This window comes from Crinia signifera, unplaced genomic scaffold (genome assembly GCF_055691185.1).
Source record: "Crinia signifera unplaced genomic scaffold, ASM5569118v1 HAP2_SCAFFOLD_85, whole genome shotgun sequence".
NCBI lineage: Eukaryota > Metazoa > Chordata > Amphibia > Anura > Myobatrachidae > Crinia > Crinia signifera.
The window spans coordinates 115367-187455 of record NW_028142763.1 but is presented as its reverse complement, the minus strand read 5'-3'; positions in this window follow the sequence as shown (position 1 = coordinate 187455).

Genomic DNA, 72089 nt, shown 5'->3' with positions numbered 1-72089 from the left:
CCCTCCGCTCCAGCGGTCTTCAGCGGAGCTCCCCTGTCGCTGCGGCCGCTGACGATCTAAAGCAGGGAGAGAAGGAGTGTTGCGCACGGAGCCTGCTGGTGCCCGCCCCACATCCTGCTGGATAGACTGGCCATCCACCCACGCTGACAACTCAGTGAAAGTACAGGAGAAGACCTACTGGTCGATGCTGCTGCTGGTGAGATTGGCTACTGCACAACATGTTGCAGCAGCCTTTCCCCTGCTTAAGTTTAAAATGCTTTATTTACTTTTTTTTTTATGTGTTTATCTGCATTTATTTTTTTTGGTATGTGTTGACCAGGCTGTGACGATTAACATAGTTTATAATGGGCATTACGGTGTGCTACATGATGTGTATGGGGCCTTGAGGTGTGTCGCATAATGTGTAAGGGAATTACAGTGTGTCAGATATTGTGTAAGGGGCATTGCGGTGTGTTGCAGTTTGAGTAATGGGCATTGTGGTGTATTGCATAATGTAAAGGGTATTACGATATTTGGCATAGATTGTAATGGGCATTACGGTGGGCTGCATAATGTGTTTTTGGGCTTGCAGTGTGCAGGGCTTGCATTATGTGTAAGGGTATTACGGTGTGTTGCATATTGTGTAAGGGACATTACAATGTGTCGCATAATGTGTAAGGGGCATTGCAGTGTGTTGCATAATGTGTATGGGGCCTTGCGGTGTGTCACATATTGTGTTAGGGTATTATGGTGTCTCGCATATTGTGTTAGGGTATTATGGTGTGTCACATTTTGTTAGGGTATTATGGTGTGTCGCATATTGTGTTAGGGTATTAGGGTGTGTCGCATAATGTGTAAGGGGCATTGCGGTGTGTCGCATAATGTTTATGGGGCCGTTTGGTTTGTCGCACATTGTGTAATGGGCATTGCAGGGGGGGGGGGCATTATAAATTTTGCTATGGGGCCCACAAAGTTCTAGTTACGCCTCTGTCATGATTATACAGTACATGATTACATGTATACACAGTATTATGCCCGCTATATACAGTTATTATTTCCGTTATATACAGTTATATTTTTAACAATTACATTCATTATTATACAGTACATTATTATACATAGTATTATGCCCGCTATATACAGTTATTATTCCCGTTATATACAGTTATATTTTTAACAATTACATTCATTATTATATAGTACATGATTATACATAGTATTATGCCCGCTATATACAGTTATTATTCCCGATATATAGTTATATTTTTAACAATTACATTCATGTTATTTTATGACACAACAAATATATGCGATAATTATAGCAAAGGACAGCTCTTGCTTTAAGAGCTGTAATTTGCGGTGAGAGTCGCAGGGTCACAGCAGGTCCCGGCAGCTCTCCCCTCCCTCCCACACCCGGTGCTGTTGCGCCGGGCTCTCCTCCTCCCTGCACCCGGAAGAGGATCAGTGCCGGGAGGAGGTCACAAGTCCAGGCAGCACAGCTCTGTGCTGCCCGGACACAGGTGAGGGGGCAATGCGGGGCGGCGGGGGTCCGTGCTGGGCGGCGGGGGTCCGTGCGGGGCGGCAGTGGGTTCGTGTTAGAAGCCCATTGGCTTCTATGGGGCATCGCCAGATTTTTCTGGCGATGCCACCCGCCGCGGTAACCCAGCGGGGGATGCTTAGAGCATCCCGCAATGCGGTAAAAACCCGATAATGGGGGTTTTACCGCATTTCCACCTTAGACAATCTCCCCCTGAGGCTTTAAAAAAATGAGAAACAGTGCATATTACGCATCCAACGATCCAGCGACGCTGGCAGACCTCACGGCATGATTCTTCTTCGGGCAGGTAAGTGCTACTCCTGGATGTCATCAAGCAGTCACTTCCTGCCACAGTACTGATTTGCTCATCCCCCTTCTTCTTCTTGGATCCGCGGAGTCCCAAATCAAAATCTCTTTTACACCTATACAAGTGACTCGCGACTCTATCACCTCCAGCACTCAACCAGGTCACGATTTGACCTCACAGTAAATCCTGAAACATTTTTACCAAGCAATCCCCCAAAATGTCATGATAATACAATACATGATTATACACAGTGTTTTGCCCATTATATACAGTTATTATGCCCATTATATACAGTTATATTTTTAACGATTACATTCATGTTATTTTATGACAAAAAAAAATTCATTAAGATAATATACATCCCTCCAGCCAAACCCCACTTCTAAGTGCCTAAAACAAGATAGACCCAGAAATGGACACACTTTAAAAATCTGGTTAATGACTACAGGAGCCTCTATATAAACAGACTAAGGCTTTCAAAAAATGAGAAACAGTGCATATTGCCCATCCAACGATCCAGCGACGCTGGCAGACCTTACGGCTTGACCCTTCTTTGGGCACATAAGTGCTACTCCTGGATGTCATCAAGCAGTAACTTACTGCCACAGTACTGATTATTGAGTTGCTCATCCCCCTTCATCCTACCAGGCCTTGGATCCGAGGAGTCCCAAATCAAAATCACTTTTACACCTCTGCAAGTGACTCGCGACTCTATCCCTTCCAGCACTCGACCAGGTCAGGATTTGACCTTACGGTAAATCCTGAAAGATTTTTATCAAGCAATCCCAAAAATGTCATGATAATACAATACATGATTATACACAGTGTTATGCCCATTATATACAGTTATTATGCCCATTATATACAGTTATATTTTTAACGATTACATTCATGTTATTTTATGACAAAAAAGAAATTAAGATAATATACATCCCTCCAGCCAAACCCCACTTCTAAGTGCCTAAAACAAGATAGACCCAGAAATGGACACACTTTAAAAATCTGGTTAATGACTACAGGAGCCTCTATATAAACAGACTGAGGCTTTCAAAAAATGAGAAACAGTGCATATTGCCCATCCAACGATCCAGCGACGCTGGCAGACCTTACGGCGTGACCCTTCTTCGGGCACATAAGTGCTACTCCTGGATGTCATCAAGCAGTAACTTACTGCCACAGTACTGATTTGCTCATCCCCCTTCTTCCTACCAGGCCTTAGATCCGCGGAGTCCCAAATCAAAATCACTTTTACACCTCTGCAAGTGACTTGCGACTCTATCACCTCCAGCACTCGACCAGGTCAGGATTTGACCTCACAGTAAATCCTAAAAGATATTTATCAAGCAATCCTAAAAAATGTCATGATTATACAGTACATGATTACATGTATACACAGTATTATGGCCACTATGTACAGTTATTATTCTCGTTACATACAGTTATATTTCTAATCATAACACTCATGATTATACAATACATGATTATACACAGAATTATGCCCGTTATATACAGTTAATTTTCCTGATATACAGTTATATTTTTAACGATTACATTCATGTTATTTTTTGACAAAAAAATTAAGATAAAATACATTCCTCCAGCCAAACCCCACTTCTAAGTGCCTAAGACAAGATATACCCAGAAATGAACACAATTGAAAAATGTGGTCAATGAATCGAGGAGCCTCTATATAAACACACTGAGGCTGTCAAAAAATGAAAAACAGTGCATATTGCCCATCAAACGATCCAGCGACGCTGGCAGACCTTAGGGCGTGATCGTTCTTCAGGCATGTAAGTGCTACTCCTGGATGTCATCAACCAGTAACTTACTGCCACAGTACTGATTATTGAGTTGCTCATCCTCCTTCTTCCTACCGGGCCTTGGATCAGCTGAGTCCCAAATCAAAATTACTTTTACACCTCTGCAAGTGGCTCGTAACTCTATCACCTCCAGCACTCGACCAGGTCAGGATTTGACCTCACAGTAAATTCTGAAAGATATTTATCAAGCAATCCTAAAAAATGTCATGATTATACAGTACATGATTACATCTATACACAGTAGTATGCCCGCTATGTACAGTTATTATTCCCGTTACATACAGTTATATTTCTAATCATAACACTCATGATTATACAATACATGATTATACACAGAATTATGCGCGTTATATACAGTTAATTTTCCCGATATACAGTTATATTTTTAACGATTACATTCATGTTATTTTATGACAAAAAAATTAAGATAAAATACATTCCTCCAGCCAAACCCCACTTCTAAGTGCCTAAGACAAGATAGACCCAGAAATGAACACAATTGAAAAATGTGGTGAATGACTAGAGGAGCCTCTATATAAACAGACTGAGGCTTTCAAAAAATGAGTAACAGTGCATATTGCCCATCCAACGATCCAGCGACGCTGGCAGACCTTAGGGCGTGATCGTTCTTCGGGCAGGTAAGTGCTACTCCTGGATGTCATCAAGCAGTCACTTTCTGCCACAGTACTGATTATTGAGTTGCTCATCCTCCTTCTTCCTACCTGATTTATATTTGAGCTCATTTCTCATCGTTTTTTCTTGGTGTTACTGTTTTTTGGCCCCCATTTCTCTCATAACCTTTGAAAATGTCTCTGATTCCCCCTCAACTTCCACCTCTCTCCTCTACTTTCTTCTTGCTACACCATCTCTCTTCTCCTCCAGCCTCTCACTTCTCTACTACCTCTGCTCACTACTGCTGGGACTGTTTAGAATGTTCAGGTACTAGACATTCCATTTCATTGTGATGTCACAATAGGGGCATGGCCAGAATTGTTGCTATGGGAAGTGTTGCTATGTGCAGCTCTGGTGGCATCTGTTTCTGCCTGCCATTTTCAATCCACTCTATGTACACAATACATATTCTAATGGTGTATCTCTAGACACCCTCTTCTTCTGTGTCAGGTCCCCCCTCCACAAATTTACACCCCACCATTTTCTTCGATGCGCACCCACGATCTTACACCCCAACCGCTTCTTCTTTGACAGGCCCCCCCACGAATTTACACCCCACCCTCGTCTTCTTCGACGCCCACCCACAAACTTACATCCCACCCTCTTCTTCTTTGACAGGCCCCCCCAATGAACTTACACCCCACCCTCTTTTTCTTTGGCAGGTCCCCCACGAACTTACACCCCACCCTCTTCTTCTTCTACGCTTACCCACGAACTTACACCCCACCCTCTTCTTCTTTGACGCCCACCCACGAACTTACAACCCACATACTGAGGCTTTCAAAAAATGAGGAACAGTGCATATTGCCCATCCAAAGATCCAGCGACGCTGGCACACCTCACGGCATGATCCTTCTTCGGGCATGTAAGTGCTACTCCTGGATGTCATCAAGCAGTCACTTCCTGCCACAGTACTGATTATTGATTTGCTCATCCCCCTTCTTCCTACCAGGCCTTAGATCCGCGGAGTCCCAAATCAAAATCACTTTTACACCTCTGCAAGTGACTCGCGACTATCACCTCCAGCACTCGACCAGGTCAGGATTTGACCTCACAGTAAATCCTGAAAGATATTTATCAAGCAATCCTAAAAAATGTCATGATTATACAGTACATGATTACATGTATACACAGTATTATGGCAGCTATGTACAGTTATTATTCCCGTTACATACAGTTATATTTCTAATCATTACACTCATGATTATACAATACATGATTATACACAGAATTATGCCCGTTATATACAGTTAATTTTCCCGATATACAGTTATATTTTTAACGATTACATTCATGTTATTTTATGACAAAAAAATTAAGATAAAATACATTCCTCCAGCCAAACCCCACTTCTAAGTGCCTAAGACAAGATAGACCCAGAAATGAACACAATTGAAAAATGTGGTGAATGACTAGAGGAGCCTCTATATAAACAGACTGAGGCTTTAAAAAAATGAGTAACAGTGCATATTGCCCATCCAACGATCCAGCGACGCTGGCAGACCTTACGGCATGATCCTTCTTCGGGCAGGTAAGTGCTACTCCTGGATGTCATCAAGCAGTCACTTTCTGCCACAGTACTGATTATTGAGTTGCTCATCCTCCTTCTTCCTATCTGATTTATATTTGAGCTCATTTCTCATCGTTTTTTCTTGGTGTACCTGTTTTTTGGCCCCCATTTCTCTCATTACCTTTGAAAATGTCTCTGATTCCCCCTCAACTCCCACCTCTCTCCTCTACTTTCTTCTTGCTACACCATCTCTCTTCTCCTCCAGCCTCTCACTTCTCTACTACCTCTGCTCACTACTGCTGGGACTGTTTAGAATGTTCAGGTACTAGACATTCCATTTCATTGTGATGTCACAATAGGGGCATGGCCAGAATTGTTGCTATGGGAAGGGTTGCTATGTGCAGCTCTGGTGGCATCTGTTTCTGCCTGCCATTTTCAATCCACTCTATGTACACAATACATATTCTAATGGTGTATCTCTAGACACCCTCTTCTTCTGTGTCAGGCCCCCCCTCCACAAATTTACACCCCACCATCTTCTTCGATGCGCACCCACGAACTTACACCCCAACCTCTTCTTCTTTGACAGGCCCCCCCACGAATTTACACCCCACCCTCGTCTTCTTCGACGCCCACCCACAAACTTACATCCCACCCTCTTCTTCTTTGACAGGCCCCCCAATGAACTTACACCCCACCCTCTTCTTCTTTGGCAGGTCCCCCAGGACTTTACACCCCACCCTCTTCTTCTTTGACGCCCACCCACGGACTTACAACCCACAGACTGAGGCTTTCAAAAAATGACTAACAGTGCATATTGCCCATCCAAAGATCCAGCGACGGTGGCACACCTCACGGCATGATCCTTCTTCGGGCATGTAAGTGCTACTCCTGGATGTCATCAAGCAGTCACTTCCTGCCACAGTACTGATTATTGATTTGCTCATCCCCCATCTTCCTACCAGGCCTTAGATCCGCGGAGTCCCAAATCAAAATCACTTTTACACCTCTGCAAGTGACTTGCGACTCTATCACCTCCAGCACTCGACCAGGTCAGGATTTGACCTCACAGTAAATCCTAAAAGATATTTATCAAGCAATCCTAAAAAATGTCATGATTATACAGTACATGATTACATGTATACACAGTATTATGGCCGCTATGTACAGTTATTATTCTCGTTACATACAGTTATATTTCTAATCATTACACTCATGATTATACAATACATGATTATACACAGTATTATGCCCATTATATACAGTTATATTTTTAACGATTACATTCATGTTATTTTATGACAAAAAAATTAAGATAAAATACATTCCTCCAGCCAAACCCCACTTCTAAGTGCCTAAGACAAGATAGACCCAGAAATGAACACAATTGAAAAATGTGGTGAATGACTAGAGGAGCCTCTATATAAACAGACTGAGGCTTTCAAAAAATGAGTAACAGTGCATATTGCCCATCCAACGATCCAGCGACGCTGGCAGACCTTACGGCATGATCCTTCTTCGGGCAGGTAAGTGCTACTCCTGGATGTCATCAAGCAGTCACTTTCTGCCACAGTACTGATTATTGAGTTGCTCATCCTCCTTCTTCCTATCTGATTTATATTTGAGCTCATTTCTCAGCGTTTTTTACAACCCACAGACTGAGGCTGTGGGCATGATCCTTCTTCGGCATGTAAGTGCTACTCCTGGATGTCATCAAGCAGTCACTTCCTGCCACAGTACTGATTATTGATTTGCTCATCCCCCTTCTTGCCCATCAAACGATCCAGCGACGCTGGCAGACCTTAGGGCGTGATCGTTCTTCAGGCATGTAAGTGCTACTCCTGGATGTCATCAAGCAGTAACTTACTGCCACAGTACTGATTATAGAGTTGCTCATCCTCCTTCTTCCTACCGGGCCTTGGATCAGCTGAGTCCCAAATCAAAATTACTTTTACACCTCTGCAAGTGGCTCGCAACTCTATCACCTCCAGCACTCGACTAGGTCAGGATTTGACCTCACAGTAAATTCTGAAAGATATTTATTAAGCAATCCTAAAAAATGTCATGATTATACAGTACATGATTACATCTATACACAGTATTATGCCCGCTATGTAGTTATTATTCCCGTTACATACAGTTATATTTCTAATCATTACACTCATGATTATACAATACATGATTATACACAGAATTATGCGCGTTATATACAGTTAATTTTCCCGATATACAGTTATATTTTTAACGATTACATTCATGTTATTTTATGACAAAAAAATTAAGATAAAATACATTCCTCCAGCCAAACCCCACTTCTAAGTGCCTAAGACAAGATAGACCCAGAAATGAACACAATTGAAAAATGTGGTGAATGACTAGAGGAGCCTCTATATAAACAGACTGAGGCTTTCAAAAAATGAGTAACAGTGCATATTGCCCATCCAACGATCCAGCGACGCTGGCAGACCTTACGGCATGATCCTTCTTCGGGCAGGTAAGTGCTACTCCTGGATGTCATCAAGCAGTCACTTTCTGCCACAGTACTGATTATTGAGTTGCTCATCCTCCTTCTTCCTACCTGATTTATATTTGAGCTCATTTCTCATCGTTTTTTCTTGGTGTTACTGTTTTTTGGCCCCCATTTCTCTCATTACCTTTGAAAATGTCTCTGATTCCCCCTCAACTTCCACCTCTCTCCTCTACTTTCTTCTTGCTACACCATCTCTCTTCTCCTCCAGCCTCTCACTTCTCTACTACCTCTGCTCACTACTGCTGGGACTGTTTAGAATGTTCAGGTACTAGACATTCCATTTCATTTTTTTCATTTCACAATAGGGGCATGGCCAGAATTGTTGCTATGGGAAGTGTTGCTATGTGCAGCTCTGGTGGCATCTGTTTCTGCCTGCCATTTTCAATCCACTCTATGTACACAATACATATTCTAATGGTGTATCTCTAGACACCCTCTTCTTCTGTGTCAGGCCCCCCCTCCACAAATTTACACCCCACCATCTTCTTCGATGCGCACCCACGATCTTACACCCCAACCTCTTCTTCTTTGACAGGCCCCCCCACGAATTTACACCCCACCCTCGTCTTCTTCGACGCCCACCCACAAACTTACATCCCACCCTCTTCTTCTTTGACAGGCCCCCCAATGAACTTACACCCCACCCTCTTCTTCTTTGGCAGGTCCCCCACGAACTTACACCCCACCCTCTTCTTCTTCTACGCTTACCCACGAACTTACACCCCACCCTCTTCTTCTTTGACGCCCACCCACGAACTTACAACCCACAGACTGAGGCTTTCAAAAAATGAGGAACAGTGCATATTGCCCATCCAAAGATCCAGCGACGCTGGCACACCTCACGGCATGATCCTTCTTCGGGCATGTAAGTGCTACTCCTGGATGTCATCAAGCAGTCACTTCCTGCCACAGTACTGATTATTGATTTGCTCATCCCCCTTCTTCCTACCAGGCCTTAGATCCGCGGAGTCCCAAATCAAAATCACTTTTACACCTCTGCAAGTGACTCGCGACTCTATCACCTCCAGCACTCGACCAGGTCAGGATTTGACCTCACAGTAAATCCTAAAAGATATTTATCAAGCAATCCTAAAAAATGTCATGATTATACAGTACATGATTACATGTATACACAGTATTATGGCCGCTATGTACAGTTATTATTCCCGTTACATACAGTTATATTTCTAATCATTACACTCATGATTATACAATACATGATTATACACAGAATTATGCCCGTTATATACAGTTAATTTTCCCGATATACAGTTATATTTTTAACGATTACATTCATGTTATTTTATGACAAAAAAATTAAGATAAAATACATTCCTCCAGCCAAACCCCACTTCTAAGTGCCTAAGACAAGATAGACCCAGAAATGAACACAATTGAAAAATGTGGTGAATGACTAGAGGAGCCTCTATATAAACAGACTGAGGCTTTCAAAAAATGAGAAACAGTGCATATTGCCCATCCAACGATCCAGCGATGCTGGCAGACCTTACGGCGTGACCCTTCTTCGGGCACATAAGTGCTACTCCTGGATGTCATCAAGTAGTAACTTACTGCCACAGTACTGATTATTGAGTTGCTCATCCCCCTTCATCCTACCAGGCCTTGGATCCGCGGAGTCCCAAATCAAAATCACTTTTACACCTCTGCAAGTGACTCGCGACTCTATCACTTCCAGCACTCGACCAGGTCACTATTTCACCTCACAGTAAATCCTGAAAGATTTTTACCAAGCAATCCACAAAAATGTCATTATAATACAATACATGATTATACACAGTGTTATGACCGTTATATACAGTTATTATGCCCATTATATACAGTTATATTTTTAACGATTACATTCATGTTATTTTATGACCAAAAAAAAAAAATTAAGATAATATACATCCCTCCAGCCAAACCCCACTTCTAAGTGCCTAAAACAAGATAGACCCAGAAATGGACACACTTTAAAAATCTGGTTAATGACTACAGGAGCCTCTATATAAACAGACTGAGGCTTTCAAAAAATGAGAAACAGTGCATATTGCCCATCCAACGATCCAGCGACGCTGGCAGACCTTACGGCGTGACCCTTCTTCAGGCACATAAGTGCTACTCCTGGATGTCATCAAGTAGTAACTTACTGCCACAGTACTGATTATTGAGTTGCTCATCCCCCGTCATCCTACCAGGCCTTGGATCCGCGGAGTCCCAAATCAAAATCTCTTTTACACCTATGCAAGTGACTCGCGACTAGTAGTAGTAGTAGTAGTACGTTTATTTATAGGGCGCCGCAAAGTGTCCGCAGCGCCGTACATAGCAAACAAAAAATAAATGACGAGGTAACGTACAGGGTGTGTTGAAAAATACAGTATAAATGGGGGTATAGCTGGTAGAACTAAAATCAGCATCAGTTCAGAAGTAGGTGTCAAAATTGTCAAGGAGACTAAAGATGAAGTAGAGGAAGGGAAGAACAGGACAGGAGCACAGGTGAGGTAAAGAGGTAGGGTGAGTACGTGAGGAAGGAGGGCCCTACTCATAAGAGTTAACATACTAAAAATAGGTGGGTGGACGAACGAAAAACAATAGGATAAGTAGGAACGGAGGGGAACGGAGGCAGGATAAGAGGATTAAAAGAGGTTAGGAGGAGGGATAGGCTAGTCGAAAAAAGTGGGTTTTGAGGGAGCGCTTGAAGGAGGTAAGGGAATCAGAAAGCCTGATGGGTGGCGGGAGGTTGTTCCAGTGCAGGGGGGCAGCGCGAGAGAAGTCTTGGACACGGGAGTGGGAGGAGGTGATTAGGTGAGAGGTCAGTCGGCGGTCAGCGATGGAGCGAAGAGGACGGGAGGGAGTGTGGATAGAGATCAGTGAAGAGAGGTAAGGAGCGGTGGAGGAGGAGAGAGCTTTGTAGGTGGTGGTGAGGAGTTTAAAGAGAACTCGGAAAGGAATGGGGAGCCAGTGAAGAGATAGACAGAGGGGGGAGGCGGAGGTAGAGCGGCGGGAGAGGAAGATGAGCCTAGCAGCAGCGTTAAGAATGGATTGGAGAGGTGCGAGGCGGGTGAGAGGTAGCCCGGAGAGAAGGATGTTGCAGTAGTCAAGGCGGGAGATGACAAGAGAGTGAATGAGAATTTTGGTCGCGTCAGTGGAGAGGAATGGTCTGATGCGTGAGATGTTGCGTAGGTGAAAGCGGCAAGACTGTGAGAGAGCACGAATGTGGGGGGTGAAAGAGAGGGAGGAGTCAATGATGACACCGAGGCAGCGCGTTTGGTCGGTGGAGGTGATCTCGGTTTCACCAATACTGATGGAGATAGTGGGAGAAGAGGGGATGTTCGGGGGATGGAAGATTAGAAGTTCAGTTTTAGCCATGTTTAGCTTCAGGAAGCGTTGGGTCATCCAGGCTGAGATGGCTGTGAGGCATTCAGAGACCTTGGACAGGAGTGATGGGGATAGGTTGGGGGAAGAGAGATAGATTAGGGTATCATCAGCATAAAGGTGGTAATGAAAACCATAGGAGCTGATGAGAGTGCCCAGAGAGGTGGTGTAGAGAGAGAAGAGGAGAGGGCCAAGGACAGACCCTTGGGGAACACCGACTGGCTGCGGGGTAGTAGGAGAGGAGGAGCTCGGAGTGGAGACGGAGAAGGAGCGATCGGAGAGGTATGAGGTGAACCAGGAGAATACCGTGCCAGTGATGCCAAAGGAGCGGAGTGTGTTGAGCAGGAGAGGGTGGTCAACAGTGTCAAAGGCAGCTGACAGATCAAGCTGGATGAGGATAGAGAAGAGGCCTTTGGATTTAGCCGATATTAGATCGTTAGTGACTTTGGTCAGGGCAGTTTCAGTGGAATGTAAAGGGCGGAACCCGGATTGGAGGGGGTCGAGAATGGAGTTAGCAGTAAGGTGGTTTAGGAGACGATTATAGGTCAGACGTTCTAGGAGTTTGGAGGCAAAAGGGAGGAGGGAGATGGGCCTGTAGTTGGATGGGGAGTTGGGGTCCAGATTTGTTTTTTTGAGAATTGGGGAGACAAGAGCGTGTTTGAAGGAGGAAGGGAAGATCCCTGAGGATAGGGAAAGATTAAACAGGTGAGCCAGGTGAGAGCAGACTGACGGACTGAGACGACGGATAATATTAGAGGGGATAGGATCGAGCGGGCAGGTGGAGGGAGAAGCGGATTGAAGGATAGAGTGGACTTCAGCAGCAGTGGTGGGGTAAAATGAGGACAGGGGTTGGAAGGAGGGGAGTGGGGATGTAGGAGGGGAGGAGGGAGAGGGTGGGGTCATGGCAGCAGTGATGGCAGTCCTGAGAGAGGAGATTTTGGTTGAAAAGTAGGTAGCAAAATCAGCGGCTACGATGGAGGACGGAAGAGCTGGAGGAGGGGGGGAGAGCAAGGAGTTGAAGGTGGCGAAGAGCCTGCGGGGATTGGATGATTGGGAAAGGATGAGGGACTTGAAGTAGGATTCCTTGGCCAGAGCAAGGGCAGAGCTGAAGGAGGAAAGAATGAATTTGAAATGGAGATAATCCGCGAGGGAGCGTGATTTCTTCCAGAAGCGCTCAGCAGTGCGAGAGCACTTTTTAAGGAATCGGGTGATAGGCGAGTGCCACGGTTGGGGGTTGGAGCATCGAAGGGGGATAGAGGATGGAGGGCAGGCAGAGTCCAATGTCGAAGATAGGGTGTCATTATAGAAGGAGGCGGCGAGGTTCGGGCAGGACATGGTGGTGATTGGGGCGAGAAGAGGACACAGCGTGTTAGAGAAGGCAGCAAGATCAAGTGTGTTGACGTTATGCCGTGAGACAATGCGCTTGGGAGGGGGAGTGGGAGAGGGGGAAGCAGTGAGGGAGAAGGAGATGAGGTGATGGTCAGAAAGAGGAAAAGCCGAGATAGTGTAGTCAGCAAGGGAACAAGAGCGAGAGAAGACGAGATCGAGGGAGTGTCCTTGGATGTGGGTGGGAGAGGTAGTCCACTGAGATAGGCCAAGAGAGGAGCAGAGAGAGAGGAGTTTGGAGGTGCCAGGATCAGCGGGGTTATCCAAGGGGATGTTAAAGTCACCAAGAATGACAGATGGCAGGTCAGAGGAGAGGAAGTGTGGGAGCCAGGCGGCGAAGTTGTCAAGACTATCACCTCCAGCACTCGACCAGGTCAGGATTTGACCTCACAGTAAATCCTGAAAGATTTTTATAAAGCAATCCCAAAAAATGTCATGATTATACAGTACATGATTACATGTATACACCGTATTATGCCCGCTATGTACAGTTATTATTCCCGTTACATACAGTTATATTTCTAATCATTACACTCATGATTATACAATACATGATTATACACAGAATTATGCCCGTTATATACAGTTATTATTCCCGATATACAGTTATATTTTTAACGATTACATTCATGTTATTCTATGACAAAAAAAATTAAGATAATATACATTCCTTCAGCCACACCCCACTTCTAAGTGCCTAAGACAAGATAAACCCAGAAATGAACACAATTGAAAAATGTGGTCAATGAATCGAGGAGCCTCTATATAAACACACTGAGGCTGTCAAAAAATGAGAGACAGTGCATATTGCCCATCAAACGATCCAGCGACGCTGGCAGACCTTAGGGCGTGATCGTTCTTCGGGCATGTAAGTGCTACTCCTGGATGTCATCAAGCAGTAACTTACTGCCACAGTACTGATTATTAAGTTGCTCATCCTCCTTCTTCCTACCAGGCCTTGGATCAGCTGAGTCCCAAATCAAAATTACTTTTACACCTCTGCAAGTGGCTCGTAACTCTATCACCTCCAGCACTCGACCAGGTCAGGATTTGACCTCACAGTAAATCCTAAAAGATATTTATCAAGCAATCCTAAAAAATGTAATGATTATACAGTACATGATTACATGTATACACAGTATTATGGCCGCTATGTACAGTTATTATTCTCGTTACATACAGTTATATTTCTAATCATTACACTCATGATTATACAATACATGATTATACACAGAATTATGCCCGTTATATACAGTTAATTTTCCCGATATACAGTTATATTTTTAACGATTACATTCATGTTATTTTTTGACAAAAAAATTAAGATAAAATACATTCCTCCAGCCGAACCCCACTTCTAAGTGCCTAAGACAAGATAGACCCAGAAATGAACACAATTGAAAAATGTGGTGAATGACTAGAGGAGCCTCTATATAAACAGACTGAGGCTTTCAAAAAATGAGTAACAGTGCATATTGCCCATCCAACGATCCAGCGACGCTGGCAGACCTTACGGCATGATCCTTCTTCGGGCAGGTAAGTGCTACTCCTGGATGTCATCAAGCAGTCACTTTCTGCCACAGTACTGATTATTAAGTTGCTCATCCTCCTTCTTCCTATCTGATTTATATTTGAGCTCATATCTCAGCGTTTTTTCTTGGTGTTCCTGTTTTTTGGCCCCCATTTCTCTCATTACCTTTGAAAATGTCTCTGATTCCCCCTCAACTCCCACCTCTCTCCTCTACTTTCTTCTTGCTACACCATCTCTCTTCTCCTCCAGCCTCTTACTTCTCTACTACCTCTGTTCACTACTGCTGGGACTGTTTAGAATGTTCAGGTACTAGACATTCCATTTCATTGTGATGTCACAACAGGGGCATGGCCAGAATTGTTGCTATGGAAAGTGTTGCTATGTGCAGCTCTGGTGGCATCTGTTTCTGCCTGCCATTTTCAATTCACTCTATGTACACAATACATATTCTAATGGTGTATCTCTAGACACCCTCTTCTTCTGTGTCAGGCCCCCCCTCCACAAATTTACACCCCACCATCTTCTTTGATGCCCCCCCACGAATTTATACCCCACCCTCGTCTTCTTCGACACCCACCCACAAACTTACATCCCACCCTCTTCTTCTTTGACAGGCCCCCCAATGAACTTACAGTCCACCCTCTTCTTCTTTAGCAGGTCCCCCACGAACTTACACCCCACCCTCTTCTTCTTCTACGCTTACCCACGAACTTACACCCACCCTCTTCTTCTTTGACGCCCACCCACGAACTTACAACCCACATACTGAGGCTTTCAAAACATGAGGAACAGTGCATATTGCCCATCCAAAGATCCAGCGACGCTGGCACACCTCACGGCATGATCCTTCTTTGGGCATGTAAGTGCTACTCCTGGATGTCATCAAGCAGTCACTTCCTGCCACAGTACTGATTATTGATTTGCTCATCCCCCTTCTTCCTACCAGGCCTTAGATCCGCGGAGTCCCAAATCAAAATCACTTTTACACCTCTGCAAGTGACTCGCGACTCTATCACCTCCAGCACTCGACCAGGTCAGGATTTGACCTCACAGTAAATCCTGAAAGATATTTATCAAGCAATCCTAAAAAATGTCATGATTATACAGTACATGATTACATGTATACACAGTATTATGGCCGCTACTGTATGTACAGTTATTATTCCCGTTACATACAGTTATATTTCTAATCATTACACTCATGATTATACAATACCTTATTATACACAGAATTATGCCCGTTATATACAGTTAATTTTCCCGATATACAGTTATATTTTTAACGATTACATTCATGTTATTTTTTGACAAAAAAATTAAAATAAAATACATTCCTCCAGCCAAACCCCACTTCTAAGTGCCTAAGACAAGATAGACCCAGAAATGAACACAATTGAAAAATGTGGTGAATGACTAGAGGAGCCTCTATATAAACAGACTGAGGCTTTCAAAAAATGAGAAACAGTGCATATTGCCCATCCAACGATCCAGCGACGCTGGCAGACTTACGGCGTGACCCTTCTTCGGGCACATAAGTGCTACTCCTGGATGTCATCAAGTAGTAACTTCCTGCCACAGTACTGATTATTGATTTGCTCATCCCCCTTCTTCCTACCAGGCCTTAGATCCGCGGAGTCCCAAATCAAAATCACTTTTACACCTCTGCAAGTGACTCGCGACTCTATCACTTCCAGCACTCGACCAGGTCACTATTTGACCTCACAGTAAATCCTGAAAGATTTTTACCAAGCAATCCACAAAAATGTCATTATAATACAATACATGATTATACACAGTGTTATGACCGTTATATACAGTTATTATGCCCATTATATACAGTTATATTTTTAACGATTACATTCATGTTATTTTATGACAAAAAAAAAAAAAATTAAGATAATATACATCCCTCCAGCCAAACCCCACTTCTAAGTGCCTAAAACAAGATAGACCCAGAAATGGACACACTTTAAAAATCTGGTTAATGACTACAGGAGCCTCTATATAAACAGACTGAGGCTTTCAAAAATGAGAAACAGTGCATATTGCCCATCCAACGATCCAGCGACGCTGGCAGACCTTACGGCGTGACCCTTCTTTGGGCACATAAGTGCTACTCCTGGATGTCATCAAGCAGTAACTTACTGCCACAGTACTGATTATTGAGTTGCTCATCCCCCTTCATCCTACCAGGTCTTGGATCCGCGGAGTCCCAAATCAAAATCACTTTTACACCTCTGCAAGTGACTCGCGACTCTATCACTTCCAGCACTCGACCAGGTCAGGATTTGACCTCACAGTAAATCCTGAAAGATTTTTATAAAGCAATCCCAAAAAATGTCATGATTATACAGTACATGATTACATGTATACACAGTATTATGCCCGCTATATACAGTTATTATTCCCGTTATATACAGTTATATTTTTAATGATTACATTCATGATTATACAGTACATGATTATAAACAGTATTATGCCCGTTATATACAGTTATTATTCCCGATATACAGTTATATTTTTAACGATTACATTCATGTTATTCTATGACAAAAAAAATTAAGATAATATACATTCCTTCAGCCACACCCCACTTCTAAGTGCGTAAGACAAGATAGACCCAGAAATGAACACAATTGAAAAATGTGGTCAATGAATCGAGAAACCTCTATATAAACACACTGAGGCTGTCAAAAAATGAGAGACAGTGCATATTGCCCATCAAACGATCCAGCGACGCTGGCAGACCTTAGGGCGTGATCGTTCTTCGGGCATGTAAGTGCTACTCCTGGATGTCATCAAGCAGTAACTTACTGCCACAGTACTGATTATTGAGTTGCTCATCCTCCTTCTTCCTACCAGGCCTTGGATCAGCTGAGTCCCAAATCAAAATTACTTTTACACCTCTGCAAGTGGCTCGTAACTCTATCACCTCCAGCACTCGACCAGGTCAGGATTTGACCTCACAGTAAATCCTGAAAGATATTTATCAAGCAATCCTAAAAAATGTCATGATTATACAGTACATGATTACATGTATACACAGTATTATGCCCGCTATGTACAGTTATTATTCCCGTTACATACAGTTATATTTCAAATCATTACACTCATGATTATACAATACATGATTATACACAGAATTATGCCTGTTATATACAGTTAATTTTCCCGATATATACAGTTATATTTTTAACGATTACATTCATGTTATTTTATGACAAAAAAATTAAGATAATATCCATTCCTCCAGCCAAACCCCACTTCTAAGTGCCTAAGACAAGATAGACCCAGAAATGAACACAATTGAAAAATGTGGTGAATGACTAGAGGAGCCTCTATATAAACAGACTGAGGCTTTCAAAAAATGAGAAACAGTGCATATTGCCCATCCAACGATCCAGCGACGCAGGCAGACCTCACGGCATGATCCTTCTTCGGGCAGGTAAGTGCTACTCCTGGATGTCATCAAGCAGTCACTTTCTGCCACAGTACTGATTATTGAGTTGCTCATCCTCCTTCTTCCTACCTGATTTATATTTGAGCTCATTTCTCATCGTTTTTTCTTGGTGTTCCTGTTTTTTGGCCCCCATTTCTCTCATTACCTTTGAAAATGTCTCTGATTCCCCCTCAACTCCCACCTCTCTCCTCTACTTTCTTCTTGCTACACCATCTCTCTTCTCCTCCAGCCTCTCACTTCTCTACTACCTCTGCTCACTACTGCTGGGACTGTTTAGAATGTTCAGGTACTAGACATTCCATTTCATTGTGATGTCACATAGGGGCATGGCCAGAATTGTTGCTATGGGAAGTGTTGCTATGTGCAGCTCTGGTGGCATCTGTTTCTGCCTGCCATTTTCAATCCACTCTATGTACACAATACATATTCTAATGGTGTATCTCTAGACACCCTCTTCTTCTGTGTCAGGCCCCCCCTCCACAAATGTACACCCCACCATCTTCTTCGATGCGCACCCACGAACTTACACCCCAACCTCTTCTTCTTTGACAGGCCCCCCCACGAATTAACACCCCACCCTCGTCTTCTTCGACGCCCACCCACAAACTTACATCCCACCCTCTTCTTCTTTGACAGGCCCCCCAATGAACTTACACCCCACCCTCTTCTTCTTTGGCAGGTCCCCCACGAACTTACACCCCACCCTCTTCTTCTTCTACGCCTACCCACGAACCTACACCCCACCCTCTTCTTCTTTGACGCCCACCCACGAACTTACAACCCACAGACTGAGGCTTTCAAAAAATGAGGAACAGTGCATATTGCCCATCCAAAGATCCAGCGACGCTGGCACACCTCACGGCATGATCCTTCTTCGGGCATGTAAGTGCTACTCCTGGATGTCATCAAGCAGTCACTTCCTGCCACAGTACTGATTATTGATTTGCTCATCCCCCTTCTTCCTACCAGGCCTTAGATCCGCGGAGTCCCAAATCAAAATCACTTTTACACCTCTGCAAGTGACTTGCGACTCTATCACCTCCAGCACTCGACCAGGTCAGGATTTGACCTCACAGTCAATCCTAAAAGATATTTATCAAGCAATCCTAAAAAATGTCATGATTATACAGTACATGATTACATGTATACACAGTATTATGGCCGCTATGTACAGTTATTATTCTCGTTACATACAGTTATATTTCTAATCATAACACTCATGATTATACAATACATGATTATACACAGAATTATGCCCGTTATATACAGTTAATTTTCCTGATATACAGTTATATTTTTAACGATTACATTCATGTTATTTTTTGACAAAAAAATTAAGATAAAATACATTCCTCCAGCCAAACCCCACTTCTAAGTGCCTAAGACAAGATATACCCAGAAATGAACACAATTGAAAAATGTGGTCAATGAATCGAGGAGCCTCTATATAAACACACTGAGGCTGTCAAAAAATGATAAACAGTGCATATTGCCCATCAAACGATCCAGCGACGCTGGCAGACCTTAGGGCGTGATCGTTCTTCAGGCATGTAAGTGCTACTCCTGGATGTCATCAAGCAGTCACTTTCTGCCACAGTACTGATTATTGAGTTGCTCATCCTCCTTCTTCCTATCTGATTTATATTTGAGCTCATTTCACAGCGTTTTTTACAACCCACAGACTGAGGCTGTGGGCATGATCCTTCTTCGGCATGTAAGTGCTACTCCTGGATGTCATCAAGCAGTCACTTCCTGCCACAGTACTGATTATTGATTTGCTCATCCCCCTTCTTGCCCATCAAACGATCCAGCGACGCTGGCAGACCTTAGGGCGTGATCGTTCTTCAGGCATGTAAGTGCTACTCCTGGATGTCATCAAGCAGTAACTTACTGCCACAGTACTGATTATAGAGTTGCTCATCCTCCTTCTTCCTACCGGGCCTTGGATCAGCTGAGTCCCAAATCAAAATTACTTTTACACCTCTGCAAGTGGCTCGTAACTCTATCACCTCCAGCACTCGACCAGGTCAGGATTTGACCTCACAGTAAATTCTGAAAGATATTTATCAAGCAATCCTAAAAAATTTCATGATTATACAGTACATGATTACATCTATACACAGTATTATGCCCGCTATGTACAGTTATTATTCCCGTTACATACAGTTATATTTCTAATCATTACACTCATGATTATACAATACATGATTATACACAGAATTATGCGCGTTATATACAGTTAATTTTCCCGATATACAGTTATATTTTTAACGATTACATTCATGTTATTTTATGACAAAAAAATTAAGATAAAATACATTCCTCCAGCCAAACCCCACTTCTAAGTGCCTAAGACAAGATAGACCCAGAAATGAACACAATTGAAAAATGTGGTGAATGACTAGAGGAGCCTCTATATAAACAGACTGAGGCTTTCAAAAAATGAGAAACAGTGCATATTGCCCATCCAACGATCCAGCGACGCTGGCAGACCTTACGGCATGATCCTTCTTCGGGCAGGTAAGTGCTACTCCTGGATGTCATCAAGCAGTCACTTTCTGCCACAGTACTGATTATTGAGTTGCTCATCCTCCTTCTTCCTATCTGATTTATATTTGAGCTCATTTCTCAGCGTTTTTTCTTGGTGTTACTGTTTTTTGGCCCCCATTTCTCTCATTACCTTTGAAAATGTCTCTGATTCCCCCTCAACTTCCACCTCTCTCCTCTACTTTCTTCTTGCTACACCATCTCTCTTCTCCTCCAGCCTCTCACTTCTCTACTACCTCTGCTCACTACTGCTGGGACTGTTTAGAATGTTCAGGTACTAGACATTCCATTTCATTGTGATTTCACAATAGGGGCATGGCCAGAATTGTTGCTATGGGAAGTGTTGCTATGTGCAGCTCTGGTGGCATCTGTTTCTGCCTGCCATTTTCAATCCACTCTATGTACACAATACATATTCTAATGGTGTATCTCTAGACACCCTCTTCTTCTGTGTCAGGCCCCCCCTCCACAAATTTACACCCCACCTTCTTCTTCGATGCGCACCCACGAACTTACACCCCAACCTCTTCTTCTTTGACAGTTCCCCCCACGAATTTACACCCCACCCTCGTCTTCTTCGACGCCCACCCACAAACTTATATCCCACCCTCTTCTTCTTTGACAGGCCCCCCAATGAACTTACACCCCACCCTCTTCTTCTTTGGCAGGTCCCCCACGAACTTACACCCCACCCTCTTCTTCTTCTACGCCTACCCACGAACGTACACCCCACCCTCTTCTTCTTTGACGCCCACCCACGAACTTACAACCCACAGACTGAGGCTTTCAAAAAATGACTAACAGTGCATATTGCCCATCCAAAGATCCAGCGACGCTGGCACACCTCACGGCATGATCCTTCTTCGGGCATGTAAGTGCTACTCCTGGATGTCATCAAGCAGTCACTTCCTGCCACAGTACTGATTATTGATTTGCTCATCCCCCTTCATCCTACCAGGCCTTAGATCCGCGGAGTCCCAAATCAAAATCACTTTTACACCTCTGCAAGTGACTTGCGACTCTATCACCTCCAGCACTCGACCAGGTCAGGATTTGACCTCACAGTAAATCCTAAAAGATATTTATCAAGCAATCCTAAAAAATGTCATGATTATACAGTACATGATTAGATGTATACACAGTATTATGGCCGCTATGTACAGTTATTATTCTCGTTACATACAGTTATATTTCTAATCATTACACTCATGATTATACAATACATGATTATACACAGAATTATGCCCGTTATATACAGTTAATTTTCCCGATATACAGTTATATTTTTAACGATTACATTCATGTTATTTTTTGACAAAAAAATTAAGATAAAATACATTCCTCCAGCCGAACCCCACTTCTAAGTGCCTAAGACAAGATAGACCCAGAAATGAACACAATTGAAAAATGTGGTGAATGACTAGAGGAGCCTCTATATAAACAGACTGAGGCTTTCAAAAAATGAGTAACAGTGCATATTGCCCATCCAACGATCCAGCGACGCTGGCAGACCTTACGGCATGATCCTTCTTCGGGCAGGTAAGTGCTACTCCTGGATGTCATCAAGCAGTCACTTTCTGCCACAGTACTGATTATTAAGTTGCTCATCCTCCTTCTTCCTATCTGATTTATATTTGAGCTCATATCTCAGCGTTTTTTCTTGGTGTTCCTGTTTTTTGGCCCCCATTTCTCTCATTACCTTTGAAAATGTCTCTGATTCCCCCTCAACTCCCACCTCTCTCCTCTACTTTCTTCTTGCTACACCATCTCTCTTCTCCTCCAGCCTCTTACTTCTCTACTACCTCTGTTCACTACTGCTGGGACTGTTTAGAATGTTCAGGTACTAGACATTCCATTTCATTGTGATGTCACAACAGGGGCATGGCCAGAATTGTTGCTATGGAAAGTGTTGCTATGTGCAGCTCTGGTGGCATCTGTTTCTGCCTGCCATTTTCAATTCACTCTATGTACACAATACATATTCTAATGGTGTATCTCTAGACACCCTCTTCTTCTGTGTCAGGCCCCCCCTCCACAAATTTACACCCCACCATCTTCTTTGATGCGCACCCACAAACTTACACCCCAACCTCTTCTTCTTTGACAGGCCCCCCCACGAATTTACACCCCACCCTCGTCTTCTTCGACACCCACCCACAAACTTACATCCCACCCTCTTCTTCTTTGACAGGCCCCCCAATGAACTTACAGTCCACCCTCTTCTTCTTTGGCAGGTCCCCCACGAACTTACACCCCACCCTCTTCTTCTTCTACGCTTACCCACGAACTTACACCCACCCTCTTCTTCTTTGACGCCCACCCACGAACTTACAACCCACATACTGAGGCTTTCAAAACATGAGGAACAGTGCATATTGCCCATCCAAAGATCCAGCGACGCTGGCACACCTCACGGCATGATCCTTCTTTGGGCATGTAAGTGCTACTCCTGGATGTCATCAAGCAGTCACTTCCTGCCACAGTACTGATTATTGATTTGCTCATCCCCCTTCTTCCTACCAGGCCTTAGATCCGCGGAGTCCCAAATCAAAATCACTTTTACACCTCTGCAAGTGACTCGCGACTCTATCACCTCCAGCACTCGACCAGGTCAGGATTTGACCTCACAGTAAATCCTGAAAGATATTTATCAAGCAATCCTAAAAAATGTCATGATTATACAGTACATGATTACATGTATACACAGTATTATGGCCGCTACTGTATGTACAGTTATTATTCCCGTTACATACAGTTATATTTCTAATCATTACACTCATGATTATACAATACATGATTATACACAGAATTATGCCCGTTATATACAGTTAATTTTCCCGATATACAGTTATATTTTTAACGATTACATTCATGTTATTTTTTGACAAAAAAATTAAAATAAAATACATTCCTCCAGCCAAACCCCACTTCTAAGTGCCTAAGACAAGATAGACCCAGAAATGAACACAATTGAAAAATGTGGTGAATGACTAGAGGAGCCTCTATATAAACAGACTGAGGCTTTCAAAAAATGAGAAACAGTGCATATTGCCCATCCAACGTTCCAGCGACGCTGGCAGACCTTACGGCGTGACCCTTCTTCGGGCACATACAGTAAGTGCTACTCCTGGATGTCATCAAGTAGTAACTTACTGCCACAGTACTGATTATTGAGTTGCTCATCCCCCTTCATCCTACCAGGCCTTGGATCCGCGGAGTCCCAAATCAAAATCACTTTTACACCTCTGCAAGTGACTCGCGACTCTATCACTTCCAGCACTCGACCAGGTCACTATTTGACCTCACAGTAAATCCTGAAAGATTTTTACCAAGCAATCCACAAAAATGTCATTATAATACAATACATGATTATACACAGTGTTATGACCGTTATATACAGTTATTATGCCCATTATATACAGTTATATTTTTAACGATTACATTCATGTTATTTTATGACAAAAAAAAAAAAAATTAAGATAATATACATCCCTCCAGCCAAACCCCACTTCTAAGTGCCTAAAACAAGATAGACCCAGAAATGGACACACTTTAAAAATCTGGTTAATGACTACAGGAGCCTCTATATAAACAGACTGAGGCTTTCAGAAAATGAGAAACAGTGCATATTGCCCATCCAACGATCCAGCGACGCTGGCAGACCTTACGGCGTGACCCTTCTTCAGGCACATAAGTGCTACTCCTGGATGTCATCAAGTAGTAACTTACTGCCACAGTACTGATTATTGAGTTGCTCATCCCCCGTCATCCTACCAGGCCTTGGATCCGCGGAGTCTCAAATCAAAATCTCTTTTACACCTATGCAAGTGACTCGCGACTATCACCCCCAGCACTCGACCAGGTCAGGATTTGACCTCACAGTAAATCCTGAAAGATTTTTATAAAGCAATCCCAAAAAATGTCATGATTATACAGTACATGATTACATGTTTACACAGTATTATGCCCGCTATGTACAGTTATTATTCCCGTTACATACAGTTATATTTCTAATCATTACACTCATGATTATACAATACATGATTATACACAGAATTATGCCCGTTATATACAGTTATTATTCCCGATATACAGTTATATTTTTAACGATTACATTCATGTTATTCTATGACAAAAAAAATTAAGATAATATACATTCCTTCAGCCACACCCCACTTCTAAGTGCCTAAGACAAGATAGACCCAGAAATGAACACATTTGAAAAATGTGGTCAATGAATCGAGGAGCCTCTATATAAACACACTGAGGCTGTCAAAAAATGAGAGACAGTGCATATTGCCCATCAAACGATCCAGCGACGCTGGCAGACCTTAGGGCGTGATCGTTCTTCAGGCATGTAAGTGCTACTCCTGGATGTCATCAAGCAGTAACTTACTGCCACAGTACTGATTATTGAGTTGCTCATCCCCCTTCTTCCTACCAGGCCTTAGATCCGCGGAGTCCCAAATCAAAATCACTTTTACACCTCTGCAAGTGACTCGCGACTCTATCACCTCCAGCACTCGACCAGGTCAGGATTTGACCTCACAGTAAATCCTAAAAGATATTTATCAAGCAATCCTAAAAAATGTCATGATTATACAGTACATGATTACATGTATACACAGTATTATGCCCGCTATGTACAATTATTATTCCCGTTATATACAGTTATATTTCTAATCATTACACTCATGATTATACAATACATGATTATACACAGAATTATGCCCGTTATATACAGTTAATTTTCCCGATATACAGTTATATTTTTAACGATTACATTCATGTTATTTTATGACAAAAAAATTAAGATAATATACATCCCTCCAGCCAAACCCCACTTCTAAGTGCCTAAGACAAGATAGACCCAGAAATGAACACAATTGAAAAATGTGGTGAATGACTAGAGGAGCCTCTATATAAACAGACTGAGGCTTTCAAAAAATGAGTAACAGTGCATATTGCCCATCCAACGATCCAGCGACGCAGGCAGACCTCACGGCATGATCCTTCTTCGGGCAGGTAAGTGCTACTCCTGGATGTAATCAAGCAGTCACTTTCTGCCACAGTACTGATTATTGAGTTGCTCATCATCCTTCTTCCTATCTGATTTATATTTGAGCTCATTTCTCAGTGTTTTTTCTTGGTGTTCCTGTTTTTTGGCCCCCATTTCTCTCATTACCTTTGAAAATGTCTCTGATTCCCCCTCAACTCCCACCTCTCTCCTCTACTTTCTTCTTGCTACACCATCTCTCTTCTCCTCCAGCCTCTCACTTCTCTACTACCTCTGCTCACTACTGCTGGGACTGTTTAGAATGTTCAGGTACTAGACATTCCATTTCATTGTGATGTCACAATAGGGGCATGGCCAGAATTGTTGCTATGGGAAGTGTTGCTATGTGCAGCTCTGGTGGCATCTGTTTCTGCCTGCCATTTTCAATCCACTCTATGTACACAATACATATTATAATGGTGTATCTCTAGACACCCTTTTCTTCTGTGTCAGGCCCCCCCTCCACAAATTTACACCCCACCATCTTCTTCGATGCGCACCCACGAACTTAAACCCCAACCTCTTCTTCTTTGACAGGCCCCCCCACGAATTTACACCCCACCCTCTTCTTCTTCGACGGCCACCCACAAACTTACATCCCACCCTCTTCTTCTTTGACAGGCCCCCCAATGAACTTACACCCCACCCTCTTCTTCTTTGGCAGGTCCCCCATGAACTTACACCCCACCCTCTTCTTCTTCTACGCCTACCCACGAACTTACACCCCACCCTCTTCTTCTTTGACGCCCACCCACGAACTTACAACCCACAGACTGAGGCTTTCAAAAAATGAGGAACAGTGCATATTGCCCATCCAAAGATCCAGCGACGCTGGCACACCTCACGGCATGATCCTTCTTTGGGCACATAAGTGCTACTCCTGGATGTCATCAAGCAGTAACTTACTGCCACAGTACTGATTATTGAGTTGCTCATCCCCCTTCTTCCTACCAGGCCTTGGATCCACGGAGTCCCAAATCAAAATCACTTTTACACCTCTGCAAGTGACTCGCGACTCTATCACCTCCAGCACTCGACCAGGTCAGGATTTGACCTCACAGTAAATCCAGAAAGATTTTTCTCAAGCAATCCCAAAAATAAATCATTATTATACAGTACATGATTATACACAGTGTTTCGCCCGTTATATACAGTCATGTTTGCAATGATTACATTTAAGTTATTTTCTGACAAAATATTAAGTTCATAACATACATTGTTAGACATTTTTGTCTGACATTGTATTAGTTTCTTATATACAAAAATGATATACAGTATGACAATTTAAATTGGAATGTGCCACAATAGGTATCAGGTATCGGGTGGCCTCGGCTGTGACAGCATGACAAAGACAGACAACGGCGCGCCAATAGGGATGATGTCGACACAGGCTCCGTCCGTGCCCAAACCCTCTGCCTCTACCCCCTAACCATCCTTTCACCATAGCTTAACACTACCCAGTTGTGCCTAACACTAATCCTCATACCCTGATGCCTAAACCTAACCGGCGAGGGGTTGCGCCAATGGGAAAACCATAAAACACCATAATAACGCTGAGTGTTCTCATGTAAATGTGCCTGTGATGCAGGTGTGTGGGGCGGGCAGCTGATGTCAGCTGTCCGCCCGCTTCACGTACAGGGAGTCCGTATATCTTAGATCTGAAAGCGCTTGAAAAATCATCAAATAATTTTTTTCCCCATACGCAAGGCTGTGAATGGATATTTATGCTAAACATCCATTTGCATGTGTGCAGGGATATTCGGCATTCGAGGGGGGCAGATGTTCTTGCGGGCAGTGTTTAAAGCATACGCAAAGCTGCGAATTTCGCAGACTTGCGTGTGAACCAGAATGAGGTCCAAAGTGTATACTACAAGGCTTCTTGCCAAGCCCAGCAAAATTGCTACCTAGGTAGCAGAAGTAGGCGCCAACAGGGATGCTTATGCTAATAGCTGCAACTTAAAAAAGGGTTTGTCAAACCCAATAACAGGAGAAAGAAATATATGCAAGAAGTGGCGCTTGTTTGATCAAAAAGATATATAAATTTAATAACATTAATAAAATGAAAACATAAAATAAAAATACATAGTTCACTGACAATACAAATTTGCTTTTACATGTAAATTCCTAAAAAGTAGACTGGACCGGATGAATGGATAGTGCAGGAGGTGGCGTGTGTGTACGCACACAGGGAATGACTGTGCCGTCCCGGTTGTGGACCTTTATTAGCACCAAATAAAGTTTGGAACAGAATTGGAGCAATTGGTTGCCCAATAAGGGCTAATAGTTACCCAGCGCCGTTAGAGGTTGTTAATCCCTTGGGATGGCATTGCAGCTGTTGTCCTCAGATTGGTACAGCCAAATGGGAGATTGCAGATGTTACTTGTAATTGTAATCCAAGCTGGAGTTGGTAGAAACCAGCAATGAGGGCCAATGATCACAGTTGATAGGCAGATGGAATAGCCAAAAGGTTCCAATTTTGTAAAATGTCACAGGTGACAGGTGCAGCCAGGTCTTGGTATGAGTTTTGGACACAATTGTCCGGTCCAGAGTAAACGCCTGACGCGTTTCGCTGTTTGGGAAATACAGCTTTTTCAAAGGTACCAAGCCCAGGTGCGTTTCTGTCTGAATTATTGACATAACTGAGATAATCTGCACCAATTCACTTATATTTCCATTTCATGTGTTGTTGATCAAGAAACCCTTCATTATATATCACATTCAATGTGTTTAAACACTATGCAATGGGAGGAGCGGTACATAGCAGCAAAGAAATATAAGACATACAGATGGGTCTTCTCCCATCTTGGCAGGGGATGGCGCTGGCGTCGCCAGCCGCCATCCCCCGCCAGCGCCATGGCGATGGTGAGAAGGGGAGGCGCGCGCGTCCCCTTCCGACGGCGCTTCCATCCGTTCCCCCGGGTCCCCGCCGGCTTGCCGGCGGTAACCCGGGGTCCCCGCCGCCTGCCCGCACCCCCCCTAACCCTGTCCGTCTCCCTGAGGCGGAGACGGACAGGGTTTCCTCGCTGGCGTGGCTGCTGGCGGGTCGCCAGCGCGTACGTTCTGGCGACCCGCCAGCAAGGATGGGAGTAGTAACATACTGTACAGTACAGTAGGAAGGGGTGGTGTTGAACAGAGCAGGGGAAGAATTGTTGCTTAATATCTTGCATATTCCGCTTAATATGGCCTGGCTCAGCCGCAAATAGAGGCTAAACCCGAACAAACTAACTAGCGTGTCACAAAAAGTCCCAAACAGGTCACTTTTTGCTCACTTCAGCTCACAACCCCCCAATGAGTCATGGAACCTGGAGTAATGCTATATGTCCAAGCTCCCATTACTAAAGTCTGCTATGTCTAGCAGGCAAGTACACATGGAAAGAAAACCTATTAAGGGCAGCAGCAGACTTGGGCATGATGGTTCCGCTAGAGCAGGAGTGGGCAATAACCGGCCCTCCAGCTGTTGCTGAACTACACATCCCAGCATGCCTTGCATCAGTTTCAGCATGTCCAAATAGCAAAACTAAGGCAAGGCATGCTGTAATGTGTAGTTCATCAACAGCTGGAGGGCCACTTAATAAAGATGATAAAGCGCAGGTGATGGGAGGTAAGAATGAGCACCCAGCATATAGGAGGTTATTCTAATTTGCTTGGTCCCTAGCGTGTTCGCACCGGGGACCGATGTTTTACTACAGCACATGCGCATTTCTACACATGCGCATACAAACTGCTAGTTTGCCATCCTGTTCGCACTGACCAGTGCGGACGGGGGGCATGGGGCAGGTGGACATGCCCATATGAACACCCAGCGTTTCATGTGTGTTTCCATGGATGTTCGACAGTGACGTGACTGCCGGGGGTGGGCAGCTGACAGCACTTGTACGTGTTGCGTGTACGTACAAAATCACCAGCTATTTACCAGCTACCAGTTCCAGCTTGCCCCATTGACCCAGGACATGCTGTGTTATCTAATTCCACAATACCAAAGAGTCAAATAAACTACTACAACAAAAGTTTCATTGGCTGAAAGCCGCCTACTATGAGTTGTATTCTGGCTCGTGTTCTCTGGAGTAGAGCAGAAGAGCGGAGTTCATCCATGTTGAGCCGCCAAGCTTGCAGGCTACACACAATATATATTATAATTAATCGCAAGTCTAATATTTTAAAGGTCTCTCACTACACTAAAACAGACACCTATTAAAAACTGTTTTATATAAAATATATATTCTATATTATTCATCATTAGTTTCATTTAATGTAAGGGATTTAATAAATTTGATTTCTGATAAAAACTAGAGATCTAGTTCAACTTCATAGCATGTGGTTTTATGCAAAGAATGTTTGCTGATACTTATCGCAATGACAATAACTTATTGCTATAATTTTTTTTACCCACAAAAAAAAAGACACAAATATTGGCATGAAGCAGTTAGAGATTGCTTAACACTTTGTCTATGAGCCGGCTTTTCACGTATTACTTCTACAGTACTGAGCAGCTCATGCTTCCTGTAAACTTACCTGGCTCTATGAGGTGGCAACAGTAGAATTGGAACATCACCAATATTGTGACATCACCAGTATTGTGACATCACCAGTATTGTGACATCACCAGTATTGTGACATCACCAGTATTGTGACATCACATGGGGTAATCTATAGCTGAGAAGCATTGAACTGAGTACATTATCTAAAACATATTGGGGTCAATACAGAAATACTCAATAACGTTATATTAAACTAGAAATGGCCCAACACAAGTTACAAGATACTTTAAAAAAAAATTTTTGTACTGTCAATTATCACCACTACTGTATATGCCAAATGACAGCCATAATGATATAATTGCAAATATTTTCATGCTTTCATAAATGCAATTATCTCAGGACTTGTTCTCAGTAAAGTTTGGGCTATTTCATGGGCAAACAATGATTACCTTATCTCACTTTTTATTACTGAAAGGGATACGGTCATATTGTCTACAGCATTTAGGTCTACAAGCATTAGGTCTACACCACTAGGTCGACCTGCATTAAGGTTGACCTGCATTTAGGTCGACATGACTGAAGGTCGACATGACAGTTCAACAGGGTCATTAGGTCGACTTTTATAAGGTCGACAGGGTCATTAGGTCAACATGGGGAAGGTCGACAGGCAAAAGGTCGACATGGGGTAATTTGGCTGTTGACTGTGTTGACGCTTGAAAAAAAAAAAAAACCATGTCGACTTTTTTTTACTATCGACCTAATGACCCTGTCGACCTTATGACCCTGTCGACCTTATGACCCTGTCGACCTAATGACCCTGTCGACCTAACCCATGTCGACCTTCAGTCAGGTCGACCTAAATGCACAATAGAAAGGGGGTAGGGTGGTAACCTGTGCGCACTATTTTACTCTAGGAATATCTGCAGCCCTCTGTTGCCAAATATAAGAGTAACACCGACTCTTAGATGGATATGGAAAAAAGGGGTGTCGGTCAACAGGCTAGGCGCTCGATATTTCCAAAGTGGATATGATAATGATCTGGACCCACAGTTGGGAATTTTTACCAGAACAAAAATTTATTATACATAAAATTTACAATTAAAAGTGCAAATGCAAAAGACAGGTGATTTAAAGTGCAAGTGCAACAGCAGTACATTTGATGATTTCCAAAGTGACAATGCATAAATATTTCAAAGTGCATTAACAATGGATACGACGGGGAAATCTGATGTCTTATCTCACCATTCCAGGGAAGTGCGGTGGGCTAGGTGCTATAGATGGTGGGTCCCGGGTAGCAGGAAAGAAAGCACCACCGCACAGGCTTTGGATGGGGATACACAGGTATAACAGCAGAGTCCTCCCGTCAGAGCGTTGGCATCCTCATAACATGTTTCGGAATCAGGTTCCTTCTTCAGATGTGGATGCCAACACACTGAAGGACAGGGTTTTTATACCCTAGGTAATTGGCTAATCCAAATCACCTGTACAACACACCTCCGTTTTTCAGGAAGTGACTTTTTTTTTTTTTTTTTTTTTTTTTTTTTTTAAAGAAGTGCACTACAGAATCTTTTCCCTGTTTGTGCATGGAATACAAGTCCTCCGCATTTTAGTTCCGCTTAGATGTGAACATAAATGGACAGAACATCAGAGGATGTTTGCGCAGCTTATTTCGCTCACGGATGACAATACATAATTTCCACAATGAAATTGGCGATTCTTGTTTATATTGACACCGGTGACATTGCATCCTTCAATGTGATTTATTCATATGAGGAATCTTTCAGCTTTAATTGGATGTTTCTTGTGAATCTCAAAGAAACATCCAATTAAAGCTGAAAGATTCCTCATATGAATAAATCACATTGAAGGATGCAATGTCACCGGTGTCAATATAAACAAGAATCGCCAATTTCATTGTGGAAATTATGTATTGTCATCCGTGAGCGAAATAAGCTGCGCAAACATCCTCTGATGTTCTGTCCATTTATGTTCACATCTAAGCGGAACTAAAATGCGGAGGACTTGTATTCCATGCACAAACAGGGAAAAGATTCTGTAGTGCACTTCTTTAAAAAAAAAAAAAAAAAAAAAAAAAAAAAAAGTCACTTCCTGAAAAACGGAGGTGTGTTGTACAGGTGATTTGGATTAGCCAATTACCTAGGGTATAAAAACCCTGTCCTTCAGTGTGTTGGCATCCACATCTGAAGAAGGAACCTGATTCCGAAACATGTTATGAGGATGCCAACGCTCTGACGGGAGGACTCTGCTGTTATACCTGTGTATCCCCATCCAAAGCCTGTGCGGTGGTGCTTTCTTTCCTGCTACCCGGGACCCACCATCTATAGCACCTAGCCCACCGCACTTCCCTGGAATGGTGAGATAAGACATCAGATTTCCCCGTCGTATCCATTGTTAATGCACTTTGAAATATTTATGCATTGTCACTTTGGAAATCATCAAATGTACTGCTGTTGCACTTGCACTTTAAATCACCTGTCTTTTGCATTTGCACTTTTAATTGTAAATTTTATGTATAATAAATTTTTGTTCTGGTAAAAATTCCCAACTGTGGGTCCAGATCATTATCATATCCACTTTGGAAATATCGAGCGCCTAGCCTGTTGACCGACACCCCTTTTTTCCAGGTCGACCTAAATGCAAGTCGACCTAATGGTGTAGACCTAATGCTTGTAGACCTAAATGCAGTCTGACGAATGATCCCATTCCTACTGAAAAAGGGCCTAAATAAGAACAAAAAAAGTGAAAGTCTGAGTTTACAGGGTGCCACTATCTCAGCTTAGATATTTTTGTGGGAGGTATATCCATACATAGTAATACATACATCAATAGTCTGAGGTTCGTGCCAAACGTATTTGAAACAGAAAATGATGTTTTTGTCATAATTTTCCCTATTTTGAGCCTAAATATTTCTGGTTAGCAATAAAGGGGGAAAAAAACCATTCTGGGAACAAGTTACTAGTGTTATTCAGAACTGACCGCAGCTGTTTGAATTATCAAGGCGTACGATTATCGAGGCCAAACAGTGCCAAAAAACTGCGATTTCTCTACTTACAAGCACCTCACAAGTTGGATGACAGGAAGATGCCATTTATGGGTGGTAACCAACGGTCTTCTAGGAGTGACAGGAAAAATGCTGGCGTGCTCAAGGGCTCTCAGGGAGGTAAATATAAAGAAAAAGTGTGCCAGCGCTGGCTGTAAAGAAATCTACAATACACGGTTCTCAAAATATAAGACAATTTGGGGGAAATTTACTAAAGGAAATTTGTAAAAAAAATAGGTGTATTTGTATCCAGAAATACACTCATTTTTGACATTTACTATCCCGAAAATACGGCAATTCGTATTCGTATTGATGTGCTATCTTTCTGATATATCTATATTTCTGGATACAAATACACCTATTTTTTTTTACAAATTTCCTTTAGTAAATTTCCCCCTTTATTAATACAACATCAAATAAATCTAAAAAATCAATAAAATATAAAAGAGGTGAATCACTCTAGAACATATAGTTCATAGCACACAATCATAAATAGCTATCACGGGGATAATCAGGGTCTTGGTTTTTAGTTTTGAGCTGTTTAATTAACAGATTGAATGAATGAAGCTGTATATTACCATCCCATTGTGCCTGGTTGGTTGAAAGCCAGGATCTGTGACAAGGTGTCCTGTGGTTTGTCCTATATTTTCAAGGACTCAGGGTTCCCCAATACGAATGTCCTCTTAGGTTGACTGGAAGAATTAGGGATCAGGCACTATCCCAGAAGATTTATATATCCAAAAGATTTTTTGAGGATTGTCTGTGGGGTGGTGGACACGTCACTGGCAGGTAAATGGATGGTTTGTAATCAGCAATTCTCACTGGTGCTCTCAGGGAGGGACTGTGATGTCAGCTCCGGCCTCGATCAGCGTGTTTCTATCGCACAGTTGTGGAAGGGTCAGAGTTGTGTACGTTTGCACAGACTTGGAAAACCATTCAATGGTAAGTGAGCTGCAAATTGATTTGCAGCTGGACGCCATTCACAATATTTTCATAAGCCATTCGCAGACTGGCAAGGGCCAGGTTATGACTCTGGGTACTTATTTAGTATCTGGATGCTCGATTAAAAAATCAGGTCCATCGCATGCGACCAAATCGCATGTGATGCGATGCGATGGACCCGATTTTTCCATAGGATTCAATGTTAAAATGGACTGAGTCCATTTTAACATAGGATTCTATGGGAAAAAGGGTCCTTTTCATTTCCCCACTATCCAACTACGCATGGAGTTGGATATAAACCTGTGGCGAGCCCGAAGCGTGGCGAGCGCAGCGAGCCCCGCGAGGGGATGCGGAATACTTTTTAACAAATCCGCGTCCGCTCGCCACGCTTTGGGCTTGGTGGCTTGCTATGCTCGCCACAGGTTTATATCCAACTCCATGCATAGTTGGATAGTGGGGAAAGGAAAAGGACCCTTTTTCCCATAGAATCCTATGGAAAATCGGATCTATCGCATCGCATGCGATTTGGTCGGATGCGATGCGATAATCGGGCGTCCAGATACTACATAAGTACCTGACTCTGTATCTGTTTATGACCATCTGATCGCAGGACTCTGCTAATTTGCCCAGAGGCGATCAGGTCTGAATCAGGCCCTAAGATCTATATCATATATCACCTACTGTAAAAATGTCATGGCCCCTGGAGCAACAGAATCCAATGCCACCACTCCCACTACTGACGTCTGCAGGGTAGGGGCTTTGTGGACATCAGTGTAGGCAAGTTCAAACGAAACAAAAAAACATTAGGGAGAGGGTTGTACTGGGACATGGAGGGACCATAGGCGAATCTAGAATTATGGTAATGGGTGGTCCCAGATCTAGACACAACAACAGGGGCGTGGTCTCATGGGAAGGAGGCGTGGCATCACAAAAAGGGGTGTGGTATTACACTTTAGACCATACACAGTAATGCCCTTTACACATTTTAGCAAACTCCGTAATACCCATTACACATAAAGCCACACGCCGTAATGCCAATTACACATAAGGCCACACACCATAATGCCCATTACACATTGTGCCACACATCATGATGCCCATTACATATTTGCCACATAAGTGCTGCTTACCTACGTGCTCATTGCTAGGGGGTTCTTGCTTGATGGCACCATAGTACCCATTACACATGATGCTGCATACCATAGTACCCATTACACATGATGCCGCACACCATAGTACCCATTACACATGATGCCGCACACCATAGTACCCATTACACATGATGCAGCACACATAATGTCCCTTACACATGATGCTGCACACATAATGCCCCTTACACATGATGCTGCACACCGTAATGCCCCTTACACATTAAGCCACACATTATGCGTAATGCCCCCACATACCGCCACTAAATTTTTATATGAGCCTTCTCTGCTGCTGCAGGGAAAGATGGAGAGCGGTGCAGCTGCTTCTATGGGGAGAGGAGCAGAGCGCAGCGCAGAGCACGCTCCCACTCCCCTCCCGGTGTCCCCTCTAGCCGAGTGGACATTTGAAATATTGTGCGCGCTGTTGTTGTGCGTGACGTCGGGGGAGCACGCCGGGCGCCGGCACCACATGATTAAAGGGGGGGGGGGGAGAGGGCTGAGGTGAAAGCGGGGAGAAGAATTGGAGCGGAAGCTGCAGGGGAGACAGCCATTGACAGCTGAGCAGAGAGCAGGAGGCTGCCCGGCTGTATTCAGAGCACTGCATGTCACGGCTGTTTTAAATAATACCCCTTTCACAACAGAAAATGCAGGGATTTACCCGGGAATTTGGTCCCAGGATCATGCAGGGACATTCCCATGCTGACCCCTTATACACCAGCCTAGTCCCTGCATTTTCTGGTGTGAGGGGGAGAGACAACCACTCCTCTCTCCCTACCCCACTTTAACCAACCAGCTATATCTTCGGAACCAACTGACCCATTTACATGAGACCAGTATCATATTGAAGAACTTTTGAGTTCGCTTCGAATAATTTTGGTCCCGTGAAACTGGGCTGTTTGGTTCAAGAGAAATCTGCCCTCAAAGAACATAAACAGTCATGAAATTACATTTAAGAAATGAAAAAAAAAACGGTTTAACCTCAATATCCCTGGAACCAATTAACCCATATGGACCCAGCCTGGTATCAGATTGAAGGCCCAGCGATTTTGGGTTCGACTGAGATCAACCTCGAGCTTCTGGGATGCCGAAGGGGGAACTGGCAGCCGTTGAACTGGGTCGGAATTAGCGGGTCCCATGTTATCCTATAGGGAAAAACGTTCCAGCTTTGCCTGGCAGTATCTCCGGTTCCCAAGGGGCTAGAGACACGTGGCTGGGCTCGTTGGAAAGCCCCATCCCTCAGCTACAAAATGGGCTAATGGGTGGTCCTGTGCACCCCCGGACCACCCCATAGATTCACCTATGGGAGGGACCCCAGGGGAAAACGTATGGTAGGGGGATCATTAAAAAAAATGCAGCTAATGGGACATTGGAATAAGCACCCAGCATATAGGGCATGAGCAGTTCACCAGCTACTGGGCCTTATTCTAGTTCACTCTTTCTAACAAAATCCTTCTTAGATGGACAAAATCATGTGCACTGCAGGGGGGCAGATGTAATATGTGCAGAGAGAATTAGATTTGGGTGAGATATTTTGTTTCTGTGCAGGGTAAATACTGGCTGCTTTATTTTTACACTGCAATATAGATCTCACTTTGAAGTAAAAACCCCACCCAAATCTAACTCTCTCTGCACAAGTAACACATGCCTCACCTGCAGTGCACATGGTTTTGTCCATCTAAGAAATATTTTGTCAGAAAGAGTGAACTAGAATAATGGCCTCAATTCCTGCTAGAGCCTACTGAAAAATAGCCCTAACCATACACACCCCACAGCCTATAACCCTAACCATACACCTCCCCCCCGCAGACTATAACCCTAACCATACACTCCCCGCAGCCTATAGCCCTAACCATACAACTCCCCCCGCAGCCTATAACCCTAACCATGCACACCCCCCGCAGCCTATAACCCTAACCATACACACCTCGCAGCCTATAGCCCTAACCATACACCTCCCCCCGCAGTCTATAACCCTAACCATGCACACCCCCCACAGCCTATAACCCTAACCATGCACATCCCGTGCAGACTATAACCCTAACCATGCACACACCCCCCCCCACAGCCTATTACCCTACCCATACACACACCCCCGCAGCCTATAATCCTAACCATACACTACACCCAACCCCCCCCCCCCGCAGCCTATTACCCTAACCATACACACCCCGCAGCCTATATCCCTACCCATACACACACACGCCGCAGCCTATAACCCTAACCATACACCCCACCTACAGCCTATTACCCTAACCCAGGGATTCCCAATCTTTTTTGAATCAGGGCATCCTAGAGTATCAGAATTTTTTTCACGGCCCCTAGACCAAAAAAAGAAAAGCAGAATAAATATAACAGTAAGTAGATTGAGTTTCCATGCGATTCTTAGGATCAGTTATGTGGTAAAAGGACATGGTTTGCTACTGTTTGTACACGTTTCATTACTATTTTTTTATGAGCCACCAGCACTTGTTTTGCCCATAGTTAATTTGAATTGGTCCTGGACGACCAACCCGGGGCACCCCTGCAAGTATCCCAAGGCACCCCAGGGAGCCTGGGCACACAGTTTGGGAACCACTGCCCTAACCATACACACACCCTGCAGCTTATAACCCTAACCATACACACACACCGCAGCCTACAACCCTAATCATACACACACACCCCTGCAGCCTATAACCCTACCCATACATATACACACCCACCCCGCAGCCTATAACCCTAACCATACACACACACCCCCGCAGCCTATAACCCTAACCATACACACACACTGCAGCCTACAACCCTAACCATACACACACACCCCCGCAGCCTATAACCCTAACCATACACACACACCGCAGCCTACAACCCTAACCATACACACACACCCCCCGCAGCCTATAACCCTACCCATACACACACACCCCCCCCCGCAGCCTATAACCCTAACCACACACACACACACCGCAGCCTACAACCCTAATCATACACACACCCGCAGCCTATAACCCTACCCATACATATACACACACACACACTGCAGCCTACAACCCTAACCATACACACACACCCCCGCAGCCTATAACCCTAACCATACACACACACCGCAGCCTACAACCCTAACCATACACACACACCCCCCGCAGCCTATAACCCTAACCATACACACACACTGCAGCCTACAACCCTAACCATACACACACACACCCGCAACCTATAACCCTAACCATACACACACACTGCAGCCTACAACCCTAACCATACACACACACCCCCGCAGCCTATTACCCTAACCATACACACCCCAGCCTACAACCTTAACCATACAACCCCCACCCCACAGCCTATTACCCTAACCATACACACACACCCCAGCCTACAATCCTAACCATACACCCCCCCCCCCCCCCGCAGCCTATTACCCTAACCATGCACACCCCGCAGCCTTAAACCCTAACCATGCCCACCCCGCACCCTATAACCCTAACACACACACCCCCGCAGCCTATAACCCTAACCACACACACACACACCGCAGCCTACAACCCTAATCATACACACACCCGCAGCCTATAACCCTACCCATACATATACACACACACACACTGCAGCCTACAACCCTAACCATACACACACACCCCCGCAGCCTATAACCCTAACCATACACACACACCGCAGCCTACAACCCTAACCATACACACACACCCCCCGCAGCCTATAACCCTAACCATACACACACACTGCAGCCTACAACCCTAACCATACACACACACACCCGCAACCTATAACCCTAACCATACACACACACTGCAGCCTACAACCCTAACCATACACACACACCCCCGCAGCCTATTACCCTAACCATACACACCCCAGCCTACAACCTTAACCATACAACCCCCACCCCACAGCCTATTACCCTAACCATACACACACACCCCAGCCTACAATCCTAACCATACACCCCCCCCCCGCAGCCTATTACCCTAACCATGCACACCCCGCAGCCTTAAACCCTAACCATGCCCACCCCGCACCCTATAACCCTAACACACACACCCCCGCAGCCTATATCTCTAACCATACACACACCGCAGGCTATAATCCTAACCATACACACCCCCCGCAGCCTATAACCCTAACCACACATACACACCACGCAGCCTATAACCCCAACCACACATACACACCCCGCAGCCTATAATTCTAACCATACACACACCCCGCAGCCTTTAACCCTAACCATGCACTCCCCCAGCTTATAACCCTAACCATACACACGCCCCACAGCCTATAAACCTAACCATACACCCCCCCCCCCGCAGCCTATAACCCTAACCATACACACACACTGCAGCCTATAACCCTAACTATGTATACACACCACGCAACCTGTAATCCTAACCACACATACACACCCAGCAGCCTATAACCATACACACAGACCCCAGCCTATAACCCTAACCATACACACCCCAGCCTATAACCCTAACCATACACACACACTGCAGCCTATAACCCTAACTACGTATACACACCACGCAACCTGTAATCCTAACCACACATACACACCAAGCAGCCTATAACCCTAACCATACACCCCACCTACAGCCTATTACCCTAACCCAGGGATTCCCAATCTTTTTTGAATCAGGGCATCCTAGAGTATCAGAATTTTTTTCACGGCCCCTAGACCAAAAAAAGAAAAGCAGAATAAATATAACAGTAAGTAGATTGAGTTTCCATGCGATTCTTAGGATCAGTTATGTGGTAAAAGGACATGGTTTGCTACTGTTTGTACACGTTTCATTACTATTTTTTTATGAGCCACCAGCACTTGTTTTGCCCATAGTTAATTTGAATTGGTCCTGGACGACCAACCCGGGGCACCCCTGCAAGTATCCCAAGGCACCCCAGGGAGCCTGGGCACACAGTTTGGGAACCACTGCCCTAACCATACACACACCCTGCAGCTTATAACCCTAACCATACACACACACCGCAGCCTACAACCCTAATCATACACACACACCCCTGCAGCCTATAACCCTACCCATACATATACACACCCACCCCGCAGCCTATAACCCTAACCATACACACACACCCCCGCAGCCTATAACCCTAACCATACACACACACTGCAGCCTACAACCCTAACCATACACACACACCCCCGCAGCCTATAACCCTAACCATACACACACACCGCAGCCTACAACCCTAACCATACACACACACCCCCTGCAGCCTATAACCCTACCCATACACACACACACCCCCCGCAGCCTATAACCCTAACCACACACACACACACCGCAGCCTACAACCCTAATCATACACACACCCACAGCCTATAACCCTACCCATACATATACACACCCACCCCGCAGCCTATAACCCTAACCATACACACACACACTGCAGCCTACAACCCTAACCATACACACACACCCCCGCAGCCTATAATCCTAACCATACACACACACCGCAGCCTACAACCCTAACCATACACACACACCCCCCGCAGCCTATAACCCTAACCATACACACACACTGCAGCCTACAACCCTAACCATACACACACCCCCCCGCAACCTATAACCCTAACCATACACACACACTGCAGCCTACAACCCTAACCATACACACACACCCCCGCAGCCTATTACCCTAACCATACACACCCCAGCCTACAACCTTAACCATACAACCCCCACCCCACAGCCTATTACCCTAACCATACACACACACCCCAGCCTACAATCCTAACCATACACCCCCCCCCCGCAGCCTATTACCCTAACCATGCACACCCCGCAGCCTTAAACCCTAACCATGCCCACCCAGCACCCTATAACCCTAACACACACACCCCCGCAGCCTATATCTCTAACCATACACACACCGCAGGCTATAATCCTAACCATACACACCCCCCGCAGCCTATAACCCTAACCACACATACACACCACGCAGCCTATAACCCCAACCACACATACACACCCCGCAGCCTATAATTCTAACCATACACACACCCCGCAGCCTTTAACCCTAACCATGCACTCCCCCAGCTTATAACCCTAACCATACACACGCCCCACAGCCTATAAACCTAACCATACACCCCCCCCCCCGCAGCCTATAACCCTAACCATACACACACACTGCAGCCTATAACCCTAACTATGTATACACACCACGCAACCTGTAATCCTAACCACACATACACACCCAGCAGCCTATAACCATACACACAGACCCCAGCCTATAACCCTAACCATACACACCCCAGCCTATAACCCTAACCATACACACACACTGCAGCCTATAACCCTAACTACGTATACACACCACGCAACCTGTAATCCTAACCACACATACACACCAAGCAGCCTATAACCCGTACCATACACACCCCTGCAGCCTATAAACCTAACCATACACCCCCCCCCCGCAGCCTATAACCCTAACCATACACACACACTGCAGCCTATAACCCTAACTATGTATACACACCACACAACCTGTAATCCTAACCACACATACACACCCAGCAGCCTATAACCATACACACAGACCCCAGCCTATAACCCTAACCATACACACCCCAGCCTATAACCCTAACCATACACACACACTGCAGCCTATAACCCTAACTACGTATACACACCACGCAACCTGTAATCCTAACCACACATACACACCAAGCAGCCTATAACCCGTACCATACACACAAACCCTGCAGCCTATGACCCTAACCATACACACCGCACAGCCTATAACCCTAACCATACACCCCCCCCCCAGCCCATAACCCTAACCATACACACACACCCCCCGCACCCTATAACCCTAACCATACACACACCCCCGCAGCCTATAACCCTAACCATACACACATACCGCAGCATATGACCCTAACCATACACACACACACCCCACAGCCTATAACCCTAACCATACACACCCCACAGCCTATAACCCTATCCATACACACACACCCTGCAGTCTATAAACCGAACCATACACACCGCGCAGCCTATAACCCTAACCTTACACACTGCCCCGCAGCCCATAACCCTAACCATGCCCACCCCGCAGCCTATAACCCTAACCACACACACCCCTGCAGCCTATAAACCTAACCATACACCCCCCCCCGCAGCCTATAACCCTAACCATACACACACACTGCAGCCTATAACCCTAACTATGTATACACACCACGCAACCTGTAATCCTAACCACACATACACACCCAGCAGCCTATAACCATACACACAGACCCCAGCCTATAACCCTAACCATACACACCCCAGCCTATAACCCTAACCATACACACACACTGCAGCCTATAACCCTAACTACGTATACACACCACGCAACCTGTAATCCTAACCACACATACACACCAAGCAGCCTATAACCCTAACCATACACACACACCAGCCTATAACCCTAACCATACACACACACCCAGCCTATAACCCTAACCATACACCCCGCAGCCTATATCCCTAACCACACACACCCCTGCAGCCTATATCTCTAACCTACACACCCGGCAGCCTATTACCCTAACCATGCCCACCCCGCAGCCTATATCCCTAACCACACACACCCCTGCAGCCTATATCTCTAACCTACACACCCCGCAGCCTATAACCCTAACTATGCACACCCGCCGGTGCCTATAACCCTAACCATGCATACCCCTCCGCAGCCTATAACCCTACCCATACACACACCCCGCAGCCTATAACCCTAACCATACCCCCCCTGCAGCCTATTACCCTAACCATACACACACCCCGCAGCCTATAACCCTAACCATACACAGACACTGCAGCATATAACCCGTACCATACACACAAACCCTGCAGCCTATGACCCTAGCCATACACACCGCGCAGCCTATAACCCTAACCATACACCACCCCCCCAGCCCATAACCCTAACCATACACACACACCCCCCGCACCCTATAACCCTAACCATACACACACCCCCGCAGCCTATAACCCTAACCATACACACATACCGCAGCATATGACCCTAACCATACACACACACACCCCACAGCCTATAACCCTAACCATACACACCCTACAGCCTATAACCCTATCCATACACACACACCCTGCAGTCTATAAACCTAACCATACACACCGCGCAGCCTATAACCCTAACCTTACACACTGCCCCGCAGCCCATAACCCTAACCATGCCCACCCCGCAGCCTATAACCCTAACCACACACACCCCTGCAGCCTATAAACCTAACCATACACACCCTGCAGCCTATTACCCTAACCATGCACACCCCACAGCCTTTAACCCTAACCATGCACACCCCACCGCAGCCTATAACCCTAACCATACATCCCCTCAGCCTACAACCCTAACCATACACCCCCCGCAGCCTGTTACCATAACCATGCACACCCCGCAGCCTTTAACCCTAGCCATGTACACCTCACACCCTATAACCCTAACACACACACACACCCCCACAGCCCATACACACCACGCAGCCTATAACCCTAACTATGCACACCCGCTGGTGCCTAACCACACACACACCCCTGCAGCCTATATCTCTAACCATACACACACCGCAGCCTATAATCCTAACCATACACACCCCCCGCAGCCTATAACCCTCACCACACATACACACCACACAGCCTATAACCCTAACCATACACACACCCCGCAGCCTTTAACCCTAACCATGCACCCCCCCAGCTTATAACCCTAACCATACACACACCCCACAGCCTATAAACGGATCCGATATGTAATGCCGGCCGTCGGAATCCCGGCGGTCGGAATCCCGACACTGGAATCCCGACCGCCGAAATCTCGACATGGGGGGGACGTGGAGCGCCCCCCCTTGCAGGCTCGCTGCGCTAGCCACGCAGCGGGCCCGGTGCCTCGCTACGCTTGGCATGCTATTTTATTCTCCCTCTATGGGTGTCGTGGACCCCCATTCCTCTGCCCGCTGTGGGCTCTGACCATGACCCAGCTCTTTTCCGCCGGCTCCATCACCATCCTGCCTGAGCTTCAAGTGAGGTCTGCTGCTGATACGTTCATTACTTTTAATTATTTGGGACGCCAGCACCTTAAGTTACATTGTTTTACCATTAATTACATGTGATTTATGTATATTTTTGTATATGACTTTATTATGTGTTTTATAAAATATTTTTATTATTTCAATTGAACTGAGTCTTGTGCCATAATTGAAAAGGGGGACCTATATTACATTTAATTTTCAACTTTAATCAAAGGTATAATTGCTAATGCTGTGACAGATTTCCAATTGTTTTCTTTTATTTCTTACAAGCTGGTTTGCTTGTTGTCATATGCGGCTTTCCTTGGCTATATTTATTTTATTCAATATAGCACCAGAGGTATGGTGTGACTTACTACCTCCATCCCTTTTTTTTAGATTAAAATAGGTCACATTTCTCTTAGCAGAATTTGATCGTACCCAAAAAACAAACTTGATCATTGCACAAAACCATAATGGCCCCGGTAGGGCTGCTGAGCATGCACGAGTCATGTGTAGCTCCTCCCACAGTCCTTTGCAGGGAGGACCATGGGAGGAGGCACATGCACAGCAGCCCTCCGCAGGTAAAACTAGCAAGAGAAAAAGTGTGTCCTGGTGTGGTGCACCTAAATGAACATGACGATTAAAATTTAGCTTTTATTAGTATCTTTTAAAGGCGAAATATAAAAACACACAAACAAAACAAAATATATGTAGATGTGTTTAAAAAGCGGCGGCTCTCAGACTCCACATCCGTTTTGACTAGAGGTAAGTATTAGTATCCCCACAGGTATGGTATGCTGACACCTTTATTATTTGTAATACGTGAATTTAGTGTGGTGGTGTCAATATAGCTCAAGGCCCCTTCATACACGTGCGCACTTGCTAACACCTGTGCGACGATCAATACAAATATGCACAATCTAGCTGGTGACTGCCGTGGATATCAATAATTAATTTACTATCACTGTGTTGCATAAGACACTGTTTCGCTTCTCCAGTTATGGAGACTAGAGCTGTGAAATCAATCCGTATTTGTCATATTATGAGTATCAAACAGTTCTGATATAATACAGAGTTGCTCAAACCTCTATTATGTTGGCTAGAATTGCCTTTGTTCTGAGGGAGCTTCTGTGTTAAGAAATATTTTTATAAGAGTATATCAGAGTTAATTGTACTGATTCCAATAGGCTTATGGGTGTTGTCAGATATGTTGCAGATTTTGGTGGCAGGAATAAGATAACGAGTCAGCACAGATATCGGTCAACACGAGTGTCGACTAATTTCATAATGTACCATGGGTTATTCGAACCTCTATTGTACAGGCTAAAATTACCCTTAATATAAGGTAGCCTCAGTGTTGGGTAAGAAATGCCCGTCAACTCTTATGGGTAGACTATATGGGTCGGCATACAATAGTCAGTGACAGGGATATACTCCTTTGTCCGCTCTTTACTAGAGACCCATTGAGATAGACTCGTGTGTCATCAGATGTTTCTGTATAGATCTCCTGTGGTGCAGGAAAGTCAACACATCGATATGTCAACACTGATTGCGATATCTGTCAAATTTCCTCTAGATCCTCTTATTTGGGCTAGAATAGCTCTTATAGAGGAGAGAAATACACATGTAGCTACTTTTACAGTTTTTATTGCCAATCCATATAGATCTCCTGTGGTGCAGGAAGGTCAACACATCAATATGTCAACACTAATAGCGATATCTGTCAACAATTCCTCAAAATCCTCTTATTTAGGCTAGAGTAGCTCTTATAGAGGAGAGAAATACACATGTAGCTTAAAGAGTTTTTGCCGGTCTGTGTTAACATACAATAAGGTCTGTGTCAACATAAAGTGATTCTGACAATCTCTCATTTGTGAATGAGGTTTTTTAATACACCTTTGAAGCAATAGTGAATCACTTGTGTTTGAGCACTATTGGTTTTATTATAAACAGTTAGCAGAGCCGCTAACTGTCAGTACATGATGGTTTTAGCAATCACTGATAGTGAATAGAGTTTTAACTCTTGAGGTAACAGTGAAATAATAATATTCAAGCACCATTGGTTTCACTAAATCAATTAGCAAGGGCGCTGCCATCGGCTGGTGGTAGATATTTAGTAGCGATCTACCTGTAATATCTGCGCTAATACCACAATTCAATAAGCATTGGGGGCAGAAGTTGCTGTAAATGTTAGAAAAATAACAGCGTGCCCTTCTGTGATAGTATAAACGTGCAGGGTACAGCGAAAGTGCCTAATAGGATTGCCTTGGATTTGTAAAGGTCAACCCCTAATTGGCAGCAAATTTTACAGAGTGTGCCTTTAGCTAATTGCTGGTCATAGAATGACACCTATGGTGCCCGTTGCACAGTGGTGGAACAGTGCGCACAGCAATGAAGGGGTTCCTGTGGGTTAAAACATAAGTCAAAAGTACATCCTAGTCAGATGCGAGTCAGGGAGCGTCACCGCTAGCCGGCGTACGCTTCGCATTCAGCTTTTTCAAGGTATTTATTACAGGTAGATCGCTACTAAATATCTACCACCAGCCGATGGCAGCGCCCTTGCTAATTGATTTAGTGAAACCAATGGTGCTTGAATATTATTATTTCACTGTTACCTCAAGAGTTAAAACTCTATTCACTATCAGTGATTGCTAAAACCATCATGTACTGACAGTTAGCGGCTCTGCTAACTGTTTATAATAAAACCAATAGTGCTCAAACACAAGTGATTCACTATTGCTTCAAAGGTGTATTAAAAAACCTCATTCACAAATGAGAGATTGTCAGAATCACTTTATGTTGACACAGACCTTATTGTATGTTAACACAGACCGGCAAAAACTCTTTAAGCTACATGTGTATTTCTCTCCTCTATAAGAGCTACTCTAGCCTAAATAAGAGGATTTTGAGGAATTGTTGACAGATATCGCTATTAGTGTTGACATATTGATGTGTTGACCTTCCTGCACCACAGGAGATCTATATGGATTGGCAATAAAAACTGTAAAAGTAGCTACATGTGTATTTCTCTCCTCTATAAGAGCTATTCTAGCCCAAATAAGAGGATCTAGAGGAAATTTGACAGATATCGCAATCAGTGTTGACATATCGATGTGTTGACTTTCCTGCACCACAGGAGATCTATACAGAAACATCTGATGACACACGAGTCTATCTCAATGGGTCTCTAGTAAAGAGCGGACAAAGGAGTATATCCCTGTCACTGACTATTGTATGCCGACCCATATAGTCTACCCATAAGAGTTGACGGGCATTTCTTACCCAACACTGAGGCTACCTTATATTAAGGGTAATTTTAGCCTGTACAATAGAGGTTCGAATAACCCATGGTACATTATGAAATTAGTCGACACTCGTGTTGACCGATATCTGTGCTGACTCGTTATCTTATTCCTGCCACCAAAATCTGCAACATATCTGACAACACCCATAAGCCTATTGGAATCAGTACAATTAACTCTGATATACTCTTATAAAAATATTTCTTAACACAGAAGCTCCCTCAGAACAAAGGCAATTCTAGCCAACATAATAGAGGTTTGAGCAACTCTGTATTATATCAGAACTGTTTGATACTCATAATATGACAAATACGGATTGATTTCACAGCTCTCCATAACTGGAGAAGCGAAACAGTGTCTTATGCAACACAGTGATAGTAAATTAATTATTGATATCCACGGCAGTCACCAGCTAGATTGTGCATATTTGTATTGATCGTCGCACAGGTGTTAGCAAGTGCGCACGTGTATGAAGGGGCCTTGAGCTATATTGACACCACCACACTAAATTCACGTATTACAAATAATAAAGGTGTCAGCATACCATACCTGTGGGGATACTAATACTTACCTCTAGTCAAAACGGATGTGGAGTCTGAGAGCCGCCGCTTTTTAAACACATCTACATATATTTTGTTTTGTTTGTGTGTTTTTATATTTCGCCTTTAAAAGATACTAATAAAAGCTAAATTTTAATCGTCATGTTCATTTAGGTGCACCACACCAGGACACACTTTTTCTCTTGCTAGTTTGTCCATATTCCTTTGTGTCCAGTGGTAGCACACCCCTTATGAGGTATACATATCTGCATATACTAGTACAATAGGGGTACACCCATTTTCCTCAACACGTTTGAGGGTCCTGTGCGAATAGCAAACACACCCTCGTTCTGCCCTCCGCAGGTAGCCTGCCGCCCTGGTCACCCAATCAATACTCCCCTTAACTCCGGCGATCCATTCTGGAGACCGCACCACTGCCATGCCAGAAGGGGGAGGCCTGGCTCTGTGTTCCCGGTCAGCATCTGCGGACACCGGGGAAGAGGGGAGCAGCTGCCTGGAACTCGCTGCTGGAGGGGAAACCATCAAGTCAGACAGAAGGAGCAGATTAGTCGCCATCCCCGGGAAGAACCCCCAGCCTGGTAAAGTTCAATGACCTGGTAGGGTCAGCGTGTCATGTATAGGTAGGCATCGTTGACACACACACACACACCCATAGCCTATCCATACATTCATACATACGAGCACACACACACACACATATATGTAGCCTAACCCTATCCATACATACTCACACACCCGCAGCTGATCCATGACCTGGTAGGGTGAGCGTGTCATGTATATATAATTTGTAATTTGATCTCTGCCCCAGGCAAGGGGCGTGGTCTCATTAAAATGGGCATAGCCTCACTGGAGAAGACTACCTTACACCCCAGTTTTTAGCCCTGCACCAACAGACCTTTGCCACCACAGGAAGAACATTTTTTCACCATATTAAGCCCCATACAGTAATGGCCCCTGCACCATATGCCCCACACTGCCCGTGATACATTATGCCCTACAGTATAGCTTCTACACACTGGGTGTCATGCTCATTGCCAGGGGTTTCATGAGATGGGTGTCTTCATTGCCAGGGCTTTCATGCTCTGGGACGGGTGTCATACTCATTCCCAGGGGTTTGTAATGCTTGTAGCCAGTGGTAATGCTCATTGCCAAAAATGTGTATTGTTAAACATTTTTAAAATCCAATGTTTATTCTTACAGTGAAATTTTACACTTCTGAATTAAAATAAATTGAAAAAAAAAGCTATGAAATTCCAAAGACAAAAAACCTTCGGTTTCACGTGTCCCATTAAGGCTTCTTACACATGATCTGGCATTTCTGAAACCTGTTGTATCTCTTCCACTCAAACGCCAAAAAGCAATGAAATTACGATCATTAAGGCTGACGCCTTAATGGACGTGTTCCTTGCGCAATACAGATATGGTACGCCATCACAGCCTGTGGGTAAGTGCAGATTCAGCACTCTCACAGAGTGAGATTGCTGTCAATCACACAATGGAGCTGCTAATTCACAGATTTGTGTGCTCATTGGAATACACACATCTATTCTATGCAACTGAAGGTCTGAGCAGTAAACAGAGCTGAGAGGATGGGGTAAAAGAGGTGTTGATTGGGGTAGGAGACAGTGTGGTGCGGATGGGGAGGAATAAAAATGCGTAGATGGTGGGAAGGCTAAACAGCACTGATGGGGGACAAACAAAGCAGATGGGTGGAAAAGAGTGGCACAGATTAGGGAAGGTAAGACAGAGTGATGCGATTGGGTGGGAAACAGAGGAGCAGTTGGAGGAAAGACAGCACTGATGGGGGAGGGGGTTCAGAGCAAAGGGGATAAAGGTAAAACAGAGCAGTATATATATATATATATATATATATATATTCATATATATATATATATATATATTCATATATATATATATATATATACTCATATATATATATATATATATGCAAAGGTGGATCAATTAACTACAAATAACAAACGCTATTGCCTCCATAATTCATATAAATAATGTGGAGGATTGATGAAAACAAGTTCATACCACAGACAGGGATTGTATCCACGGGATGGTTTGTATACTTTAAACAGGCCAATTGTTGTGTCTTAAATGTACAGTCATCTGTGTTACCTAATCCGGTTTGGAGCCAGAGACCACCTTAATCTCCTCCGCCGGAGCCCACATAACCACCTGTTAGCTCAGGCCGTGGAGTATGAGCCTTGCCTGTAGCCGTGAATTTCAAATTGGAAAAAGGGAAAATTAAGCAGCGCTAAAAAAAATTTCAGGCTGGTTCTACCTTTGATAAAGCTACCTGGCGTAGTGAAACGCGTAAGGAGGAAATTGCCACCACACCCTCCACCATGTGTTCCTGGATTGCAGACCATTACAGCCTTATTGGACCCATTGCCATTGTCAACAGGACTTAGGTCACCAATTATATCATCGGAGGTATGAGGACACTTTGAATATACCATCATTCACTGCATCTGGAGTTGGTTATTTGTGCCACTCCTGACAACACCTGCAGACTTAATCATTCTCCCTCCGGATGACCATTCTGTGATCCACTTTAATATCTATGGTTCCATAGGAATGGACTCTCCAGGACCTTCCTTACAATCCATGGTTGGTGGGGATTATGAAATTGTGATTTAGACCATTTCTATGTTTCAGTATATTAAGCTGGCTTTTTAACTTTTATTCTCATTGCCACGTAATAAATGTGTTTATAATAGATCAACCAGTCTACAAACTGTCTTAAGCGCTGGTTAATTATCCCTTTTTCCATGTTCTAATATACAGGACTGACCATCCCGTTGTAAAGCAGCAGCTGGGCAAGACCACCCCTAACAAGCGCCCCTGATCCTATCTCACTAGTGAGATTCAGTCCAATTTTTCTTCTTTTGTGAATCTCAAATTGCAGCCGGCTCCAAGATGTTTTTACAATAAAGCCCCATACACAAAAGCAGCTTCTGAGCAATAATGAGATATGTGGCCAAATGCCACACTCCCATTCTGAATATTCATAAAGAATTTGGGAAGGTTTGTGCCTTACCTACTGAGCAGAAGTTAAGCACATGCATGTGTCCAGTCTTAGACACAATGCAATGTGACCAGAATGCTCAGTGCTGGACAAAGTTGGTAACGGCCTATAGGCCTTGTGCCTTTTAGGGGCCCTGTGCTAATGGATCATGTGAGATGTTGCTCCCACACCCACAGCACTGTGGCTTGCCTCCTCTGGCTGTGGCACAGTCAGAGGAGGCAAGTGGCTAACTCAGCCTCAGCCCTGCGGCTAAAGATCTTTAACTGAGCAACACGTGAAATCAATGAGCCATGTAGGAATGCCTTGAACGCATCCCAGACCAAGGAGGCGTCATCCTCCACAGGGTTATTTACAAAGAATTCCTCTCACATTGCCAGCAGCTCAGAGGCCGCCCCCATCTGTGTCAGCCAAAAAGGGTTAAAGCGCCAGAATTTAGCCCCTCTAGGACATTCCAACTCCACCGACAAACATACCGGGGAATGGTCAGAGACTCCCCTGGGTAAATACTCAATGCCAGTCACAGAGGGGATCAATCGTCTGGAAATCAGGGCCATTTCAATATGGTAAAAGACACCATGTGTGCTCGAGAAGCATGAGAAACATCTGAGTGTTGGAAACCTGAGTCTCCAAACATCCATCAAACCCACTTCCGCAACAAGGCGAGCAAAGGGTGTAGCCCCACTATGCCCCTCCCCAGGGGGTTGGCCTCCATCTATCCAAAGATTCATCCATGACAGCATTAAAGTCCCCCACACATATAACAGGGTATGAGGGGAAGTACATGCCTTATTAATTATAGTAGGTTGATAAGGAGGTGGATTATAAATGGCCAGCAGCACAACGGGGGAGTCATGTAGGGTGCCTGCCAGAAATATATAACAAGTAGGACTGACACTCCCCTAGAATTAGGATGAAAGACGGAGTGAAAAGACCACCCCACCCAAGGCTTTTTAAGTGCCAATACCCGGCTACCCACAAGATGAGTCTCAAAGAGACATGCAATACCCGGGGAGTGGGTTCTGAGCTGATTCATTACCAAGGTATGTTTGACCCCGTCATTAAGACCTCTAATATTCCACGCTATGACCTTCACCATTGCATGTTATAGGGGAAAAGAAGGGGCAGGATTATACAACTCATTGGCGGTCCTATTTTGGCAAACCACCTCAGCCCATCCGTTATCCAGAAACACATGTAAAGGAGCAATGCACACACTTCAATAAAAACAAAAAACACAAAATAGAAAAGAAAACCCCCACCCACCCGGCGTACACTTATTCCCTAACAGTAACCCCAAAACGACTCCTCTAAGGAGACGTTTCAACAGAAAACAATGAAAAACAAACCCCTAGGGGGCAACTATTACTATGACCTAAAGAGCATGGTGATCCTGACCAAAATATACTTTCTTTTGGCCAGGAGGGGAGTAAACCTCTCAGTAAAGACACATTTCTGAAAAAGCATAACCCCAATATGGCATTTTCATCAAGGGCACCTGCAAAACAGAAAAGCAGTATGCATAAACTGGGTATAACCCTGGAGAACATATTGCAGGGGTAGTTCAAGGAGGGGGCCCCTGCGGAGCTGGTTGTGTATCCATCCATGTCGAAGCCGCCTGCGGCGAGTCAAAAAAGTGGGTGCGGGTACCAGCCACCACTCGCAGCAGTGCAGGGTAGAGCATAGACTATTTTAGCTGGAGGGATCTCAGGCGTTGCTTAACACCCAAAAACTGCGACCTGGATTTCTGGACCTCAACTGAAAAGTCCTGGAAGGCCGCCACCCGCTGGCCCTCATATTCAAGGGGACCCTTCACCCTTGCAAGCCTAAGAACAGTGTCACGGTCTTTATAATGAAGGAACTTTGCAATAAACGTGCGTGGTGGTGCACCAGGGGGCAATGGGCGTGTAGGCACCCTATGTGCTCTTTCCACTGCGAATTGGGGGGTAAAGGCATCCTTCCCAAACAGGGATATCATCCAGGATTCAAGGAAAGATTCAGGATTTGTACCCTCCGCCTTCTCAGGGAGAACGACAAAACGTACATTATTCCTCCTTAGCCTCCCCTCCATATCCGTCAGCTTCTGCTGGCATGTCGACATTTGTGACTCTAGTGTGGAAAGGCGGTTAAGTATAGGTGCAGTAGTATCTTCTAACATAGAGATCCTGGTCTCAGTCTCCTCAACCCGGTCTCAGTTTCTGCATGTCCTGTCGTATAAAAGATATGTCAATCTTCACCTCCGCCACCTTACCAGTTAGCCTTTTCTCCGAGTCAGTAATGGCCTGCAAAAGCTGCGCCAAGGTTACTTCAGGGGATTCTGCCATCTCGGACACCGGAGAGGAGGGCTTAGCGAGGGGCGACACAGCGGGCGAGCGAGGCGCCACAGGGGGTGGGGGCAGGGCTGCCAAGAGAAATCCTGGGCCCCGGTACAACAGCGTCACGGGGCCCCCCTGGAGTGGCTAGCAACAGAAAAGAGGTGTGGCCATTAAAGGATATAGGGGTGTGTACCACACCATATACCCTTTATGCAACACAATAGTAGACCCGTTATACTTGCCCCTTACACATTATGCTACACAGAATAAGCTAAAATTCAAATCGATTACTTGCCGCCCCGTTCATATGCAGCAGTGTGGACAGAAGCGTGGGGTGGTGGATATGGGTTGCGACCATGGGAGTAAGGGGTCGTGGCCACAGATGGGCAGATAGCGGCAGGGTCCCTGCGGAGGATGGGAACTAGGTAATAGCTCCCATCCTCCGCAAGGACCCCACTGCTGTCTGCCCATCCGTCACAGGGACCCTCTGCCCCCCTGCGCTGCCCAGACCCCTATGCCATACAGCAGGGGTGGCCAGCCCACGGCTCCTCTCTCCAAGATCTGTGGCTGGCACGATCATCCCCATTTGAAGTGCCGCCTCTGGAGTATAAGGATCCCAAGCTCACACATGCAGCAGGGAAAGCGGCAACAGTTCTTTCAACCTGCTGGCAAGAAGCAGCAGATGCCACTACTTGCAGTATCGCCGAGCTGAGCTGCCGGTATCTGCTGTGTCCCCCAAAGCTACAGATCCGGCGCCAAGAGCAGCTGCATTGTGATGGCCAGCGGTATGTGCACCTGGAGGGAGAGGGGGGATTGTGTCCATTAAACCTCTTTAATCTCATGTAATCCTGGGCAGTATGGTCCCACCCAGATCGCATTCCATATATGATCCGTCATAAATAGGCCCCATGTAGCCTGTTCCCTTCACACACATTGGAGGTCATTCTGATTGACCACAAAGCTGCAAAATTTGCAGCTTTGCGGGTTATCTAAATACCTCAGATTTCACGCATGCGAACGGATGTTTTACATCATCATCGATTTGCAGCTTGTGTGCAGGGCAGTGCGGTCGCCGACCATCAAATCATTTCTCAAGCGCTCGCAGATCTAAGTCAGTCTCTGCTGTCTTAGATCTGTGGTGCTCCTGTACGAGAAGAGGGCGGGCAGCTGACATCCGGTGACATCAGCTGCCCTCCCCCGGCACCCACGTCATGGGAGTTCCCATCGGCGCAACCCATATCCACCACCCCACGCTTCTGTCCACACTGCTGCATGCGATCGGGGCGGCAAATAATCGGTTTGCCACACCCGCTCACACAAAGTGGCTGCACATGCACAACATCGTTCCCCTGTGTGAACGTGCGGGGGAGCGAACCAACCTGAATGAGGGCCATAGCCTGTAACACACACACATAGCCTGTTCCTTCACACATACAGTACATAGCCTGTCACACACACATATACATACATAGCCTGTTACACACACACACACACACACACACACATACATACATACATAGCCTGTTACACACATATATACATACATAGCCTGTTACACACATATATACATACATACAAAGCCTGTTACACACACACACACACACACACACACACACACACACACACACACATAGCCTGTGTTGGGGGATGTATTGTTATCCCTCCTTTACCTGATAGACCTCAATGTGATGACTCCTTAGAATTCCGTGAGAGAGAGACCCTGTATAGAAATGATCAATAATCGGAGACCAAGTATGCAGGGTACAACTCTGGCTTTAATGGGGGACGTACCACATATTTATAACAATACATAGGATGTAGGCTCGACAAGCTAATAGGCTGGCATTAAGGTACAGAGGTGGGGAAGGTACAGTGTCTAAAGAGGGGGGGGGGAGTACAAGTTACCATATAGGGACATGGTGTAGCATACAGCAGTTTCGGACAAATCGCATGGTATACAGTTATCTCGAAGTGCATAACACAGAGTTCAAAGGAACAAGTTGGGGAAGTAGCATCACGTGATATGCAGGAAAGGAAACTTACAGAATGTACAGGAGAAACGAAACTCAGAAGTACATTAAGACAAGATGGCTGATTAACCCTTCAATCCCCTCTTAGAATCATAGTCTCTCAGACTATCTGATTCTTATAAACGGCTTCCCTCTTCTGGCGTTGCTGTGTGACATAAGCAGCGTAATCTTCTGGGGAAGGGGTCTTGGCAGACAAGTCAGCATACATAACAGGTGTAGCATTGTCTAGGTACTTTGCCCCAATCTTCTTGCACAGGGGGAAAACACAATAAGCAATAATCATAAATAATATCAGTACTACAAGTAGGAAAATGCCTAGCTGAGCTAAGGCATGTTTCCAATTGTTCATCCATCCAAACCAAGCACTCCAGGGGTCGGTGACACCTGAGTTCTTCTTGAGTTCGATGGATAGATCTTCTAACTTTTTAATAGCTAAAGTGATTTTACCGTTGGGACCTGTGTTGTCAGGTATGTACGTACAGCATCCTGCTACTTTATTAATATACACACAAGTTCCTCCTTTTTCAGCAAGAATCATATCTAAGGCCATTCGATTTTGGAATGTCATCTGGGAGGTGGCCTCTAATTGTTCAGCTATACCTTTCAAAGCATCTCGGGTATCATTAACAAATCTCTGCTGATTATAATACATATAATTTATCCATGCTACATTTTTATTGATTGTCACAATGGGTATCAGTGATTCAAAGCCGGCAGCAACTTCGTCTCGTGCTTTGAACTCATCTGGGACCCCTCTTGGGACACCAATAGTATCTATGTATACATGAGGATCAAAACTTTCCTTAGGTGTTTCTCTTTTACTTCTAATAATGTCTAGTGGTTTTGTTGTGGGTGCAGGTGTGGGTATTTCAATGCTGGAGGGTAGAATGTGGATAGGCATAATGACTTTAGCCAGGGCACATTCTCCTTTCCATGTTTTTTCGAGTCTGGTTCTAATTTTCATATCACCACAGATAAAATAAATATCACCAAGGGACTTTTTCATAATGGGTAGGGCAAAGAATCTGCGAGTGGCACAGAATCCTTCAGGAAATACTTTCAAATCAGCTCCATTGGTGATATTTGAGTAATAACAAGTGTAATTACCTGGGTAGATGGTGATAGTGTTACCTGGGTTGGTGTGTTTAGACAAAATGGGGTAATTCCTTTTCCATGACTCACATTCATTATCTAATGTCTTATTATCAGTGTACAAGGTAAAAAAGCATTTATCCTCTGATTCTGGTATATTCAGGGGGACAGTACCTAGATGAGGTCTAGATTTAGCACATACATAACAATCAGTATTATTACTTTTATGGGCATTATATTTCATCCTTTATGGTTAGGGTAGAGTAACGTGGCGCCTCTACTAGAGATCTGCCTGATCTATACCTTGAGGGGTTTCCCAAAATGTACCCCCAAAAAACAATAAGGCTAGGTAGGATGGGTGGTATAGATATCTGGGCGCTCCCTTTTGTTTTGGACAGTGAAGTGTATAGGGGTATGAAAGTAAAGTTTACTTCCCTGACTATATTCTGTGTTTTTCGTGTGTTCCACTTCACGTTTTTCTCTTCAGACTTTGTGTCGTTCTCCCGGGATCGGAATATGAAAAATTGAGAAAATATGGCAATGTGAAGGATTGTTAGGTTATTCGTATCAGTGCAATTAGAGGTGTAATACTAATTTTTAGTATACAATGATTGGAAAGCGTACCAAACTCACAGAATGTGGGGTTGGTAAAAAGTGCATCAAGGTTTCTTTAAACAGGAAATAAATTGGGGTTCGTACCCGTACTCACAGTCGGAAAGGTAAGATCACTCTCATCAAGGTATCTTTAAACGTGTAGTTTTATTTCCAAAAAGAAAAACATTTGTTTCCAAAATAAAAACTTCTTGACATATAAAAATTAATTAAAAAGCGGATGAGGGTGGTTAGTTCTCAGACATCACTGTGATTTCTTTAAGAGGGATCAAGTCCGGATATCACCCCCCAAGTTAAACACAGGGTAACTGATCACTTTACCTACCTCTCACCGGATGTTTACACACTTATGTCTGGATCAACATGTTTCGAGAGGTAAAACTCTCTTCCTCAGGCATCCTGAGGAAGAGAGTTTTACCTCTCGAAACATGTTGATCCAGACATAAGTGTGTAAACATCCGGTGAGAGGTAGGTAAAGTGATCAGTTACCCTGTGTTTAACTTGGGGGGTGATATCCGGACTTGATCCCTCTTAAAGAAATCACAGTGATGTCTGAGAACTAACCACCCTCATCCGTTTTTTAATTAATTTTTATATGTCAAGAAGTTTTTATTTTGGAAACAAATGTTTTTCTTTTTGGAAATAAAACTACACGTTTAAAGATACCTTGATGAGAGTGATCTTACCTTTCCGACTGTGAGTACGGGTACGAACCCCAATTTATTTCCTGTTTAAAGAAACCTTGATGCACTTTTTACCAACCCCACATTCTGTGAGTTTGGTACGCTTTCCAATCATTGTATACTAAAAATTAGTATTACACCTCTAATTGCACTGATACGAATAACCTAACAATCCTTCACATTGCCATATTTTCTCAATTTTTCATATTCCGATCCCGGGAGAACGACACAAAGTCTGAAGAGAAAAACGTGAAGTGGAACACACGAAAAACACAGAATATAGTCAGGGAAGTAAACTTTACTTTCATACCCCTATACACTTCACTGTCCAAAACAAAAGGGAGCGCCCAGATATCTATACCACCCATCCTACCTAGCATTATATTTCATCCATTCTAACCAAAAATTAACATCTGAGAATCCAGTTTCCATAGCTATAGTATCTTCATAAGTGGGGTTGTTGATAGCTAACATGTCTTTGAACTTAACTATGTGTGGCATAAGAGGCTTACCTGTGTCATCCCTTCCCCTTTGTGCACTGGGGACATAGTTTTTATCATTATACATATCCTTTAGGTAGAAGGTTTGCCGGTAGCTAGGGACTGGGCCTCGGGGGAAGTGAAGTCCAAATACGTACAGGCCGCTGTCTTGGGGGCTGGGGTTTTCTATATTTATCGTAAACTGACAGGGCTTGAGGGTCTTAGGTTTCCAGTACCCGTGGGGTCGGTCTGCGTTAGAGGAAGTGCAGATAGTGGTACGCTTGGAGATAGTCATTCTATCTATGAGGGTTTTATCGTGCTTATCCTTTCTACTGAGAGCCTCGGTGGGGTGATAGCCCCATCGATCTCCTGTATTCCAGGCTGCTGCTCCCCAGTAATCACAGTCGTGTCCCCAGTAATCACTTGTTACACAGATATAAATAACTTCGGGCCTTAAGTTGGATGATGATGCTCGCATGGCTTGATCGATTTTTTCTCTCTTTCTAGCTAGTTTTGGGAATTGGAAATAGTCAAGCACAAATGTGGCAACATGGGTATTAGATGAATTATACCATAGGGTTAACAGTTCGTCATCTCGAGTTATATCTACTTCAGCTTTAAGGGGTATATATACTGCAAGACCTAGCAAAGTCACTAGGGCTAAAGTGGGGGGAATCATTTCTCTCAAAGTCCCCCTCGGCTTCAGGAGGTTGTAAGTCTTCGTCCTCGGTATCTTCAACCGGCAATTCTTCTCCAGGGTGGAGGTCAGGGTTGTCTACCCTCGTTAGTACCTCGCTGGTCCGGCCTGTGTCAATCTCTGGATCGGTGTCGACCTCTGTGTCGATAGCAGCTGAAGTTAGGATTTTCTTTACTCTGGATGCGTGGATCCACGTTGGTCCCTCGTCTGTAAGAACAGCCGTTCTTGTGACAGCGACCACTTCTGTCTCTGGTCCGTATGCGAAGTCTCCGGGGTTCTTGTTCCTTGGCAGGATCTTCACAACGACCTTGTCTCCAACCCTGAATGGGTGGGTGGGTATCTGTGGATGAGAAGGATTTTTAAAGATAACATTTTGTTCAATCTCATCTAGTTTCTGTATTAGGGATCTTATGTATTCTTCTCTTATTACTTCTAAGTCCCCCTCCGCTATGACTAATGGTTTCTTCGCCCAGGGCGTGGGGAAGGGTCTGCCCATTAGCACTTCGAAGGGGGAGTAACCTAGAGTCTTTTGTGGCGTCATTCTAATTTCAGCCAGTATGATAGGAAGGACTGTCTTCCATTTGCTGAAGGTGCCGCCTGTTGCTTTTCTCAATTTATCCTTTAAAGTCCTATTCATTCGTTCCACGATACCTGAGCTCTGGGGATGATAGGGAATGTGGAATTTCCATTGGATTTGCAAGGCTTTAACTAGAGCTTCAGTGACTTTTGCAGTAAAGGCTGATCCTTTATCGCTATTGATTTGTAGTGGGCATCCCCATCGCGGAATGATCTCCTGCGTGAGAATGCGGGCAACTGTTTTTGCGTCTTTGGACTTTGTTGGAAATGCTTCTGGCCATCGTGAGAACATATCAACTATGACCAAAGCGTATTCTTGTTTTCCTGTACCTGGTATATGGGTAAAATCTATCTGCAGGTGAGTAAACGGGGTGGTTGGGTATTCAAGATGCTGGTGTCTTGCTTTGTTGGGGTTGTTTGGGTTGTTTCTAAGACACACAATACATCTGCTAACATATTGGTTTACAAGTTCTTTTGCATTTGTGATGTAAAAATCATTGGTGAGGAGCAGTGTTGTCGTGACTTTACTGTGGTGACCTACTCCGTGGTAGTGTGCTATGAACAGTGAAGCGCTTGTTTGGGGGATGCACGGTTTCCCCTCTTTGCAGATTAATCCAGTCCGTGGATTCTTCTGCAGAATTGGGTATGTCCAATCTGATAAATCAGAGTTAGAGGCAGCCGCCTGTAATTCCGTAAGTAAGTATGTGTCATCTAAGGATGGTGGCGAGATTACGGCCAGTGTGAGATTGTATGTGGATGTGGTAGCAGCCTGTTTTGCAGCAGTGTCAGCAAGGGCATTGCCCCGCGAGATATCGTCCTTTCCTCCGGTGTGTGCTTTGCAGTGGAGGATGGCAATGTGTGAAGGCAGTGTGATTGCATGTAGGAGATCAGTGATTAATTGGGCATGTGATATGCCTTTTCCATCAGCGCCTGTGAAGCCTCGGCGCTGCCAAATCATAACATGGTCGTGGACAACGCCATAGGCATATTTGGAGTCTGTGTAAATAGTGACAGGCTTTGCAGTGTATAGGTGGCATGCTCTTGTGAGAGCAATTAGTTCAGCAGCTTGTGCTGATTGTAGAGGAACTGCTTTTGCTTCAAGAACAGTTTGAGGAAGTTTAACTACTGCGTAGCCTGCCTGGTACGTGTTGTCATTTGGTCGACTGCAAGATCCGTCAACAAAAATTATGTCGGCGTCAGGTATGGGCACAGTCGACATGTCACTTCTGGGTGAAGTTTCTGAGTCAATTGTCAGAGAACAGTCATGTGGAGGAGGTGCCTCGTCGTCAGGTCCTTTTAAGCCTAAAAGGGCATTGAGTATGGGCACCGGTCCCTCTGAATTTGTTGCGTACTTGATAATGAGTGATGGGTTACCTAGTAGGAGTACCTCGTAACCACTGAGTCTTTGGGCTGACATGTGTTGTGTATGTAAGCCTTTGAGGATGGACAATACGTTATGTGTAGTATGGAGAACGGTACTGTGTCCTAAAGTGAGTGCGGCAGCCATTTCAACAACCATTGCACAGGCAGCCAGTGCTCGAAGACAAGCAGGCATTCCTTGTACAGTGACCGGCATTACCTTTGAAAAGAATGCGACGGGTCGCATTTTGCCTCCATGAACTTGGGTGAGCACACCCGCCATAGTTTTACAGGTGTCCCTTGCAAACAGGTGAAATGGCAAAACATAGTTGGGGAGACCAAGCGCGGGGCTTTTAACTAACATTGCTTTGAGCTTTTCATATGCAGAAAACATTTCATTTGACCATTGTATGACTTTGGGTTTGTCTTTGAGTGTGCATTGTCTCAAGATATTATCGTAATAGGAACAATCAGAAATCCACTGTCTGCAGTAATTTACCATACCCAAGAAAGACAGCATATCTTTCTGGGTAGCTGGGGTGACCAGGCCCAGTACAGACTGTATGCGTTGTGGGCTGATTTTCCTTTCTCCCTCAGAGAGCACAAAACCCAAGTAATTGACATGCTTTTGACACCATTGCATTTTTGTTTTGGACACCTTGTGTCCACATTCACATAACCAGTTTAACAGTGATATACCATCCTCCCGGCTGGCCTCCTCCGTTGGACTACAGAGTAGCAGATCGTCTGCATACTGTAGCAGGACAGAACTATGGGGGGGGGTGCCATGGAGCCAATGTGGCTTGGAGGACTATGCTATAGACTACAGGTGAGTCAATATAGCCTTGTGGTAAACGACACCAGGTGAGTTGTTTACCTTCAAAAGAAAAAGCAAAGAGTAATTGGGTCTCTGCGTCAATCGGGATACTGAAAAATGCGTTCTTCAGATCCACCACTGTAAAATATACTGCGTCTGCAGGGATGGCTGAAATGAGTGTGTTAATGTCTGGCACTATTGGTGCAATTGGGACTATGAGGTCATTTACCTTCCTCAAGTCCTGTACAAATCTAATACTTCCGTCAGCCTTGGAGACTGGGTTGATGGGTGTTGAGTATGGTGAGACAACATATCTCAGTATGCCTTGTTCTAAGAACTCCTGTATCATTGGTCTAAGACCTTCAATTTTCTCTTGTGAGAGTGAATATTGTTTGATGTATACTTGACTTGAATCTGGTTTGAGTTTGGCTTTGTATGGCGTACAGGGTATGAAGCCTGTGTCATAGGGACCGTTGGCCCAGATTCCTGCGTTGATTTTGTCAATTGAAGTGTTAAGTGAGTCTTGGGACATTAAGAAGTGTGGTGAAGTGACGTGAAGTCCACTTCCCTTGGGTGAAGGTGTGATGGAGATGCGGAATTTATTGAAAAGGTCCCTTCCCAATAAGTTGACAGGGCATTCTGCGATGACCCTGAATTGATGTTCACCTAAATAACGTCCGTTTTCAGATTGTATGGTCAGTTCGTCAGTCAGGTAAGTGTCAGTGGGTATCCCGTTGATTCCCATTGAAGGAGTAGTCTTTTGTAATTCACCATCATAGTGTAAGGAACACAGGACACTGGTTGTGGCACCGCTGTCTACCAAAAAGGGTAGTTTCTTCCCATTCACATATAATGTGACAAGGGGTGCATCTTCCCAGTGGGTGGTAAATTGGACAAAAGATGGGACACCCTCCTCCGGGCCCCGTCACAGGGTGGGGTCGGACCAGTCAACTCTAAAGCGTACATGTTCTTGAACGGGTGTGGGGCCACGGGCTGCTCTGGGTGGCCCTTGTGTGAAAGATGGTTGTTGAGACCTGTGTGGGCCTTGTGGAGGTCGATATGGTTGTTGTGGTCTTTGGGGTGGGAATGGGCATTCCCTAGCCCAGTGTGTATCTTGGCCACAATTGTAACATGTTGTTTGTTTTGCTATTGCGCCAGTGTTATTATCTCTGTTGTAAGGAGGGGCCCGATGGTGTTGGTGTGGTGGGCCTTGTGATGGTCTGAAGGGTTTCCTTTGACCATATTGGGGTGCCCTACTCTGTCTATTTGGTGGGCCCCTGTTGTCTTGTTGATAACTATGACTAGGAATTGTGGCGGGTTTTTTTACTTCAAAACAACCTGCTGCTTCTTTTTCGTATAGGTGTGTGTCAAATTCCTCGACACTGTCAGAGGTCCAAGAAGAGACACTCTGCTTTACTGATGTTGAGATGGAGCTGTGTAAGTTACTGATAAAGGTGGAAATGAGTAAGTGGTGCATGTCGAGGAAGAGGCCAGCTTCCTCGGTCCAACATTTCCTAAATCTCTTCCAGAATTCAGTGACTGTCTCAGTGGGTTTTTGCTTACAAGCCACTGCTACAGGTAGGGAGGATCTCATTTTAAATACTTGGACCATGTATGTTTCTAATTCAGTCCACATTTTTTTTATCCCCTCTGTGGTATTTAAGGGGTAGTCTGAGGCGTCGATATCTGCGGATTTTACACTAATTGTTGGAACCTTATCCCAGTCCCAAGCGTGGTGATGATCTATAACATTATCGACAATTAATTTGATATCTTCTTGTGTGTAATTTCTGCCATTACATGCCTTTTTTAAATATGCAATGCATCCTGTTGCTGTGACAGTGGGTTTTGGGCAGTGTTTGATTATTCTATTTAGATCCTCTATGTCTATGGGTTTAGTCAGTAATTGATCACCTATTGTCATGAAGGGTGTATGGGTGGTTGCGGTTCCATCATAGATGGCACCAGATTTTGTTGATTTGGGACTGAGTTCATCGATTGTTTTTGATGGATCTATGTTTATTCTTTTTGCCATTAATTGTTGTCTTGTGATCCTGTCTAACATTTGATCCTCATTTTCTTCATGTCCCTCTAAGGGAGGTGTGTCATCGTTTTCGGATGACTTATTGTCTTTTTCATCTTTCTGGTCTATTTTTTCTTTTGGCTTTTTAGGTGGTTTTATACCTGTTTCACCAAATGATGGGGCTGTGGGTTTCAAGATATGATGTCCGACAGCCATTAATTCTGTGTCTGTAATGGAGGGGTATAGTGGACTATAGGGAGGTGGTGACAGATTTTTGAGTATTTTATTACACCTTAATTCTTCTATATTATGTAATTTTGTTGTGACAGATTTTATCTTTCTCTGTTTCTTAGATAAGTTTGTGTCGTACCAGGAGGGAGTAATGATGAGCCATTGTTCTCCTCCTGCACGCATGTATTTCATATCCCACTTGGGATCTGCTGTGTAATATGGCCAGGCTTCTTTATCCTCTAGACAAAGACCTTTGACCATATCCATGAAGAAAGGGTAGTTTGATCCTTCTCTGGGGAAAGGGTTGGGACTTACTGCTTCTGTCCACCCTGCTAAATTGTCTACCCATGGATTAACTAAGAAGTAATCCGTGGATGAATTACGGGCAACATATTCCTTACATGTTTCACTAGGTAATGGGGGTGGATAGACTGTTTTATTCTTACTATTATTTCCACCCATGTCGGGGTATGATTGTGTATCAATATTTCTGACTGTGAATGGGAGCGTGGAAAGTTCTTAATACTCAGACCAGGGGCGCCGTCTCAGTCAGGCAGGTCGGGACCTGTGGCAGCAGACTGTGAGGGTTGGTCTTTATCTGAATATTATATGAACTATATTTCCTCTAAGTACATCCCATTAATATAAAAGTACAAAATGTTAGTGAAACAACAGACCGTCTACGTGACGGTGGACAGAGTCTTGTTGTTATGTGAATACTGTATATGAAGCCTCACGTAGCGTTATCCTTAGAGGTAAGGAAGCATCAAGGCCGCTAGTCTGTTGGCATACAGTAAACAATATTTTCCTGATGTTATTGTGCGTGAACTTACCAACCGCACTTACAATGGTTATACAGATATCAATTGTGTGTTCACTTACCAACCACACAAAGGATATTCAATAGAACAGACAGTTTTAAACATACAATAAATGAAGACAGAAAAGAATGGCCATAAGGAGACGAGTGATCAAATTGAGGTCACTAAATCGGACCCCAGGTCCTGTCTATGTGTCCCAGACACAAATGTCAATGTTCAGATCCCAGATCTGTGTGCGCACATTGAAGTGAAGTCCCTGACTTCAGAAGTCCCAGACTTCGTAAAAGTGTTCTTCTGTTCCCGGAACAGAGATACACGGGTTAAAATTCTGACTGTCTGCAATCCCAAAATGACAAAAAGATTAGTTCTCTGTCAGTCTAGGGACAGACCCAGAATCCCGGACTCGGAGCCCCCAGCTGTTGGGGGATGTATTGTTATCCCTCCTTTACCTGATAGACCTCAATGTGATGACTCCTTAGAATTCCGTGAGAGAGAGACCCTGTATAGAAATGATCAATAATCGGAGACCAAGTATGCAGGGTACAACTCTGGCTTTAATGGGGGACGTACCACATATTTATAACAATACATAGGATGTAGGCTCGACAAGCTAATAGGCTGGCATTTAGGTACAGAGGTGGGGAAAGTACAGTGTCTAGAGAGGGGGGGGGGAGTACAAGTTACCATATAGGGACATGGTGTAGCATACAGCAGTTTCGGACAAATCACATGGTATACAGTTATCTCGAAGTGCATAACACAGAGTTCAAAGGAACAAGTTGGGGAAGTAGCATCACGTGATATGCAGGAAAGGAAACTTACAGAATGTACAGGAGAAACGAAACTCAGAAGTACATTAAGACAAGATGGCTGATTAACCCTTCAGCCTGTTACACACACACATATATACAAAGCCTGTTACACACACACACACATACATAGCCTGTTACACACACACATATAGACATACATACATAGCCTGTTACACACACACACACACACACACAGCCTGTTACACACACATATATATACAAAGCCTGTTACACACACACACACACACACACACACACACATAGCCTGTTACACACACACACACACACACATAGCCTGTTACACACACATATATACATCATACTTGCCGACTTTTCATCTCCCCTTTGCGGGAGACCAGGCAGAGGGCAGCTAATTAGGGGGCGTGGGAGCTCTCAAATGTAATTTGGATAGCTCCGCCCATGACCCTGCCCCATTTACGGCACAAAAATGGGGCGTGGCTATCTAAATTACATTTTGAGATGGTACCGTAGCACTTTTTAAAGGAAGGAACCCTTACCCAATTAAAGGAAAAATAGTGGGGAGCAGAGGGAGAGAAGCAGGAGGGAGGCACGAAGCAGCCAGCCGCTATATTACCATCTTATCTGCGGCGCTGCCTTCTGCTGCTTGTGCCGCTCCCTCTGCTGCTCCTGCTCCGATGGCTGCCCCCTGCTGCGCTGCCGTTGTAGGCAGTATAGCCACTGCTGACAGATCCCCGGCCGGACAGCCGCGGCGTCTGCCTCGGCACTTTGTGATTTGCGCATGCGCAGTCCCTTTTTTCTTTTTGCCAGACGGGCTAAAAAAAAACGGGAGGATCGCACACATTACCGGGAGACCGGGAGAAAGGAACAAAAACCGGGATACTCCCGCTAAATGCGGGAGTGTCGGCAACCCTGATATACACACACACATATATACATACATACAAAGCCTGTTACACACACACACACACACATAGCCTTTTACACACACATATAGACATACATACATAGCCTGTTACACACACACACACACACACACATAGTCTTTTACACACACACACACACACACATATAGACATACATACATAGCCTGTTACACACACACACACACACACACACACATAGCCTGTCACACACACATATATACATACATACACAGCCTGTTACACACACGCACACTTTTGGTCTGTTCCCCCTGTCCATAGCCATGCATTACCTTTTGAACCAGGAACTTGGAGCAGGAGCAGGAGAGCCATCGCTGACCGGGCTTAGCCTAATCGCGGACCCGTGGCCACGCCCCCTTTAAAAAAAACTTTTTTTTTTTTTTGTGTGTGTGTCGGGACCCGGGCCCCCCTGGCTGGCCCGGGCCCAGGTAAAATGTACCCTCCCCCCCTGCCTCTCGGCGGCCCTGGGTGGGGGGGCCGATGCACGGTCCTGTCTAGCAAATTTGGCTAACTTTGCCGCAGCAGAGGGGCCGTTCCTTCGGGGCATAGGGTGACAGGAGATTTCCCAAGCAAGGAAAGGCACAGCAGTCTCTTGTAGTATCACATAGGGCACAGGTACAAGGGAGCAAGTACAGGTGGTCAGGGCACCAGAGTGGGGAATCCCTCCACAGTCAGAACCACAGCAGGTGGACCACAATTACAAGCTCACCAAAGGACAGGGAGGCACCACGTGCACCAAACAGTGCCCACAGAAGCAGTCCAGCACTCAGATGTATCACAGTGATAGGGCAGATCAGCACGTTTTACCCTAAACCCCATTCCAGCAGTCCTTTATCAGGGAGGGGGTAATGCAGGGGTCATGCACGCGGGGGCAGAGACACAGCACTTTTCTTCACCTGCCCCAAGATGGCGGGGGGCAGCTCACTATTTGGCAGGTGCCATTATTCTGGCAAGGGGTTCCCTTAGCGTTGGGGCACCAAGGTCAGCCCCTATAGCCTCACCCGCTCCCGCTTCACCACAGAGCCCAGGTGGCTGTGGGTATCCAGGTGGCCCAGGTAAGACAGGGGGGACTCAGCTCTCTCCCCTCAAGATGGGGGCGGGCCGGGGGCTGAGGGTACTCACACGTGCAGGGGGGCTCGTCCAGCAGCCCGACTGGAGGACCCAGGGCGGGAGATCGGAGATTCGGCAGCTGCTGTCTCACTCCCCTTCCACTCCACCAGCACAGGTAACTTCAGGGGGGGAGAGGGGAGGCTTGAAAAAAAAAAAAAAACAACTAACCAGGATGTTTAAGGCCACTGTCAAGGCCACCTCCAATGCCAAAAACAGCAGATGGAGAAATAATTTCCCTCAAACGCATCTCCCATGGTTAGCATTCACATCATTTGGGTGGGCCTCCTCCTGTTCCTGTTACATTTTTTTTTTAAGTTAGTCTTGCAATCTTGGAATCTCTTTCGACATCCAGTGGCTGATCTAATACATTTCCCTTGGGCGCTGACATTTATAGCTATTTCTCGACATATTGCCTCCTTACAATCCAAGGAAGCTTGTAAACCTTAAGTTCATGAGGACAGAAACGGGATGTCACTGTGTGGTGGACCCAAAGAATACGTATTAAAATGTAACCTTTATTTAATTAGATAGATAAAATGTAGCGAAAATATAACAGACACAATACATTAAACATATAACATGTAGTAAAAATGGATATCTTTATCCATGCGACGTGGGACCCCCGTTCCCTTACTAGTAATGTATTCACTTTCAATTAGTGTTCTGAGAAACTGTCTTTTAAATAAGCTTTATTAGGTACAGTATATTAGGGAATAAGTCTCCGTATAGTTAACTGTGTATGTGACACAGAGTACAGATAGTAGCGGCTAGAGCGCAATCATATATGCGGCATAGGAGCACAATGCTCGATCACGATTGTGCCTTGCGGCCGGTTAATGCCTCAGAAGTCAGGGGGTCGCAGTGCTACGCGACACGCACTGCGCTTCCCTCGCTGACTCTGGTGTTAGCGGAGCTATTAAGACACACGGACCTTAAAAAATATATATATATATAATTAAGCTAGACAGATCAGAAATTCATTCAATGGGTAAAGGGAGTGGGGGGTAGCCACGAAGGTACGGTCGGCGTACGCTTCGCCACTAGCTTTGTCAGGACCAACCTGAGTGGTGCCAGGTAACCGTTTAAATACCTGTTGGCTCATGCATATGCTAATTGATGCGGGCGTAGTGCTGACATCTTAATTGGTTAATAAGGAAAACGCCCTATTTAACTATATCGCATGTAATATGTGTCTACACATGGCAGAAATTGGTAGATCGATAATTGGACAGATTTAATGCACAAGAAAGAAAAGAAATGACATAATTATTCCAAGAAAAAACACTGTTAGTGTATAATCGCATAATCATTGGTATGGCTAATTGTTAATGCCATAGTAGATGGCTAAAGGGTCTCCAATTAGACAGGCGAATGTAGCCCTATAGTAAGTTATATGATGGCGTAACATTGGATGGTCAGATGATGACATTGTGTGTCGACAGACACTGATGACTGACCCAAGGTCCATGGTTCATACTGTTGTTGCTGCCGCAACTAATTAATATATCCTGCAGCTATGATGCCATTTAAAGTATCTTGGTGAATTGGGAGAAAAGTCTCCTCATGTGTATGCCAGGGTCCAATTTAGCTATGAATACATAAATAACTAAAAATAGAGAGTGATTCCAAATATGATATGCGCAAAAAAGAGGTTGATATAAAATAAAGATGAAAAGAATTATATATAGGTGGGTACGGTGTCAGGAATGAGTGGTCCTGACGGGGAAGAGATAGGATGAGTGACAGTCTGCGTTATAGAGGAATGGATATCCCGGTGCCCTCCCCATGCTACCTACATGGCATGTGTGATATATTTAGACACACATCCATACACATGAGGCGACATGCGGGATGTGAATAAAGTTGTGATGGACCTATATTGGTCCTTAAAGAATTAGGACCACTAAGATTACAATAACGTTATAAGACCTCATATCAAGTAGTTCTTGATGCTGAGAGAGGGGGGTAGTGTCAGTGTACTTGGCTTTAAAAGTGTGACATTGAAAACGTGATAACATGAGTGACTAATGCGTGTGGTAAAACCGTGACAGGTAATAATGGTATTAATGGATTTTTTACCTCCTGTGCGATTGACATACCCATTTCCCCCTTCTCCCCTTCTATTAAGCTTGTAAACCTGTTGATCGGCCAAATAATTTTTTATAGTTCTCCATAACTCCATCTATTAAGCATTCATTGTCTTCCTTTGTGAATTTATACAAACGAATACGTTCAGTGGTATTTTTGTTTTTCTTCTTTGCTTTTACTGTTCTCTGAGAATCACCATTTATTGCTGATCTATTGAAAGATGCATTTTCCATATCAAGTACAGGTTGAGTATCCCGTATCCAAAATGCTCGTGACCAGGAGAATTTTGGATAACGGATTATTCCGTATTTCGGAATATTTTAATATTTCAATTATGTATTTTGAAGTATCTTGCATGTATGCTGTATAAACATATAAAATACACACAAATATATTTTATTACCATATAAAATACACACAAATATATTTTATATGTTCAAAAAACAAGGTTTCAAAACATGAAACAAAATTTGTGTACTATCTCAGATATTGAATTTGAATGCCAAGCAATCATTTTCTTGCACATATAAAGTGCCAGTTACATATCATGTCCTCAGTAGTGCCAGTTACATATCATGTCCCCAGTTGTGCCAGTTACATATCATGTCCCCAGTAGTGCCAGTTACATATCATGTCCCCAGTAGTGCCAGTTACATATCATGTCCCCAGTAGTGCTGTTACAAATGTCCCCAGTGAGTTTTTAGCAAAAAAAAATTTTTTTTTCACTTTCTGGAAAGTATGGTTTTCGGAATAATTCGGATAACGGATACTCTGATACGGGATACTCAACCTGTATGTCATTTTCCAGTTCTGAAGACATTTCTACATCTGTATAGATAAATAAGGGATCAAAAAAGATTAGCAATAAAAAAATAAAAAATAAATCTTATATTGCTTGGGCCATAAAACACAGATGGAGAATGCATGGGACACACTCAACCTGCACAACTCAGCGGACTGCCACTTTAGTTGCATAATAAAAACATTTAGCCTTTATTAAAACCACAGCTGTTAAGTTTGTTCTCAGCACTTAAACAAGTTCAAACATGTGCCCCTTAAACAATAATTTCTACTAAGAGAGTTATGGATGCAAAACTAAGTTCACAAACACATTAGATGACACAAACTAAAAAGGGACAATCTACATCAGTAATTAGAAAGTTGAAATTGAGAGAGCCTCAAATAACAATTAAATAAAAATTGCTTAAGAGATGAGAAAGAGATCTGAGCAAAACAACACATGGAGAAATGGAAAGCTCAAAAAGAGTTGAAGGTTTCCCAAACGTTAAATTCCCAATGACGCTGGGACATACAGGTCAGTATATAGCTTTTAGGAAAGGCAGTAGTAAAACAGGATGTTGGTGTTATTAATGAAAACGGTATTGGTTGCAGATGCAAAGTTAAATTGCAATTAGTGCAAACAAGTATACATTGGAAATTACCGTGTTTCCCCGATAATAAGACACTTTCTTATTTTTTTTTTTCAACAAAAAACACCATAGGGCAGGGGTTCCCAATCTTATTTTAATCACGGCACCCTAGAGTATAAGAATTTTTTTCATGGCACCCCTAGGCCAAATTTATTTTAATTAGATATGATTTATATGCGATTCTTAGGGTCAGTTATGTGGAAAAGGGCAGGAATTGATTCTGTTTGTACACATTTTATGATTGGCAGCCACCAGCACTGGTTTTGCTTATAAATAATTAACCATTAATAATTTGAGTTGGTCCTGGTCTACCAACCCAGGGCACCCCTGCATGTGTCCCGAGGCACCCCAGGGAGCCACGGCGCACAGTTTGGGAACCACTGCCATAGGGCTTATATTCAGGGTAGGGCTTATTTTAATAACATACCCCCAGTCCTTCTTAAACAGCCCCCAGTCCTCCTTTTAAACATGCCCCAGTGCTCCTTATTTAACATGCCCCAGTCCTCCTTTTAAACATGCCCCAGTGCTCCTTATTTAACATGCCCCAGTGCTCCTTTTAAACATGCCCCAGTCCTCCTTTAAAACATGCCCCAGTGCTCCTTTTAAACATGCCCCCAGTCCTCCGTTAAATAGAGGGAATGTACCGTAACAGCCTCCTTTAATCACAAATCCTTTCTCTCTAAGCTGCGCCAGTGCTCCGTGCTCTGCTG